The sequence below is a fragment of the Bacillus rossius genome, chromosome 3 (assembly GCF_032445375.1).
Source record: "Bacillus rossius redtenbacheri isolate Brsri chromosome 3, Brsri_v3, whole genome shotgun sequence".
NCBI classification, from domain to species: Eukaryota; Metazoa; Arthropoda; class Insecta; order Phasmatodea; family Bacillidae; genus Bacillus; species Bacillus rossius.
In genome coordinates this window covers 53525096-53597184 of record NC_086332.1, presented here as the reverse complement: position 1 = coordinate 53597184, position 72089 = coordinate 53525096, and the positions used below count along the sequence as shown (strand labels likewise).

Here is a 72089-nt window from a genome sequence, read left to right as displayed (position 1 = left end):
TGCCTGGGGTGAGATTCTAGGCCCTGAGCATCTCTCTTCAAACAAGAAAATGACTGTGTGCCTCCCTCACTATGCTCGTTCCCCCTCAGTAGGGGCAGTGATGTTTTGATGTGGATAAGCTCCATTGAGTTGCACTGTGGTGGCACTGTAGGGTCCCTGGCCTGGCCCTGATGATTGGTCCATTCGTACTCAGCAAGGTGAACCGGAGCCCTGCGGGTCCTCTGTGGCCGCCGTGGAGGGGAGGGGGCTGCCGCTTGCTCGGGTGTGATGTTCGGCGGGAGGCACCCCTTCAGGGGCAAGAACTTGTCCGAGGTATTGTCCTCAGTCTCGTCCAGGGGAGTGATATCCTCAATAATGTATCTCCCGGGCTCGGCCAGGGTGTAGGCCTGGCTAGCTTGGTCTCTCTCAGGCTCGTCCGGGGGGGTGACATCCTCAATTATGTATGTCCCAGGTTCGGTCAGGGTGTAGGCATGCCTAACTTGGTCTCTCTCAGGCTCGTCCGGGGGGGTGACATCCTCAATTATGTATGTCCCATGTTCGGCCAGGGTGTAGGCATGGCTAGCTTGGTCTCTCTCAGGCTCGTCCGGGGGGGTGACATCCTCAATTATGTATTTCCCGGGCTCGTCCAGGGGCGTGATATCCATGGACTCATGTTCGTCTAGACAGCACGTCTGGACTGGAGCCCGCCGCGTGCGTGATGGGTACCTTCCCCCAATGTCAGTTCCTTCCTCCCCCCCTTCTGACTCATCACCTGACTCATCGACAGACATCTGGGGGTTGGCATCTACCAAGCTCATGTTCAGCATCCATGATGGCTCATCCCATTCCTCTGTCTCCTCCTCGTCATTCTGTTGCCATATCGGGGAGTCCTGATGGGTGCCACCCGCAGTGTCGATCGGAGGGCTCAGTGTACGGGCAGTTGGAGTTTCCAGTTTGGGGGGGGCAATATGTATCGGCTCAAGTCCCATGTTTGCATCAGATGGTGGGGCGGTGCGCTTTGGCAGAACCTGCTGGTTCGTTACCTGCTGGCCCTCTGATTGAGGCACCCTCGAGTTGGGCCCTGGTGACACGCCTTCCATTACCCCGGGTGCTACCAACCGCAGGTCATCCCTGTGGACCTTGGCAGGCCGTACCCGGGGGGTACGGACCGCGTATGACGTGGGTCCAGATTTCCAGAGCACTTCCCTTGGCTCCGACCACTTGGGGGCCAGCCCCGCACAGAAATTGCGAGCGACCGATGACAGATGGTGCTGCCTCACGTACACCCACTGTCCAGGTTGTAGGGGCGTTGGGGGGTGACTGGTCTGTGGTTTGTGCTCCGATAGGAATTGGTTTTGCTGTTGCCTGGCCTGTTCCCTCCCTTCCTCAATCTCCGGACGGATTAGTGTGTCCGTGATGGCCGCTGCCACCCGGCACTCCCCTGGTAGGGCGAGGTTCTGTCCATACAGCAGCTCGGCCGGGCTGTGGCCTGTGACGGCATTCGTACGGCGCCTAAGACAATACAGTAACTTGGGTATATGTACATCCCACTTAGAATGGTCGTCCCCCAGGCGCAATCTTAACTGTGCTTTTACTTCTTGGTTCCGACGCTCGGTCGGATTGGCCTGGGGGTGATAGACAGGGGTGGTGTGGTGGTCTAGGCCCCACCGACGACAGTCAGCTCGCCAGCGCTTCCCAGTGAATTGACACCCATTGTCTATCAGTAGAACCCTCGCGAAGCCGTAGCGCGGGAAAATTTCCTGGTCCAGTAGAGCTGCTATGGTCCCAGCTCGCACATTGGACACTGGGAAGGCCTCAACCCACCTTGTGAAGATGTCCGTGATGACCACTAAAAATCTTTTGCCCCGAGTGGTCCGGGGATATGGCCCCATGATGTCGAGTGCCAGTGTGTGGAACGGGTCACGGGGTCGACGGGGGCGCTGTTGCTCCACTCCGTCCATCCGCCGCGCCTTCCGCTGTTGGCAGCGCTGACACTGTCGCACATAACCCCTAACGTCGCGGGTGATGCCTGGCCAATGAAATGTTTTGCGGATGTCCGTCTGCGTCTGGTCTGCCCCGGGGTGGCCAGCCAAGTCATGGTCGTGGTGAAAATGTAGTACGCCAGCTCGTGCGCACCCGGGTACGTAGAGACGCCATGCCTCCATGTCGCCAGGCACCCGTGTCTGTAGCACTCCGTCTACTACCCGTTGGTAGGGGTGGACTGTTCCCTCACCCGCCTGCACTTCGGTCTGAGTGGCCTCGTCCGTCTGCTGGGCATGCTGCACGGCCGCCACTAGGACAGTGAGGGTCTCGAACACCTGGATTGGGGCAATGTCCGGGGGCGTGCTCACGGCGCACAACACCGCTGGTGCCTCCTCCCCGGTGGCGACAGGTAGGGTACCTGGTGGGGGTAGTAGCCCCTCCCAGCTGTGGTCGTCCTGGAAAGTGGACCTAGGGTCGGGGTGACGTGACAGCTCGTCAGCGAGCTGGTTGTCCTGCCCCTTCACATGCTCGACCGCGAAGTCGAAGCTCTGGAGCATGAGTGCCCACCGCGTGAACTTCGACTTGCGGCCTTGGGCGGAATCCAGCCAGCTTAGACACTGACTGTCTGTCCTCAACGTGAAACGCCGGCCCTCCAGGTGGTGTCGGTACCGCCGCATCGCCCAAACGACGGCCATGCACTCCTGTTCGTTCACATGGTACCGCCGCTCGGGCTGGCCGAACTTGGCGCTCGCGTACTCCACTATCCGGCATTCCTCGTTTTCCCCTACCTGGTATAGGACGGCCCCCATCCCCTCTTGGCTTGCATCTGTCTGCAAGTATAGCGGGGAGTCGGGCCTCAAGCGGGCGAGTCGGTGGCACTCCCGGAACTTGTGCTTGACGGTGGCCAGTGCATGATCTGCCTCCTCTGTCCACCGAAACCGGGTCTTCGGTGACAATAGGTCGGTCATAGGGGCAACTATGCTGGCAAAGTGGGGTACAAAGGATCTTAGCCAGTTCAAGAGACCTAGGAGTTTTTGTAGCTGCTTACGGGTGCTGGGTGCAGGTTTGGATTCAATGAGGTTCAGGTGTTTGGGCAGCGGCCGACAGCCTTCGGCATCCACGAGGTGCCCCAGGTACTCAATCTCTCGCGCACCCACGTGGCATTTGTGGGGGGGGCATGTGAGTCCATGTCTGGCCAGCCGCTCAAGGACCAGGCCTAGGTGGCGTGCGTGGTCCTCCCACGACCGCGACCAGATGATCACGTCGTCTAGGTACGCTGCAGCAAACTCGCCGGCGTAGCCATCCAAGACGCGGACCATCATGGCCTGGAAGGTCGCAGGGGCGTCCATCAGCCCGAACGGCATGGCGCAGAACTGTAAACGCCTTCCATCAGGCGCGGTGAAAGCTGTTTTGTGCCGGTCCTCCGGGCGTACCGGCACCTGCCAATATCCTGATTTTAGGTCTAGCGAGGTAAAGATGCATGCATCGCCCAGCCCCGCCAAGGCATCCGTGATGTTGATGAGGGGAGGGGGGCAGGTATGGTGACTGCGTTAATTGGCTTGAAGTTGACACAAAAGCGCATTGAGCCATCCTTCTTACTGGCCATCACAATCAAACAATTGTAACGGGACTCACTTGGCTCAATGACGCCATCGCGCAACATCTCAGCGATCTGCGTCTGGCTGACCTCGTTCTCCTTGGGCCCGAACCCGAATGGTTTGACGAACCGGGGTTCATGTGGCCTGGTCGGAATGGCGTGCTCAGCGACCGTGGTGCGTCGTAGCATATCAGTAGCAGCAAACACTTGCGGTTGTTGTGCCAATACCCGGTTAATTAGGTCTATCTGCTCGGGTGGTACACCATTTTGCAATTCATCTAGGGTGATGGGGTTCTCTCGCCGAGGTGGTAGCCGCCGACCCAGGCCGTATACGGTACGCCTCTCCTGCTTGCCGACGTGCACCCTCCCCGCCCGCACTTCTACTGTAGCATCCTCCTGGGCTAACCATGGCAACCCTAAAATCAACTGGTCCCTGAGCCCATCCATCACGAGGGCGGTGGTTTGACTGGTGTGATCTCTAATGGCAAGGGTGATTTGGGTGCGGCCGACCGTAAGTGCCTTCGCCCCCTCGGTGGCTAATTGTACATTCTAACGCTCCGGGATCAGGTCCCCCTCGGGTATGAGTTGAGCTGACACGTAGGAATGACTGGCAGCCTTGTCCACTAATGCATGCACAGGTTGCCCATTCATGGCCACCGGTATCCTAAGTAGGTACCCAGCCTCAGGTCCCAACTGTCCCAGGTGGGGCGACTCACCCGACTGCTCCAAGGGCACTGCCGACGTCGTCAGAGGCACGTGGTGGCTGGTGTAGCTCGCCGACGACCTGGTGCGGGCCGCTGACGGGTGGCGCTGGTCATCCCCGTCCGTCGTGACAGGGTACGCTGGTGCATTAGGAGGCACCGCAGGTGCTGCCGTGGTCGCCAGGGGCACCCGGTAGCTGGTGTAGCTCGCCGGCGACCTGGTGCGGGCCGCTGACGGATGGCGCTGGTCATCCCCGTCCGTCCTGACGTGGTACGCCTGTGCATAAGGAGGCACCGCAGGTGCTGTCGGGGTCGCCGGGGGCACCCGGTGGCTGTTGTAGCTCGCCGGCGACCTGGTGCGGGCCACTGACAGGTAGCGCTGGTCATCCCCGTCCGTCCTGACGGGGTACGCCGGTGCATAAGGAGGCACCGCAGGTGCTGTCGGGGTCGACGGGGGCACCCGGTGGCTGTTGTAGCTCGCCGGCGACCTGGTGCGGGCCGCTGACATCGCGACCAGGTGAGGCGGGCCGCCCCCACCTGCGCTAGGTAGATGGGACGGCAGCTGAGTGGCCCCCGCAGCAGCGTGCGGGGGCGGCACCGACGCCAGGTGGACGGAGTCGCTCGCCGGCGACCTGGGGCAGGCCGCGAACGGGTGAGGCGGGCCGACCCCACCCGCGCCAGGTGGATGGGACGGCAGCTGGGTGGCCCCCGCAGCAGCGTGCGGGGGCGGCGCCGACGCCAGGTGGACGGCGTCGCTCGCCGGCGACCTGGGGCGGCCGCGAACATGTGAGGCGGGCCGCCCCCACCATCGCTAGGTGGATGGGACGGCAGCTGGGTGGCCCCCGCAGCAGCGTGCGGGGGCGGCGCCGACGCCAGGTGGATGGCGTCGCTCGCCAGCGACCTGGGGCAGGCCGCGAACGGGTGAGGCGGGCCTCCCCCACCCGCGCTAGGTGGATGGGACGGCAGCTGGGTGGCCCCCGCAGCAGCGTGCGGGGGCGGCGCCGACGCCAGGTGGACGGTGTCGCTCGCCGGAGACCTTGGGCTGGCCGCGAACGGGTGAGGCGGGCCGCCCCCACCCGCGCTAGGTGGATGGGACGGCAGCTGGGTGGCCCCCGCAGCAGCGTGTGTGGGCGGCGCTGACGTCAGGTGGACGGCGTCGCTCGCAGGCGACCTGGGGCGGGATGCGAACATCGCGACCAGGTGAGGCGGGCCCAACCCACCCGCGCCAGGTGGATGGGACGGCAGCTGGGTGGCCCCCGCAGCAGCGTGCGGGGGCGGCGCCGACGCCAGGTGGACGGCGTCGCTCGCCGGCGACCTGGGGCAGGCCGCGAACATGTGAGGCGGGCCGCCCCCACCCGCGCTAGGTGGATGGGACGGCAGCTGGGTGGCCCCCGCAGCAGCGTGCGGGGGCGGCGCCGACGCCAGGTGGACGGCGTCGCTCGCCGGCGACCTGGGGCAGGCCGCGAACGGGTGAGGCAGGCCTCCCCCACCCGCGCTAGGTGGATGGGACGGCAGCTGGGTGGCTCCACTAGCAGCGTGCGGGGGCGGCGCCGACGCCAGGTGGACGGCGTCGCTCGACGCTGACCTTGGGCAGGCCGCGAACGGGTGAGGCGGGCCGCCCCCACCCGCGCTAGGTGGATGGGACGGCAGCTGGGTGGCCCCCGCAGCAGCGTGCGGGGGCGGCGCCGACGCCAGGTGGACGGCGTCGCTCGCCGGCGACCTGGGGCAGGCCGCGAACATGTGAGGCGGGCCGCCCCCACCCGCGCCAGGTGGATGGGACGGCAGCTGGGTGGCCCCCGCAGCAGCGTGTGTGGGCGGCGCCGACGTCAGGTGGACGGCGTCGCTCGCAGGCGACCTGGGGCGGGACGCGAACATCGCGACCAGGTGAGGCAAGCCGCCCCCACCCGCGCCAGGTGGATGGGACGGCAGCTGAGTGGCCCCCGCAACAGCGTGCGGGGGCGGCGCTGACGCCAGGTGGACGGCGTCGCTCGCCGGCGACCTGGAGCGGGACGCGGACACCGCGACCAGGTGAGGCGGACCCTCTCCAGCTGTGATAGGTGGGCGGGGTGGCGGCTGGGTGGTTCCGCGGCGCCGGGGGGAGTCTTTCCGCGGAGCTGGGCTGTTAATTGGGGGGTGGTGGCCAGCTGCGTCACCGCCCCCTAGACGGAGTTTCCCGGGAGCTTCACCTCGCCCCCTCGCGTTCGCTAGACTGCCTCGCGGGTCGGGCACGCCGTGTGCCAGTGGTACTGCTCTGTCGCGCAGTAGTGGCAGCGGGGTGGCCGGCTGTCCTGGGTGCCTTGTGTTCCCCCGCGGTGGTCGTCGCGACGCGTCTGTACAGCGCCACGGTGAGGAGCGCCCGGTAGGGGCATCCCCTCCCCCATCGGGGACGGGTCAGTGGGCCGGTAGTTGCCCCTCGGCGGCGGCGGGCCCGTGTACGGCACTACGGCACGTTCGACCTCTGCGCGCGCCGCCCCCTTGGTGGACGGGGCTGACCGGGGCGTCGCGACGCCCTTGGCGCTGCGAGCTGATTGGAGGTCATGCTCTACGGCTCGTGCTCGTGCAAGAAAAACATCCAGCCCGCGAGTCACTGCTTCGCGCAAGAATGGGCGATGTTCGGGGGACACTAGCTCCACTATGAAGGGCAGTATGTCGCTAGTTTGACCCCCGGGTGTTAGGCGGCGGTATAGTCTGAGCTTGTTATTAACAAACGTCTCCATCGCCTCCCCGTCCCCTTGGCAATGGCTGAACATCTCACTCCGACATGTGTTCAGGGCTCGGGTGTCATTGAAGCGCGCCTCCAGCTGGCGGGCGAAGTCTTCCCAGTCTGCGTCGTAGCTGCCCGCCTGGGCCCACCACTCGCGCGCCTCGCCGCGCAGCTGCGCACTCACGCGTTCCGCCCACTCTTCCCGCGGTATCTGGTGCCGCACGAGCCTCGCCTCGCAGGCTCGCAAAAACACGCGCGGCTCCTCGTGGTTGAGCCCCGCGAACTCCGGGAGGGTAATAGGCCCGGTGAGGGGGCGGGACGTGGTAGCTAGCTGACCCCCTGGGTGCCCTCGTGCGCGTCGCTCGCACCCCCCACACAGAAAAAGTCCGTCCCGGAAATTTACGAATTCCAGTGCGTCTGCGCATGCGCAGTGTTTAATTGTTCCGCACTGCTGGCATGTCGCTATCTCGCCTCGGTAACCGGGACAGTGGACAGCGGGGCACTGGGGACCCGCTTGGGTTCTGGGCTGCCCCTCCCTCTTGACGCGTACCGTTTCGCATGTGCAGTACAGGTGGGGGTACTCACCGGTGCTGTGGCTGGTGGTGTGCGGCTTGCCGCACCCGGCGCAATAGCTCTCCATGGTGATGGCTACGTCCGCCCTCTTGTCCATGCGCGATCCGCGGCTGTCCGACCCGAGCGTCGGGATGAAGCGTCGGTGGCGGGCGCGGGCAGATCCGGGGGTGCGCCCCCTTGCGCTTACGACCGAGCGGTCTTGCCCCCACGCACGCGCCATGCGGTTGTTTACGCGGCCGTGGCTGGTGACGGCTCGGTGATCTTCGGGCGCGCTCGTTTGTCCTCGGCGCGCGATCGGTCGTGGCAGTCCACTCTAACTCGAGGGGTTAGGCTGGAGGGGGTGAGCGAACGATCTGTACGAGTGCAGGGGAGGGGGGTGGAACCGTGGAATGCGGGAGGGAGTGAGCGAACGATCTTAGTGCTGGAGGGGGGTGGTGTGGCCTGATTACCCCGGCGCGTCCCGTTCCGCAGCGCCTGCACTTCTGCACGCGCTTTCTCTCCCCTTTGTGCTGTCCCTACGCGTAACTCTGCCGGATTTTCAGCGATTCGGATGGCGTTTGCGGCGTTGTTATGTTGCCACACTAGGTGGGCGCCATTTTGACACCGTTCCGGCTGCCTCCCCGTCAAAGCTATCAAGTCTTGCGGGATGGGTCTCGGGGTTTGGGTTCGGCCAAGTGGCGGGAGGCAGGGACGTGTCCGTAGAGGTGATCCTTGGGCTGTTTAGGCCACCCAAGACGCCTTATACTACAAATGATGCACTCTGCTACGTGAAGTGTGGTTTTTATTACACATCAACCTCTACATGGTGCTATCCATCCCCTGGCCGCGACTGTTCGGGGTTAGAGAGCTCTGCGCGTGTACGGCTGTTCGGCGATGACCCCGCTTACAATGGAGAGGGGGGAGTTTTGAGCGAACAGTACGTGGCGGACGTTGCTGCTAAGACCTGCACGGTGATGCGCGGTGATGCGCGGTGATGCACGGCCAGTGGTGTTGTACTCACGATCTAGATGCGGTTGCTGAATTGGCGCGAAGGTGGCCTCTCAACGTTGCGCGAAGACGACCAGCCTCTTCGAGCTCCCGGTGGGTACTGACTCACTCGTGTAGCACAGCGCTACAGCAGGCCTGCCAATTGCGCGCCAGAAGCGCAGCGCGCGGGAAACAGACGCGGCCAAGTTTAGGACCTATTCGCACGTTGAACAATGGAATTAACAAATAAAAACATTTGATGAAATATACATTACATAGTTTATGTCTGTGAGAGAAAACATGTGCCCTTGATGCTATTATAGTCCGGCGGAAGCACATTGCCACACCCGGCGGAGTGCTTCCGCCGAGGTGGCCGGTAGTGGTGCTAGCTGCGGGTCGTTCGGTGCACTCACACTCGTTGCACCATGTTGCACGCGCGGGCGTGTTCGTGGCACACGGCTTTGAGAGGCGTCGGAGAGGCATCGCGGCCTGTGCGACTAAGATGCGCACTATCGGCTGGCGTAAGTATAATTTTCTACACAAAAAAGAAATTTCTCCATATATAAAATATATGCAAACAAAATTCTTAAATGGAAAGAACATATTGAACAAACAGTAAAAAAATTAAGCAAATCATGTTATGCACTTAGAATTTTAAGCAATACATTAGATAAGGAATCCTTACGTACTTCCTATTTTGCTTTATTTCACTCTTACATGACTTACGGAATTAAAATATGGGGAAATAGTAGTTTCAGTGTGAACATTTTTAGATTACAAAAAAGAGCTATTCGAATTATTTGTAATAAGAAACCAAATTCCTCCTGTAAACCATATTTTCGAGAACTAAATATTTTACCATATTACTCCGAATATGTTTATAGTTTACTGTTATTTACAAAAGAAAATGTGGAAAATTTTAAAGAAACTCATTTTATCGATTATTATGAAACTAGGTATTGACGTCGTCTGTCCGAAGGCCTTAAAGCCCGGCCTCCACCCGCCAGTATTAAACCCCGCTAACGGAACGCAACCCTAGCCCAGGTCACGTGAGTCAAGCGAGCCGACGACGTCGGTGAGTGTTTAAATAGATTACGCCCGTATGCCAACTCCACCAAACAACATATATATTTATTAATTACAGGGAGTAATTAAGTGATTTTTAATTATCAAAACAACCCTTAAGAGTGAAAGTGCGTCGTAGGGGTGCAGCGGTTTTCCCCGTGGGAAACCGCAATTAAATAACGTACGGAACATCCCTTGCGGCCTTCCGCCAATAATTAACAACAGCATAAATCAACCTAATTAACCTCCCGTTTTCACCTGCAAATAGCCACTGGAGTAGTCAACAAGTGACAGACAGTCTCCAGCTTGAGTTTCTATTTTCAAATATTATTAATCTCAATTTTATTATGTATTATTATTATAGGCCTTCCGCCAATTAATTCAGACAGATGTCATTAAATTACGAGGGTTCTAGAAATAATAATGTCTAATTATAATTATAAATTTGGAATAACGGCACATTAGAAAGTTCGGCGCGTCATGACGCTTCCTCCCCCCCCAAGCCGGCACAAAGCGGCAGTAGAGTTTTACTCACGGGCCGGGGCGGACACGTGATCCCGCGGGGAGACTTCAACTTTTGTGCTACTGATCTCTTCATACTGGTAAATATTATAATTCATTAAAACCTCTTTTTTCCTCTCCCCGCGTGCCCCCGTGCCCTTTTCCGGTGCAGGGCTTAACCCGGCCGCGTTAATTTTTGCTCGTCGCGCAACAACTGTTCGCGACGCAGTCACCTTACGGTCCGGGCCGACTCCCGCGGACAGAACTTAATTTAATTCGTCGAGCAGACGCCTGCCGGCTACAAACGTAAAGACTTTTCTTTTAATATTACCTTCGTGGGCCCGCGACTCACACAGGTGAGCCCGGGCACGAAGCTAATTCCAGTTTATCACGGGAGTGGCTGTTAACCCACTCAAACTCTTCGACGACCCCCAAGCTCATGTAGGGATCTTATTTGCAAGTGCCGCAACGTAACACGTAATTAATTATTCAGTGCGAGTGTGTGTAGTGTCAGCGTATTTGTCCAGTGTAATTGTATAACTTGTGCCCATCCACACTTTGTGAGATGCGGGATTAAAAACCAGCACCTAATAAACGTGTTCTTTATTTCATAGACGTCCCCTGAACAGTTAGGAAACAGTCCTCTACACTGTTTAGGGCCAGTGCGTATTAAAAGCAGGGACTCCCTTCCACCATCAACAGTCGCCGATCCTAGTGGAACACGCAGGGGCAAAAAACCCACGACCACCTCGGTTAATACTCAAATTAACCTGGCGCCTGCCGGAGATTTCATTAAGAGCCACTAAAACCACTAGGACCGTCCCGAGTCTCGATCACGAGACCACGGGTGACGGCAGTATCAATATAAACTCAAACCTAAGTGTTTTAAAACTACGTTATATGCAAAGGGAGTTCAACATAAAGGTATTACGCTTTTTAATAAGTTGCCTAAAAACATTGACGCCAACCGCCGGTGCTCCCTCTGGTCCGCAAAGGTCGTTATGCCACAACAACACTGGCTCCGAAGTGCGACGAGCACGCCCGAGCGTGATCTTCACAAAGTGTAAGAAAGTGCACCGCAACGAACGCCGCGACGACGACAGCGCCCGGCCGGGCGTGGCAATGCGCCTAATTAAACACTTGATTATTTTGTTAATTAGAACAACCAAATTAATAACAATTTAAAAGAAGGGTTCATGTAAGGGTAATTATGTCTAATTGTCTTATAAGCATATGTTGTATAATTTGTTTCTAAGTCCAAAACTGGTCGGGTCGGTTTTCCCGCGTTCCACGCGTTTAGGCGCGAGGCCGCCGGGTGGTCTCGCGCTCAGTCTTCAACAGGGGCTCTCAGGGGTCGGACGCTCCGCGAACGTCGGGCCAGCACTTCTAGTTTCTCTTCAACATTTCAGCAATAGTGTAAGTTTCTACAAACCTTTCAATTAGCTCGGCGCCGACCCCACTTAAGTCGCACGATACTTCGTGCGACACTTAACTTAATATTTTATTCCCTATAGGGATTTTTAACGTAATACGTAAGGCCATGTCCAGTTTAAGGACCGCGTAATATTGGCACGCAGTTTTCGGCTCCAGTAGCCAATTAATTGTTATCGTCGAGGATCTTGTGGAATACTGACTAACTTTCGTATTGTAACTGTCTTTATATTTTAATGCAATTTGTAACGTGTGTTTAAGTGACTATCTTGCCATTCATTGAAGTTTTACGTATACGTCGCACACTGACGTGATCACGTAACTTTTCGAGACTTTAGTTTTGTCGCAGGTTAGACTGCAAACCACCCTAATCACAGGGACTCCGCTATTCGTTTACTTTTCTATATAATTTGTTGCAACCACAACTCTGTGACTGTATGCTGAATCTTACTCAGAGACACGTAGCCACAGCTTCAACCCGTTGATTCACTTTGCAATCTATCCTGGTCGCGCGTATTATTCGCCGGCGTTTACGTGTGTCACAGCGGTACGACAACGGACGCGGCCAGTAACAGGACCATCCAGTGTATCGACGTTGAATAAAGTGCAGTGTTCTGATAATCTGTTTATTAATTATTTTCAAGGCGTCCTGGGTGGCCTAAACAGCCCAGGTAATTTCTGAACGTAATTTTCAAACTCCGAGACGCACTCCTGCCTGCAGCCACGAGGCCGAACCCCCGTTAAAAACCTTGAGATATTTTACAATACTAATAATTAATTAAAAAGCTAAAACCAGGCAGCGGGAGTGGCGTCAACATATTACTTCTAAACAATCATAATGAATTTAAGAAAGAACTTAGAAATTTTATAGTTAAAATTTTTTTTTATTCAATATCAGATATCGATGATTTTTAACATGCTATTATTATGTAATACAGGCCTTTTGATATATTGATAATATAGGTAGGAAACTTTATTCATTGATTTTAATCTGTGATTGTAATTTGTAATGAGTGTTGAAAAAGGAATTTATGTATATATTGTAAATATGCATACTTTTATTAATTTGACTAAGCCAATATCCCCAAGTGTATTATGAAACACAGACCTTTTGATATATCTATAATATGAGAAATTTTATTCTTTAATTTTAATTTGTGACTGTAATTTGTTATGAGAATTGAAAAAGGAATGTATGTATATATAGTAAATATGTATACTTTGACGCCGCCGTCAGTGCTCCCTCTGAGAGCACAGGCCGTTATGTGTCCTCAACACCTGATAAGTGCCGCGCCCCGAACGCGCCCGCGCGCGCAACGTAGTGCAGTGCCCCGAACGGCGTGACGTCAGTCACGGCCTCCTACGTGTGCAAAGCGCCCGGCCGGGTGTGGCACTGCGCAAGGGTATTGTTTCTCATGCATTTTATAATATAAACAAAAACTAAGAAATCTAAACCATTCAATAATTAATGTTAATTAAATGATCATATGTTAAAAGGGTATAATTCACAAAACTGGCCGAAGTCACCTTCCCGCGCTCCGCAGTTTTCCCGCGGAATTTCCCCCCTCCCTGGCCCCGGCGGCCAGGGAGGTTAGTCAGTCGCCATCCAGCACTCGCCCGGGCCGGCAGCCCACGCACGGGGAGCCTTCAATTTTCGCGCCAACACCATATAACTGCAATAGGTAAATATAGTCCAAACGTTTTATATCAGCTCCCCGGTCGGCCCAAATCGGCCGTTAGCATCCACGCGCGGTCTTTTAATAATATGTGTATCCCATCAGGGATTTGTATAGTTTACGTAAGCAATTAGGTGACCTGTCGTGGCACCTGCGCCTCACGCTTTAACGTCCCACCACGGGACATAGTTCTTTGCCCACGCAGGGCGGCACTGCGCCGAACGCGACCAGAACTTTCGGACGAGTATTCACCTGGGACGTGCCACGGCCACGTGTGTGATATCGCTCCAGATTCCACCGTGTCCGTGCCCAGCTTAACGTGGCCCAGCCACCCCGCGGACTATCCGCGCATGCATATCCTCCTGTGCGGGACTAATCGCAGTAATTCAGTGTAACGTGTTTTAATAAGTAAATATTCTCTTGTGCGGGACTAATCGCAGTAATTCAGTGTAACGTGTTTTAATAAGTAAATCATTCTCCTGTGCGGACTAACCACAGTAATCTCGTGTCATGTATTGCCTTAATTAATTTGCGGGACCGATCGTCCACATACGTCACGCCACATCCGTGTACTCTCGCAGAGACCCTAGCAGGTTCAGGTGCGCGGAGCTTAGGTCGACGGTGAAGCGGCCAGTCACGTGAACGTGTGACCTGTAGAGTGTGCTACGTAATAAATCACCAAAAGAACTCGTGTGTCTCATTAGTAAGGCGTCCTGGGAGGCCATAACAGCCCGGGGAGTCCTTTGTCGCCGCATCCCTGCCTACTGCCACGAGGCCAGGAACCCTCCCTTGAGATTCAAAATTAACCTACCAGCTTAAATTTACGTAAATTCAGATTAGGCAACGGGGACGGCGTCAACTTATATTAATTCGACTAAGCCCATATCCCCAAGTGTAATGCTTGTAAGGGGATCTAGTGGTGGATTTTAATAAATAAAAAAAATAAAAAAATAAAATAGTTAGTTATTAAAATAACAAACGAAATTATTCTTGATTGGCCATTTTTTATATTCATCGAATAAATAATTATATATATTTCAATTAATGCGAAAATTTTACTTATTTTTTTTTAAATTACTTATACCTACCACTGCACTTACTGCAGACCAAGTTAAAAATGTGAGAATGTAAGGTTAAAAAATAATAGCCTACCCGAACGTATGTACGTTGATTTCCACTTTTCGATTGCAAGAGTTAATGTTGTATGTGTTTTCATATTATTTTTTTACATGCGAAGGCCGTCTGTGTTCTGTGAAATCGTGTTTCCGTAGGTTGAAGATACGCGGCATTATTTGAAGTTGTTTATTTATTCTCATGTGTTATTTTCTTATGTATCAAATGTGTTAATATTATTAATGGCTGTGAGCAAACTTCCTGAATGTGTACGATCACTTTTGAGGACTGGTATAGTTGTGACAACTCCAGCTCAAACGATTGTAGAACTGGTACAGGATTTTTCATTGAGTTGTTGTAACTAAAGGCCCTGTCACACTGTCAAATATATTGTCTCCAATATATTGGACAACAAAATTTGAAGGGTGATTTTGGATGAAATACGTCTTCAAATATATTGTATTCAATATTATTTGATGAGCACTGTAAAATATATTTGAAGTCATTTCACACTATCAATTTTCTTTGAGTGAGCTCGTTTTACCAAACATTCTGTAGAGAACAGTAAATGACAGTATTTAGAATAAAAACAAATATTTGGGTCAAGGAACGTGGCCTTTTTTTAGTAGGTTATATTCAAATTTAGGTATATTGTAATCATATACAGTTTAAAATTTACGTTATCCAGCTGTTTGCAATGCCTGCATTGTAAGTAAGCATCAAAGTGTTTCAAAAGCTGAAGCTGTAATTGCAATTGTAGCAAGTGTCAGTAAACTAGAAGAGAAATCTAAGAAAAGGAAACGCAGATGGTGGACGAGACAGTGGATACTTTCCCGGCAAACAAAAGGTGTTTTACCCCTTTTTGTCATGAACTTCTATACGAAGATGCCGATTCATTTCAGAACTATTTAAGAATGGATTCTGAAAGTTTTGATCTTCTTCTTTCAGTTGTGGAGTCTCGCATTGCAAAGAAGGATACTCATTTGCGCCAGTCTATACCAGCAAAGCAGAGGCTGGCAGTTACATATTAAGATTTTTGGCGACAGGGGAATCATTTACTTAAGTCCCTTATGTTCTCTACAAGTATTCCACACAACACCATCTGAAAATTTGTACCTGAAATTTGTGGTGCAATTTATAGTGCTCTTCAAAAACAATATTTAAAAGTATGTTTAGTAAGAATAAAACATATACTTAAATGTAAATCTGCAAGTAGGAATATCCCTTCTCATTCCCGCTTATTTTCTCACCCAACTAGCTGCTGTTGTATGGACACTTTCACTTGTATTTCATCAAAATTGTTCCTATATGTACTTTAAAGCGAACGTGTTAATTTTTGCTGTGTTTAGAAATTGGCAATTTTGTTTTATTTTGATTTAAGTGTATTTACTGTTACAAACCTCAACCTGGGCCTTTAAGCTAACTTCACCTCAGTCACATTATCTGTTTAAAATAATTTTTTTAATGAGATATTAGACCAGGTAGGTATGCTTGTTTCGTACAGCCTGGGAAGTATAGGCCTACTGACAAGGATCTGCTACACAAATATTTACATTCACGAAAAATGGTATTACTTTCAAAACTTAAATAATAATAATTAAATACGTAGGCAGAATTTTAATATTTCTAGGCCTTTCTTGCAAATCACCAGAGCTACTTGCTTACTCAGAGATGCTGCTTTAACATAGGTCAGTACCATCTATTGTTAGGAAATTATGAGTCTATATTCCAGAAAATTCCAGACAATACTTACAGAGTAGCAGCTATTGTGAAATAAGGTGAACAATGACTTATAAGAAAGATTGATTGGGTAAGCCAAAATAATTTTAGTTACATTAAGTCTCTGAATTGAAATATTTTAAAATTTATTTTAGATGTTATTAATTTGGATTTGTAGGTAAAAGTTCCGAAATGCATATCCTAGTTGATACCTCATTCCTGATGGCACATTTTGTACGCAATGCTTACTGTTTAATTTAGTGTATCAAAAATACCTGAACATAAGCAAAACTGGTATAGCAATCAAATCAAAAGTTGAATACAAGATGTTTTCTGTTTTTAAGGACCATAATATTCCAAAACTACAGTAACTTATTTAAGTCAAATATATTAACCTGCACTTCCGTACATACAGATTCAATTGGAGGAAAATATATGTACAATAACAGTTATTCCAGCAGGAAATAAAATAGTATTAGTTCAATTACTGCATTTCTTTCCCATGTAGTATTCGCCATTGCTGATATTTAAACTATCACACTTCGGAAACGGAAACAAAAGCGGCCGCTTTATTTTAGATAACTCTGATTGGCTGATCCCATCCAACATCCAACATATTTTAGAACCAGTCCTATACGTAAAATATTTGAAGGAAACTCAATCTCTCAATTAAACATGGCTGCGATAGTGACGTTTAACGTGACGTCACAACCCTCAAAGATATTGGAACCAACATATTGGAAGGTGTTGGAAGCTAAAATTTGACAGTGTGACAGGGCCTTAAGAGGAGATATTTGGTTTTAGACAGAATAATTTATGATTTCAGTTTTTTTTTTTAAATTTATTATATTGGTCTATTGGCATGCTTGAATCTGACAGGAGCGGTACAGTTTATTGGGTCAAATCATTTAACTGCTTTCACCCCCCTTCTTAAAGGTTCACACATATTTCTTATACTACGTCCCAGCGAGCAATTAAAGTTCTTGATAAGAGACATGCAACATGTGGAAAGGTACTGTAATAGTAACTTGATGAGAGAGGAACTTTTTCATGGAAAAAAATTTTGAAAATATTTTTTGAGTACTAAAAATATTGCTTGATTATTCTGCAAAATGACGGTTTTGAATTCTTGATGGATTCTGAATTACAATTTGGTATTTAGTAGGGAAGGGAAATGAAGTCCAGGAAAATTTAAAAAGCATTTAAATGGAGAAAATATTGAAATAAATATAATTATTAAAAATCACTTTAAGATATGAATGACCTCTGTTTTCATAAATTTTTACTTATTATTTAGGCTACTCATGTATAATTTGTGAAACCATATAATTTTCCTCGACTTCAGGGCCCTTCACAACTCATAGTTTTCCAGAATCCAGACTAAATATAAAGAATTAATACATTAATACATTGTCAGAATTAATACATTTTCACAATTTTAGAGTACTTTTAACTATTACTGACCTAAACTAACCAAACTTTTACTTTTGTCAGGATCACCGAGTTGTGCCCTCCCAAAATAAAAGACTGAATTTTTATAAGAATTTGACTTATTATTCTTTAACCACCTTCTCTTTACATAAATACGATCAATCAACGATGGTTTTACAGTCAAAGTAATTGGTGCGTGGATGTCCTCTTATTAAAAAATACAAACAAATAATGTTAATATTATACTTACAAACAAACGTTTGCTTTTTGAGAACCATGTGCCATTCTGAAAAGATTTTTTGAAATTACGTTAACCCTTTAATTTTTATTATTAGATACCCCATCAATGCTCCCATTTCATCTCATCATCTTTCATAGTCTTTAATGACTCTGATGTCGACAGGCTAGTAAGCCCTAATTAATTCATTCTAATTTTGTTCCAGGTATTAAATAGTATCGATGCAAAAGCCACATCCATTTCAGTGCGTGTTGATCTGCAGAATTTCAGGCTGGAGGTGTCTGATAATGGCTGCGGAATGAACCTGAAGGACATTGACAGAGTAGGCACCAGGTTTGTTGTAATATTTTTTTTGTTTAAAGTAAACTTTTTAACTTAGCTTGACCTGGAGTAAATTGTCATTAATTAGTCTCGCTGTGGGAAAGCCAAATGAGGGCCTGCTCGTAGGGCGGTTTTGTACTGAAAATGGGCACCACCGTAGGGAAATGGAACACGGACCCGGCTGAGACCCCTCTCAAGGTGTGACGTAGTCCATGTGTGAGCGAGATTCGGACCTTCTAAATTTTGGGTACCACTTGCCAAGACCTGCCCTGCTCTCAGCATCGGGTAGGCTATAGTAATGAACACAATGGGCTCTTAGGGCGTCCCACGTGCCTCCATACCATAGGTGTTGCACACGTAGACAAACAAAAAAATGACACAATTTAACTCACATTTCCAGATTTATTTAGAAGTTAAATGCTCCCATACACATATTTTCTTAAGCAGGTAAAAAGTCCCAAGGCCCGAATCGGTTTAAGTTACAGTGAGGTCCACACACGTGGTCACACAGAAACCAGTGATAAAAGACTCTTTAAGAGTTGATTAAGTAATTATTTAAAGATTTCGCTGGCCAAGAGTAGCCCAGAGGATAAACATAAATGATTCAAAAGACTTAATTAAAATAAACGGATGCTACTTATCAGTGCAGGTAAGAGATGATGTCCCCGGAGTGCTGGTGCGTCTGCTCTCGGCCGGTGGGCAACATGGCATCATTCATGCTGAATGAGGTTACCGTTATGTTATCACAATTACGTGTCAACGATTAGTTAAGATAAGACACATAAAACACTAGTACAAATATTGCATGCTTTCTCGCGGCTAGATTGCTTAGTAACATATAGTAATTTAAAATTTAGGATTTAAATAAAGTCTGGCTTCGGCTGGACTCGGGTCTGCCTTGGGATTGTTTATTGCTGTCTTTATGTTGAGCAGAATTATATGTAAAAATTAATAAATAAAACCTTTCCGACAGATCTGCCATGACACAAAACCCTTGGGACAAAAATTAAAGGTTTACAATATAACTTATGATTACGTAAGGGGATGGAGCACTGATGCTATGGCGCCCTCTTGCAGGAGTCTGTGGCGTACTATTTAAACATACGTCTGCATAACACACGCACATGTACGACGGCGGATTGGAACAGAGAGTGATGGTGGAAGGAGAAGGGGTCTGAAGCGGCAAAGCACATCTGGCTTAAGAGAGGGCGTAGCCTTGGACGATGTCAACTTAGTAATCAAAGAAGTGTGCATTTCAGCCTGTTTTTTTTTTGGTTTATTTTTAGCTATTGTGTAATTTACTGGTATGCCACAATCACTAGAAATCAGTGAATTTAGGAATTTGGGACGAAATTATTATTAAAATTAGAAATGGTTTATTTAATATGAGGAATGTATCAGTCCCCAAAACAATTCAATAGAAAACTAAATTATGTTTATTTAGGTACCTAAAATAATTTTGAAGGATCATCTGAGATATCATAGTTATGATTATTTTATTTTCTTTAAAATTGATCTAATGTTTGAATGAAATTTTTATATAACAATGCAGAAAGAGACACTTTTTTTGGAATTCTATTAACTTTGCTTGAAAGGTTTTTTTTTTTTTAATTATGGTTAGGGACCTAGGTTGTTGCAAATGTATACTTCAAAATAATTAAATTTATCATTACATTATTAAGTATATAATATTTTAAAAATTACTGTGTGAAATTGTTTACACATCTATGCATAAAACTGTAAACATTTTTGACTTTAACAAATAAATAAAAAACTTCCTAAATCAATAATTTGTATTTGTTATAGTTTTATTTTTGTAAATTATAACGTAAGGATGGGACAGTTGAATCTTCAAACTGTTGAATAATAACATCAAATCTGTAGTCTTCGAAAGGTTTGAGATTCGAGGAAAAACATTAGATTAAAGATTATATATGAAAGGAAATGTAAATAAAAAAAGTTCAACACTGACAACTTTGAAGTTCACTAAATCTATTATTTTTTCTATTCCGCAAGATATTGTGCTTTTAATATGTAATTATGTAAATAATATTGAAATGAGGATTTACGGAAAACTTGTGAAACATACATTTCAAGATTTGAATGTATTATCACCGCTATAGTTAATACTTTTTAAATTTATTTTTCATTACAGCAATCGCTCACTTAGCACAACTAATGTGTTCCTGAAAATGTTCATGATATTCGAAATCGCGAAATCTGAAGCATTAGTCTCTGTAAATAAAAAGGATAATTTACTTAATGTGATCCAAAATATGTAGGGAACTATCTTTTAATAATACAAATGCAAAGAATAATACTCAACGATAAATATTTTACACCATTTATCTTTATAAGCCTACTTTTGAATACTTTGTATGAGATAGGTGATGTACTTATCATCAGTCACTGGTTGTTTGTCCGCACGGGTGTGATCTGCAACTCACATCGTGTACCTTTCTACGAACTATCCAAACCATCCTTTACTGGCAGTGATACTGATATTACTGTCAGAATATTTATATTTTAATTTTTAAAAAATTATAGTGCTTAATTGCATATCACCACTTGGTTCACACAAATCCTGTCAGGCCCGAGATTTTTTGTTTCATTTCACCATTCATTTAACAAACTTTTCCATGTGAATCATCTGTTCATTTGTGTTCGGCATCTAATGTCAAATACATTCCCGCTAGTAAAACCAACAGCAACATAAATAAATGTTTGATAGAGTCCTTACTTCATACGATTGTGCGCACAGTTGACTTGCTTAAAATTAAAGTGCGACCAACATAGTGTGGCCTTCCTGACATTCTGCACGCCGTAATACTTCTAGTTTTGTCTCAAATACTTGAACACAATGCATTACACTCTCACTTAGAAGCCGTGATTCCAATATGATTACCACTGCAGGTGCTTGTACACTTACAGTTTCCAGCAGACGAATGGGTAGATGTTGCTATGCGTTTGTGCATGCGAGTTCCCTTCCAATGGCTAGACTGAATTTCATCATGACCCGGTCTGTGGCTGGGTGACAACGGTATGCTCGGCAGCATACGTGCGGACGTAAAAACATTTGGTCCTTTACACACCATGCCGATAGCATAATCAGACCTTTGCGTGCATCTCTTCCGCCCTCGAATAACTAACTGTATGCTACGGCACATCTGTTTACTGAGTTGAAGCAGAATTCATGGCATCATGCCCAACTTTTTTTTGTCTGTGGCGATTTTGTGCTAACTGAAATTTACAGATGTGCTATTCAAGACTGGGGCAGTAATATGTATTAACATAGTGCAATTTGAAGACGTGCTAAGTGAGGGATTGGTGTGTTATATTTTTGACCTTTGAGACCTTGACTAATCACTATTATGAAGTGTACAGTATGTATTTGAAAGAATAAAATGTTAAGTGTAGTTAGGTGTTAATAATAACTTAACAAATAACCATTTTTAGTTGTTAAGTATTATTAAAATATTAATTTTGTATATGAAACTGTTTTGCTCTATATACTGAGTTGCATTCACACAGGTACATGACCAGTAAATGCCACTCATTGCAAGACCTGCATAATCGCCTCACCCACTTTGGCTACCGCGGGGAAGCCCTGGCGAGCCTACGTGATGCGACTGGCTTCCTGACCATCGAGTCCCGTCCTATTGGCAGTGACGAAACGTACTGCAAGACGTTCATCCGCGGCAAGCCTTACCGAGCCGCTGTGTCCGAGGTACAGCGGCAGTCTTTCGGGACAACGGTGACCGCTGTAGAATTCATGTACAACTTACCAGTGAGGAGGAAACAAATTAAGGAAGCATTAGATATAGAGGAGATTAAGTATCAGCTGGAGTGTATTGCAGTCATACATCCACAGGTACAGCATGTGATTGTGTTGATTGTTTATTTTCATTGCATTAGCGCTGTTGTGGTATTTATGTGTACATTACTACCACTGTATATGAATACAATATGGTTGGGTTGGTTTCCCTACGACTTTTATTTTTATAAATCTTTGAAAAGTTTTATTTATAGTATATCTTTTCAGAGAGTGTAGACAACTAGGTATTAAAAATGCAGTGTTATTTCACATTCATGATTTCACACTTCAACATTGGTAGATGTGCCACAGCTGGCACTTAATATTCGCCTATTCTGTGATATGCTCGGCCACCCACAAAGACACACTAAGAAAAAAAAATGTTTTTGCAGTATTTTCAACCAAAAATTTTTTTGTCCACAACATTGTTAACATGATGGGATTTATAAAGTATATTCCTCAATTTACTGAAGCACTTTGGAACCTATGGTCACTGTAATGTTATCAGAAAGTTCACTTAGAAATGAATGCTAGCCAGTTGTTTATATTCTTTCCTTCAGACCTTGATTATTTGTGATGTTTTATTGCTAAGTACATATTACTTATGAGCTGAGTTATTAAATATTTCCCCAGGTTTCAGATATTTCCCATGAATCTAGTTTGCTTGTTCTCACATTTTGTCCATCTCTACCTAGAACTTTGTGTGGTTATTTTGTGTAATGCATTCATTTGTTATTGCTTGGATGTGCAACTCAGACATTTCATCCATACAATATAATAGATATTGGTGGGGGGATGGGTGATATCTTTTTATTTAAAGTGTGTCGCAAAGTAAGTGACTTTTGTATTTTTATTCCCGGTTTTGTCGGTTACTACTGTGAAATTCAAAAGTCATGTTTTCTCTTAATTTTTTTATTAGCTATGTTTAAGTTGGTTGTGTGTGGCTTTTGTAAATAGTTTTTAACATTGCTTGAGTGTGCAAGTAAAAACTATGTACCTACAATTATGTATTAAGCCACATGTACACTGGAGCAACTTGTCACATATATGTCAAACACAGAAACATGGAAAACTTAATTTTTTAGTCATTTGGTTTCAATGAGTTCTATTAAGAAAAATTGTGACATTGTTTCATTGCATGCAACTCTTCCTGGTTTCAACCATGTCACCATTTTTTTTTCACATTTTCATTCTAGTTTTCATTGTGGCTATTCATAATTATTCTGTGTAAGCTCTCTGTCTCAAATTCTGTATTGCATACCTCATTAGTGTCTGATGTTGTTTTGAACCAACAAACACACTGGTACTGTCTCTTTAAAACTGGTGGGTTCTACTTCTGAGCGAAAAAATGTGTAGGTTAGATAATTTTTCAAGTATTCACTTTTACTGATTCTTTATTATAATTGAAATTTGGTTCAAAGTTAGACTTAAGTCATTTCTTCTACGGTAGTACCATACCTTTATGCCAATTATCCCTCTGAAATAAAGCTATTCTTGAATCATTATGTACTCTATTTGACCTTTTTTATTTCATTATTTCTCTTAACATCATTGGTGATTACTCTCCAGTCTTTACTGTGAATTATTTTTTTACTTTTCCTGAACTTTCATTCATCTCCATGGCCTTTACGTGCTGTCGACATCCTTTGAATGGCTGTAGTACACGAAACTCATTAAGCTTCCTTCTTCTAGCCGTAGTACACACTGATACTCATTCCTTTCTGCTACTTCCACTATTGTTCCACTTACTCTTCACACTCTTTACCCCTGCGTTGACTGTTTGCAAGACTTCTGGCACTCTGTCCTTCATTTTTTTTGTGCACATTAAAGGCCTCATTTTTTTTACATTGCTCATACTTCTGTGTTGATTTAGTTACAAAAATGCAGATCATAAAAGCCCACTAGTTAAGTGCAGATGCTCACTTGTATTTTTTCATCATACTAGAATATTTCAAGGTTACAATGAATATTCATCTGCTCCTTATTCTATCTATACTTTGTGTGACAATTTTGTGTAATGCATCTAAGAAAGATGAATTCAATTTGATAAATTATGGAATTTCATAGTTTAAAGTTGATTTTGTGTCACCAGTATTTAGTCACCTCTGACAACCAACCATGTAGTATTTATTGTTTAGTAGTAAGATGTAAATTTTTATGACATTAATTTTTGTACTGTTGTCTTTCAGATCTCATTTCACTTACGTAATGACGTTACGTCTAAAACAATAATGCAATCTTACAGATGCTCATCCATTGTACAGGCATTTTCTTGCTTATTTGGTGAGAAAATAGCTAGCTATCTTGCACCTGTGCATCATGAGTTGAGTGGATACAAGCTGACTGGTCACATTAGCAAACACTCTCACACACTAAAACACTTGCAGTTGGTTTATGTGAACAGAAGACTTGTGCGGAAGACAAAGATACACAGGCTTGTCAATACGCTGCTGGCTAAAAGTTATATACTGAGACCGAATGGACCTTGGAAGAATTCACCAATCTCAAAGAACTTAACCTCTGCTTTTTGGCTTACTTTTCCTGCACGTGAAAAAAGAAACAAATTTGCTGTTTTTGTTTTGAACATACAATGTGCGCACACTAATTACGATGTCAGCTTTGAACCAAAGAAAACTTTCATAGAATTTGTAGACTGGGATGTGGTCCTTAAACTCATTGATGAAGGTGTCAGAAAGTTTTTAGCTCAGGAAACTATAGGTTTGATTGACGATAGCCCGTCTGTATCTAGAGGCAGGGACCATCAGAGCCAAATGTCTGTTATGCGGGAAATGGAGGACCTGGAGAAAGAGAGTGCGTTGGCCTCTGCAGACATACAAAATGCTTCTAGCAATGATAAAGATCCTACCCACATTGATGCAGATGATAGGAGAAAGTCCTTGGTCACTCATGGTGTAAGTGGTTTGCCGGCTAGAAGAAGGAAGCTTAAGTGCGAGCAGATTATTCCACAGTGTGCCATTCCAGAGTGTAGTCAGGAAGGATCCAACTCCTTAAAAAAATTTGCCAGTCAAAATGTTACATCACCAGAACATTTGGAAACCTTCTCTGAGAATCCATTTCCAACCACGTCCAGTTTGTCAGATTCAGCAGAACAGCGGACAAAAAATAAGGGTGCAGATAGGAATGCTCCTGCAGAAATTAATGAATCATTTCTTCCCCCTCCACCCAAAATACCTCGGACGAGATTTAGTAACAAAATTTTGTTGATGGAAAGCACTGATTCTGAAGACCCCATATCTTCAACTCGATGGATGCGTAATAGTGACAGGAGGTACGCAGATGGTCAGAAGGGCAAATACGTAGATGCCCACAAAAATTTGGACATGACGAAGGGTAAACTGAAAAATTTTTCGTTTAGCTTGAAGAAAAATAATGTCTGTCAAGAGAGGCGGATTTCAAAAAATTTAGTTGAGCGACACAAAATGCCAATTCTGAAAGGAGCTAAAAAAACTAAAGTGATAGGTACTTTAAAGAACTTTTCATTCTGTACTCCGAATAACAGGCATTGTGCAGCACAGCAGAGTGGTGAAGAAAACACCAGCATGGAAGCAATTGCTAGCACTCAGACAAATTTCTCAGGAGATTGTCATTCAGGTGCTGAATTTAGTTTCTCTGCTCCTGTGTCCAGAAGGTTGTCACGTACAACTACACACAAACCACTATTGCTCTCGAAAAGTTCTCAGACTGAGGAAGGTTTTCATGAATTTGAAACTAATAAAGAAGGAAATTTCCAGTCTTCAGTTCATAAACGAGACATAGGAATAAATGCTCCATGTGAAATATTGACTCCTGCTGACACTGTTTTAATTGAACCAAAATTAAATCATAATGCTGTGATAAAAGAAAATTCTGAACTGATTTCTCAGAAACCAAGTCTGACCACTGATGCTCCAAAAAAGTCACTAGAATTTTGTAATAAAGTCATGATTGTAAATAACAGCATTGCAGATGAAACTACCTCAAGAAAATGTACAGATAATTTGTTGAAGTCTTGTTTGAAAAATAACTTACACCTAGAACAATCAGTTTGTTGCAAGCAAGCAGCAAGCAAGTCAGTATCATTTAGTAGAAATTCAAAATGTAACATTACTGCATACACAGTAAAATTGCAATCTGATGATAAAAGAATTCTGTTGTCAAAAGATGATCAACAAGAAGCACCATATTTTCAAAGAGCTGAGTCTCAGTCATCACTTCTTGAAAATAAAAAGTTTTACATGACTAGTTCAGATTTTTTACACACCTTCAAAGCATCAGAAAAGATATCACTATCTCTCTTTAATTGCGATAGCTGTGGTACTGGGGACATTTTAAATAATCCAGCTGGTATTCCAGTAGAAAATAACTCAAATAGTAATTGTGATAATATTTCAAGTTTCAATGAAATTTACAGAAAATATTTAGAAAATAATGATAATTCTTCAAAACAGGGAAGAAAATTAGAAATGCTGGCATCAAATGGTGATTCAGATTCTGAAGCTAGATGTAAATGTTCAAACATACTATTGCATTTACATGATGATTTAAGAAACAAAGTTTGTGATACTCAGAAAACTAAAAATATAGTGGAGAAGAAAACAACAATTTATTTCAGTCCTATTGAAAGTGGAATGTTGTCAAGATTGTCTAACCAGTCAGAAAGTCCAATTTGTGTTGTTTCTGTGCCAGTAATTTCTTCAGATGATGACAGTTTCTGTGTAGATTCTGAAGCAGGCTTTAATGACATGAATAGCAAAAAGGAAGAAGAATTCCATTCAGTTGCCTTTTCTTTAGAAAAATGTAATAAAGATACAGACACTATCAGCGATTCTTCTTCCTTGTGTGGTTCTTCAAGTTCACTTGCTGATAAATTTCAAATGCATAAGGAAATAAACTTTTGTGGTTCCCTGTCAAATGCTAAAGGATACGAAAATTGTTCATCACGTCCTGGAAATAAAAAAATTAATTCTCCAGATGACTGTTCATATGATGTTAGGTTTGATAGTTCTGAAAATTGTGTAAGCTCAAAAGAGGACAGTATTCCTTGTGGACAGATATGTGTTTCACCTGCAAAGAATTTGAATGCTCAGAATTTTGGATGCGACATTAATGCAAAGGTCAATGGTAGTTTAAAACTGTCTAGTTTGTATGAATGTAAACAATACCATAAAGAACCTTTTACAGAAATATGTTCATTAGATTTTTTTTGTGGTGCCAGAGAAACTGTAAAATCACTTTGCAGCTGTACTTGTGGAACCAAAGAGGACAACAGTAACATACATGATACTACCAAAAAGCTTCCTTACGGCATTAGCAAGGAAGGTGATTCCTATGAGAAAGAGGTACTAAGGGAAAGAAAAATGAGTACGAAGAAGCAGGTCCTTCAATTGATTTCTTCAAATATAAAAATTTTGGCTCCCTCTAGTGACAGTAAAATGGTTGTCGAATCTTCGGAAGGTCAGTGTTCGGAAAGTCATTGCAGTGAATCTGGTACTGTTCAGAAAAGTGCAACTGTTGAAGGTGAAAACTGTAATACTCATCAAGAAATCAGAGATGAAACATCAGAGAGGAGTCAGGGAAGGCAAAGCATTACTACCTCCAAATATTGTAGAGAAAAGGTTTTGGTTGGCAACAGTAGCATTGACAGCAGTGCTGATGTGCTCACAGGACCAGAAAATGGAATGGAAAGTGGTGCAGAAGTTCAGATTAGCCAGACATGTAATGCTCTGTACAATGCTTGTGATAGCTTTGACAAGGAAAAAGATAACACAGACATAGTTGCTGGGGAGGTTCCTAATGCAGATGGCGACTTTCTGGCAACTTCTGTATCCTCGCAGATCCTGATTGAAGTAATGGACAAGGCAGTACAAAGCATGAGTGACAGTACTTCAGATCACAGCAAAAACCAGTTAGATTGTAACAGATTGTATACTGATGGGCAGAGCGCAAGTGCATCAGAAAAAAATCAATCTGTGCAAAACACAAGTAATGAAAAGGCAGCAGAAAAGGGTAACAGACCAGAAGATTGGTCAGAAGCCTTTGATAGCAGTGGGAAAAAATACTACATGCACACTAGAAGTGGAATCACATCTTACGAGGCACCGGTACCAACACAGGAACAGGCTACGTTCAAGATAACGAAGAGATATGATTTCCTGCCGAAAGGAATGTCTCCAATTCTTCAGCTGCCGACTAGCAGAAGCTGCGAAACTGCGTGCTTGGCCTCTGAACAGCTTGAAATGCTGGCTGAAGCAGTCTCGGAAGGTGGACGGTTGCAGAATGAATTGACGTCAGTCAAATGGGGTACCTCAGAAGCGGAGAAACCAGGTATGTTCAAGGTTCGAGCGAGTATGATTTTTATTGCAGTCAAATTTTTTGGATGATATGTAAAAATTATGTACTGTTGAAAGCTCAAGGTTTTTTTTAATCTTGTTTATATGATTCAACTTTTGGCTGTGGGAAAACTAAGCTAAAATAAACTTATAGTTTGAAAAACTAAAAAAAATCCACTTTTATTGTTGAATGAAATAAAAATTAAAAATTAAATTTTAAAATTAAGTTTTTTTTGTTCAACAGGCAAATAATGCACCACAACTCTGTATAACTAAAAGCGTGGGGTGCTCCCTTCTTTCATTTTCGTAATGATTATATGTTAAAATTAGTGATTGAAAATTTAAGACAAATGATATCAAGCACCCCACATTTTTAGTTATACAGAGTTGTGGTGCATTATTTGGCTGTTGGACCAAAAATTTAAATTTTATTTTCTAATTTTTAATTCTTTCAACAGCTAGTTTTTTTTTTTTTTTTTTTTTTTTAGTTTTTTAAATTTAAACTTTAAGTTAATTTTATTATTTTTAGTCTCAAAATAAAATCTCACCATGTTTGATACAGTTGTCATTACCCATTTTGTACTACATTGTTTACCACAGCACATTAGCACTACAGCACTACTACAGAACTGCAGACATTAATTAATTGATAAAAATTAAGATGACAATGGTTTTAGCTTGCCAGTTAAAAATTATTATGAAATTAAATAACAAACGTTTATGGTTTTTAAAAACTAATTTAAAGGATGACTGATCTAAATTTGTGAGTTCTAGGTAAAATGAGAGCTCTTGACCATCTTTTAAATATATGTCTACAGGCTTGAAACTTTACAGTGTTATTCTTTATATTACATACACATTAACTGAGCACGGGGTTTTCCTAAAATCAACCTCTAAGGCGTGTTTCAGGAGCATTAAAGATTTTAGGGCTTTAACACCTCCCCTGGCACATTGTCCACCATAATCTGACCTATTAGATTGGAAACACTCCAAACCAACAAAAGAATACATTTTTGAAATTCAGTGTCATTAACCCCTCCTCCCTCCGAGGGGGAGAAAGTTGAACCCCGGCACATTTTACACCATAACCTGACCTCAGAAACACTCTAAATCAAAAAGAATATATTTACCTATAAAATTTTTGAAATTTTAGTGCCTTACCCCTCCCATTCCCCGGGAACATTTTCCATCATGACCCGACCCTTTGGATCGGAAACACTCCAAATTGAAAAAGCATTGATTTTTAAAATTTTCAAAACTTTGGGTCTTTAACCCCCTCCCCTCTAGGGGCACAGTCGACCCCAGGGCAAATTCCCACCATGTCCTGACCTCATGGATACACAAAAATTATGGTTATTACCTTATTACCTATAGCTTGAAATTAAGTTTTTTTGACCCTCTGATCCCTCCCCCTGCAATCCTTTTCCCCTTAACAGTAAGGTCTTAAGTTATCTAAATATTGAATTGTCAGAGTTTCTTTATATGTATGCAAAATTTTAACACATTCAGACTTAAAATAATTTGGTAAAATTGAATGGAAAGGTTTGTTTACATAGTCCATTCATACATACAGGTCAAGCTTATGAAAGGAGGGTATAAATACATAGAGCCTTTACCTTGGATGTAAGAAAAAAAACATGCAGGAAAACTACAATTTCAAGGCTACTATTTACTGAACCTGTTAATATTATAAATAATGATATCCCAGTTAGCATCAAACTCTTTTTTCACTATGTTTACAATTCAAACATCTTCAGTTCTACACTCAACTCTCTACCACGCTTCCAAATAAATTCTCCACACTACTTCCTCTCTCACTCACTTGTTCTCAGGATTGCCAACTCTCATAGAACCCTTGTACATATGTTAGTTTTATGGACAACTTATAAATGGGATTAATATTTTTATTTATATATTGTCTGTTGTCTGAAACTATCTAAACCCTTTCATTCACTTTCAAATAATCAGGCATCATGTAAGAAAACTCACAATTATGTATTTTTCTGATTAAGGCTATACAATTTCAGTCATCAAAGTATATTTTTAAAAATTCTGTCTTGAATTATTTAGATAAAAATCATTGGATGACTTCTTAGTTAAATGACAATCACTTAGCCTTTAAATAACTTTATTTTGTATTGTTATAAGCAGAAATGTTAAAAACAATAACAAATACAAGAAATTAATATAATTCTGTAACTGAAAAAATATATAGTTATAAACTGGGAAATTTTGTTACCAGGAATGATACTAGATACAAATAGATTTAAATATTAAATCCCCATGTGGTTTTAGTCAGAGGAAAGAAAACATCTGCAACATAATAATATAGGTTGTCACAAGAAGTAACGAAAAAAGACACTGAAGGAAAGGTCACAAAATTTACACAACAGTACCAAAATAAACAGTAACAGTGTTGGAAGTCACACAATTTTAATTTCCAGGAGCCTTTACAAGCTTGCATTTTTTTTTGAAGCCTCACTCAGTTTATAAACACGAATTAAGTATAAATAGTGGAGACAATCCACTTGAATCATGTGGAAATCATATCTGAAATGTTTTCAGCTTTCTGACACAAAAATTGACTCATTCCTGTGAATAGTCTAAATCTATTTCATATATTTTTTTTTAATTTTATACATAAAAATTACCATGCGATAAAAATAGGTGTAAAGTAATTTTATTTATAGGTTCAGGAAAAGTTATGAAATTGGTCACCAGGTTTGTAAACAACTTGTAATAATGTTTGCCACATCATCTGAATGATGATTATCTAAGCTTACCCAAAAAATTCTGTCTTCCAGAACCTGGGACTGAACCAAACCCCAGCTATGGGACTTTTGTGACTAACTGATGAGTAAGCGATGGGTATTGATGTTGGCGGTAGCGAGGAAGCTGTGATGGATAACTGTTGTAGTTGTTTTATTTCCCAAGGCGTAGGCTCTAGCTGTATGGATTTGGTTGACCAACTGATGTGCAGTGCTGACCGGCGAATGGGATTTTGCGAGCAAGATGTCCCGAGCACCAAACTTACAGAGAAGAATGCAATCAAAGTTTACAACATTATGTTTCCACATTTGCTCACTAAAGATTCTCTTGTGGCTGCAAGGGTGAGTTGGGATACTTCGTATGTGCACAATGTATAAACTAGAAACTATCGTTTGGAAGGAGCTAACTTTAAATCCAATCTGTAGAGTCTCAGAAATTTTGTAGATTCATTAAATGCATGTTGAACTATAGTCATAAAAAGAAATAATGACAACTTATAAAATACGCATTACAATTTTGACACTCCTTAGTTAACATTGACATGTAGAGATAGGTAGTGCAGTGTTAATTTTACTGTAGAAAAACAAGAAATTGTTGATGCCATGTTTAATAAAATAATTTAGTGATGAAATTTTTACTGTAAAATCTTAAATGTTGAATCAGCTCAGTAAGATTAAGATTTGTTTTTAGGAAGTATTTACAGATTGATTTCTGTCGTTTAAGCAAAAACAAATATACATACATATACTTAATGTTTTAATATGTGTTTTAATGTGTATATTGTACAGCAACTTTTAGTTTGAAAAATACTTAAAAGATAGTACAGCATTCGTAATGCATTAGAGAACAACAAAATGTTATATATCTTTGACACCATGTTTGTTTCAACACAATTTTCCGGGCTAATAAATTATAGGTATTTTTAAAGTTACTATTATATCTTGTTATGACTATATAAAGTTTACCAAATTTATTCTAGGGTTGTTACACTACCATAAAGTTTACTTTGGCACACCAATACGCTTAGTTCGCGAAAGTTCAATACTAGCCTGAGAAATATTAGTACTATCTTATTAAACACAATTATAGTTAGGTTTTAAAATGGGGAAAATATTTTATCATTTTTCTCTAAAATGAATAATTTTTGTATATTTATCACACATAACATTTTTTTAAAGAATTTTATGTTAAATTTTTGTGTCAGAGTTTTGTATTATAAGTTAATTTTTAACAAATACATGAATTGGCTTGTTAGAATAGATGTTTAAACATCACTGGGAAGTACTGAAAGACTTGCTTACAATTTTTTTTTTTTTTTTTTTTCAATTTTGCTATGTGAACAAAATTTTAGTTGAATCTCAACTGTTGGCAGTCCCAGTAGTGCTATTCTGTTAAGTTGTTGCATTGCAGTTCTGGGCTCAATAAACGTATGCTCTTTAAGTGCATTCGCCTGAGCTTTTTATTCTTAACAGGAGCATATTCTCATCATCTTGTATATTTGTATGTCTGTGCTGTCAAACAGAAACCTAGAGGAATCGGGGGGCACGGCAGTGCCCCCGCCAAGTCTAGCGCGAAGCAAACACTGCCGTACCATCCTTTACTGGAACCATTTCGCCGCATTTTCAGGCCCCTATTTGAGAACCTCTGGATAAGACCAGAACGCAGAAATTTTTGTCATCCAGTAAGCTATAAAATCACATACTTAAATTAAAATTTCAAGTCTATAGGTTATTTAGTTCCGAAGTTAAGCGAAAGCAAAGTTTCACATTTATGACACTCACTCACTCACTCACTCATGATCATCAGAATATAACTAGTACTTCCCATAAACTCAGAGAGCTGAAATTTGGTACAGAGTTAGGGTTTAATGGCCACATAAAGGGAAAACTATAAAAACTAGGATAATCGAAGATCTGGAGTACCTAGTGACCCTTATTTGAAAACACAAGAGCCCAACCAAACTATTAAAGATTGACATACCGCCTTTACAAAAAATATTCAACTTTGTATGCCTCTTCATTTGAAGTCAAAAATCGAAGGTCTGAAGTATCTGATGAAGAACCTTCAGCTTGTCTCAGCTGTATTAGAGATATGGTAATGCCCCCTTCTACTATTGGTACATAAAAAAATTGACTGTCATTGCAAAAATCCAGCGTAGTGGGACACATCTTCTAATTTAATCTAGCTTATTGCTTCCCACTGCTGGGTGAATGCCTCCCCTTTCTGCTTTTAATACGCATATAAATAAAATTAAAGGAAAACTCTGGATAAGACTAGACTGGATTTTATACTTATACTTACAAGTTTACAAGAATAAATAGTCGAACGATTAACTTTATTCTACTCGAACATTACACAAATTAAATAAACAAATTACACTTAAATATTAATTAATTTAGCTCAAAATTTGTTCAAAATATAATTCATTGGACTAAGAGTGGCGGTGATACCCGCACACGTCGCTAGATGGCGCTGACTGTATTTTAAAACACGCTTACGTTTATTTTTCGATAACCTTATATGGCGAAGTGGCAACTGGCCGCGTTACAGTCGTTTTCGACATTCTTCTACTGCGCTTGAAAACGTTTGCTAGGGATTAGTAGGGATTATTTTCATTTCGTTGATTTCGCTTATTATTTCGTGAGGTTTGCTAAGGTTAATTAGCAGGTTGTTATTATTACAATTCGAAGATTTGAATAGGTTAGGAAATTTATAATTAGTGACGGATTACTGATTATTACTTAATTATTAGATTTAAAAGTACTTTTAATTGAATACTTTATTTAATAGTTAGTTATTTAGTACTCTTAGTTTTCTAGGTTTAATTTACAGTTAGGCAGTACTTCGAATCACGTTTGTGTTTATAAGTAAGTACTTTTCTAGTATTCTAGGTTTAGTTTATTTAGGTAGATATTACTTCGTTTAGTTTAAAAATATCATTAATATAGCTGTATTTCAGTACTAGGTAGGTAATACCTTTGGTACAAAGTTCATTGATAATTAATTATATTGACACTTGTCTAATAATTAAGAGTTAACGTTTTGTTTATAGTTTGTATAAATTGAGTAGGCTGAGTATAATATTATCTTTGAGTTTTTTTTTTATTAAGACAAAAGAAGTCTTAAAGATATAGGTTATTATTGTTTTAGTCTAAATATTATCGGTATTTCTGATTTGTTGTCCATATACTAAAGGTCGTTGTATTTATTGTTGTGTTTGATTTCGCAAGATAATATCGGAAAAAATGTCGATAATATTAAAAGACGACGATGAACTTAGTGGCTACCAAGTAGTTGGTATGCCCAAAGACGGGACTTGTCTCTTCCATTCAATATCTTTCTTGGTGTATGGTAGAACTGACTCAACTTGCAGTATCATATCTGCTATAGTTGCATACGTTGCTGAACATTGGGACGAAATGCAAGTGTACACGTGTGATGCTGATGGTGACGTATACACGAGCGCGCAATCCTACACGAGCGATATGATGAAACCCACTACCTACGGCTCAGCTTCTGAGCTTATGGCTGCTGGAAAAATCTTTCCCTTCACTTTTGAAGTGTTTGAGAACGTTATACTAAGAGGTTCCTTTGGCGATGCTGGCCAAAAAAAGTGTTTACTTTTACCGGTAGTTACTTAAGCGGCCACTAGGCGTAAATACCGCGCCGATCTTTCAGAAATTAAACCGTCTAAACCGTCTAAAAGAATAAATAATGAACGCGAATGGGCAATACGAAAAACTGTTGCTACTGTACAAGAATCAGAACCGGAAAAAAAGAAAAGAAAGATTTGTAATAATAAAAAAAATTCTTATAAAAAGAAAAATATTATGTGTAGGCGAGCCTGAAACAAACAGTATAAAAAATTATTTCCAGTACAGACAGACTTCTAATCATTGATAGAAGTCCGTCTGTACGTCTATTTTATGTTAGATCGGTGGTCGATTTGACGCTCCAAAAAGAAGAGAGCAGAAGTCAGCATTGTCAATGCTGAATGCATGTGTTGCACAATCAACAACAGCCTAAAATGAGACACTAGCGTCCAATTACCGATACCAGTATGGGCTATTATCTCGCTTAACAAACAGATATAACATTACGTGTAAACAAAATTGACTTGTACCCACTAACGTATAAAGAATGTTCAACGGCCAAGTCACACAACATTAACTATAATAATAAAGAAATCACAGTAAGGAACCTTAGACTTGGCAGGACTTTGTCTAGATTTCATACTTTTTAGAGTTAAACAAGCAGCTCCATCGAGACTTGGCTAATTTTTTACAGCATGTTTTTGGTGGGATAAAGTTTACATATTGCATTTCAGTTGTGTAACAGTTTCTTTCAGACAGTTTAAATGAATCATAATGTTTTAAAAAGCAGTACAATTATTTTAACTTTCAAACTAATACAGAATGTCCACATTCTGGAAAGTCAGAGAAGCCAGAATTGGTCGGGAAAAGTCAGGTAATTTACTCAAAATTGTGGAATAGTAATGGTAATTTCCCAGTGATAGTAATGTGAGGGGAAAATGTTATACTCCAGTCTGCCATCACCCAGATTGGGAACACATTTTTTTTCAGATGGTGTTTTAGTGCATAGTCAATCATACACTCTAAATTGGCATATGCAACAGTTTGTTCAAACTATGCCAGCTATGGGAATGGTTGAGGTTGGATTTTCTTTATTTTTTTTATATGAAAAATTGAAAATTAGATCAGTTATTTAAAACAATTAGTCAAGGAAATTTGTAATATTTTCATGCAAAGTGAAGGAAGAGTCAGGGAAATTTTTTTCAGATTTGTGTGGACATTTATGTAATTACTTCTTGAAGAGGATCCACATTTTTATAACAAATAATTGTACATATCATTAGAAAATCCAAGCTCCATTCCATAAACAGTTAAGATGAAAATGAAATAGTATTTCTCCAGCTAGTTTTGTTATGTTGTGTGCTGACTGCTAATGTTTTTACTCCTAAATACATAGTCAATATATAGTGCTGAAGCACAAATATAATAACCTATTACCTGCTGCTTGCACCGCTTTCCTTAAAAAAAAAAAAAATGCAAACATTTAAACTCTTATCTTACACTATGCTTGCCTTTCATGTAAAATTTAAGGCTAGGGCTTACTCTTAGTGTAGGGATATTGCATTTTCATGTACCTATTCATTTTGTTTTTAGGGAAGTTCTCGTAAATGTTCGTCTACACAATCTTAGCACCTTATGTTTTGTTTCAAATTGGTCTTCAGATATACAAATACTTACCAAAAGTCTGGAAAGTCTTTGTAACTTAAACTTTTAATTTGAATCTTACAGCATGGCCATTCTCTATAAGTTCTTTATATGCTTCCCAAAGTTGAGTAACATACAAATTTAATTCTACAGTTTCTTCATAAAAAAAAAAATTCTTGAACTAGCAAAAAAAATGCAATATGTGTTTTAGTGCCCATTAAGGGTAAGGTCAGACATATAATAATATCAGATACACTGCTTCTATTCTATTTATTATCCTAGCTCCATGACACCATCACAACAACTGTCTTGCAGTGGCACCAACTTCATGACTACACTACAACATCTCCCCTTTCAAAGTTGTTTGTCACATACACTGTACATACATTACATGTTCAACCTCTTGGGAGGATTTATAACTCTCCCTGATCTTGTTACTATTGTTCTGTTAACACCAGCTGGTTTAATATAAGTATCTTGCATTCTAGTGCACCCTACACTCCTGTCAGCTTCCATTAAACTAAATGTATATGATTGTCTATTTGCACTACCATTTTCATCATTCACTACATGGTCTTTATAAGTATTCACTTCGAAGCCTGCAAAACCATTTGTTACACCGTCTGATGTTTCCTGAGCTCTCCTGTGTTCTTTACTTCTTCCTTCCTTTTCTTTGCTGTTTATTGGCACTATGATTTCTTGATGTCTTTCACTCTCTTCTGTTTTTGAAGACGCTTTTATGTGTGTTTCATTTCTTCTCACTTCTCTTCCATTCTGGTTCCTAACAACGTACGATCGTGGAGCATCATGTATCCTTACAACTGTAGCAGGTTCCCACTGTGCATTCTTATTTGTTTTTATCACCACCTTGTCTCCTCTAAACTCGCTAGCCTGTTTCAAGGCTGTCTTATCATACTGTTTGCACCGTTCTTGATTTAATATCATTTTTTTATGTGCGTCTTTTTCAACTTTGGGTTGAAGCATTTGACTTGTCACTGGTTGTAATGTTCTTATCTGGCGGCTCATTAGTAGTTGACACAGTGAAATGTTTAAGCTTGACAGCGGCGTGTTTCTGTACTCTCTTAGCAGATCTCTAAAATCTTTTTGCTGCTCCATACTTTTCTTTAGTATTTTCCTTGCTGTGTGACATCCCTTTTCTGCCAGGCTATTACTTCTGTGATCAACATTGCTTGGGCCGTTCCATGTCACACAAACTGCCGGGTGAAAACAGGTCATTGTATACCTGAAGTTGTGGTTTAGTTGTACATCATATTAGAATGAAACATTCTGATAATGAAAAAGATGATATGATCTTGATTTTGTGTGATGAGGACAGTAAATTTTTGCCAAAATTCTGTGTTCTTATTATAATTTAAAGAGAAATGATCACTGTAATTTCGTCCATCTGTTTCCAGATTATCTCCACAATGAGTAAAAGTTTTTTTTTCTCAGTATTTTAGAATGTCAAGTGACAAGTATTTTGAGCTAGTACAAAAACTTTCATTAGGAAAAAAAATACACATTTTGGAAAGGCAATAACACATGATGAGCGTCAAGGTGTTAGGCTTAAGTAGGTAGCGTACATGTATAATTATATAGCTAGAACTAGGTATATTGTGAATAATAAATTTTATTCATGGAAATACTTAAAATTTTCAGTGGGCACTAGTTTAAATTTTTAAAGTATTGTATAGTTTTAAAACCAAATTGTACTGTAATAAAATGTCACTTTTTTTCTAATTTGAATGTTTCTTTGATTGTAAATTTCTTGTCAAAGAAATTTAAAATGATAAAATACTGTAGCTCAAGCTCCATAATCATTTTGAAGCAGCATGTTTATTGCTGTGGCATAACTTGTAATGAGAATAAATGGTAATATAGAACTGATTGTGTTTGATGCTCAGTCATTATTTTTTATCTTGTAATCAGTATCAGCCACTAACACGAGTTTAAATGCTGCATTAATAAATTGCACTACGTTATACCTCCAGTTAGCCGAAAGACTGGAATATATGTATTTATAATTAGTCAAGGATTACAAATGGAAAGCATATATTTTTGAAAATTTTGAAATTAGAAATAATTCTTAGCCCAACAGATATTATCAAAGATAAAAATAATAGTTTATGTAACAATTATTTTAACGTAATGGAATTTTCAGTGTTCCCAATAAATTAAATATTTTTACCTTTCCTTGCCTAGTTACAATATGTAGTGATTTTGTATTGTCTGCCATATAAACATGCAATTTTTCTTGTGCTTAGTGAATTTCTTTGTTCATGACAAAGCTTGAAATGAAAATGTGCAAAATGATATGCAACCAGGTGGGTGGGGTGAAATCCAAGTAATAATGTTTTGTAAAGTGATTATTATATGTCAATACTATGCATTTATAATAGAGTTTTCTCTTGAGATTTTACACTTTCAATTGCTAGTCTTGTTTTTTGACTTCTTAAATATTTTTTTTTATTTATTTGAGTTGTTTGCAACCGCTGCATTGTTATTGGCGTGGAAGGGGAGAGGGAAGTAATAAATTTCATGAAATGAAAAAAGTAGTTATTGTGTCTCCTATTCGTGTGTTCTGTTTGCTGTCCTTCCCTGGCTGGGAAGAGATTGTAGTGCACCACTTCTGTATTATTTACTGGCTATAATCATGTGTGTAAAACATATAAACATATTCATAAAACAGTACACGTACTCCCGAAAGATACAAATATCAGCATAGTTGTCTTGCAGACTGATCGGAACTTTGGAACTAGTTGCTCGAAAAGCGTTCCAGGTCTGATGCTGGAGAGTGCAGATAGCAAAATGCTGAGATGAGCTTTTCCGATCAAGTGTACGATTTTCCACTTGGAAGCAAGGATTCATATGGTTGCCAACTGGTCTGAGCCGAGCCAGTGTGCGTCCTCCTGTATTTGTAGTGTCTACAAACTGAACGGTGTTAGGCAATACAAAAAAATATCCAGATGTACAGTGCATGTTTTTTCTATCAAATGTAGTTACTTACATTGTAGGTGCTGAGGCAGGTTGACAAGAAATTAATTTTAGCCGTGACCACTATGGAGAAATCGGCGCCACCTCATCTCCTTGTCCTGTTTGACCAACATGCTGTCCATGAGCGAATAAGAGTAGAGAAACTTTTCAAAGGTTAGTCAGAAGTTTAACTGTATTTTCATACTGTGTTACTGTAGTTACTTATGCAGCTCCCACGTTTATGTGTTAAATTTTTTTTGCTAAAAAAATGTATTGCGAAATTCTGCAATAAAATCAAACAAAATATTTATTAAACATTCAATCATATCATGCTTCATATCAAATTCACACAAAGAAAATACACTTATTTGAAAATATGTGTAACAAAATAAACTACATTTTTAGTCAATCTGAACTTGTAGCTGCTGGTATGCAAAAGAAAAGTTATTTTATATGAACTCCCAGTTTTTCAAAATATGTTTGTAAATTGTGTTAATGTGTTTGTGGTTTGTAGCATCATTGTATTTCCACTTGGTTTCCTTTTCATCACAGATGTCTGTAATATCTATTGTAACTTGAAACTGCAATTTCACAGCACTATAATGTGCATAATGGTTTTATGCACATTTTTAGGGCTGTCTGGGTATGCCCACAACTTAAGATTATAACATTGGAAAGGAGTGTGCTCAAGCTCATCACCTGTCTCTTGTGGGAATCAAGTTTTTTGGGTCGCATATCTATTGGTAACAGTGCAGCAATAGATGATAATAATACAGTAAATAGTAAGAAAGAACATCTGTGTGTATTTTGCAGTGTGTGATCCTGGTTTGTTTTATGGCATGCAGAACAATTAGCTTGTATTTTTCTAGGGCTATGTTATTAACAGTTGTAAAGGAATGGTACCTACATTCATGTTTATCTACACATTTGCTCTGCCCCCTCCACTAGAAATCCCTATGATGGTGGTTGCCTCAATCTTCCACTGCGTCAGAGAGGGTTATCCTGATTTTAAGCAGAAGTTTCAGTTTAAAAACCTTTGAACTTCTCTTTTTCCTCGAACTCTCTGAAACCAGTACTTTCAGAGGGTGATCTTTCTCTCTTATGTCCTCTTAACGGAGGTTTCCGTAGTAGTGATAGTGGGGGACGTCTGAGTCATACCTATGGCAAGGGGAAGGGGACGAGGTGATGATCACAACAAAGCAACAGGTAGTTGCTCTACAGGTGGGCGTGGCACCACGTGTAGGTGAGGGGGGCGTGGCCGCCTGACCATGTGGCGGCTCGTCAGGTAGTGGTTGTTCTTTAAATACCACATAGCGGGGAACTGTCTGCTGTTGATGTCACTGCCGGCAGTGGCCATCTTGGTTTATATTTTGATAAATTGCAGCGCTGAAGTGGTGCGCTGGTGTCTATAACAAAACTATAGGTATAATTTTTCATTTTAGTGATATATTTATAAGTATGCTTACTTTTTGTAGTCCTAACTTACAGCCATAAATTATTTACTGTGTATTATTCAGTTATTTTCTTTTTCAGTATTCCTTCTCTTATTAAAAAAAAATTGTGTATAGTATTTAAAAAAAATAAGGCTTAATTATTTTGTTGCAGATTTAAAAAAAATTCAAGACATTATGTGTTAGTATCTAAAAAAGTCTTAATTATTTGTTGCAGTATTAAAAAAAATAAGCGAAGGCATAATGTGTTTTCAGTATTATTAAAAGCATTATATAGCTAAGTACTATATAGTGGTAGGTAGTATTTTAAAATATATATGCGTATAAAAATCTCTATAAGCATACTGACAATGTTAAAAACTCTTCCCAACCAAACATCTTGCTGTGCGGGCCTGGTGGGGTGTGCATACACAGTCGTGCTGGGCTGTCTGAACCCTGTGGAGTGAATCTATTTTTAAAACAGACTTGCGGGACTGCCTAGACTGAGCAGACTGCCTCGTTATTTAGCAGATAGGTAATATGACCAATGATATCTTAGTGATAGTAATGCCTTGCTGCTAAATAATGCTCACAGATGGGATAGTTGACCCCTATCCCTAATTTCACACCAATTTACATTAATTGTACCTGACCTGTTTTCACGAACCAGTTAAAACTATGTTTACGACAGTTGAATAATTCAACATTACACGTGCCTGTTTTCGCGCCCAAGCAAAAGTAATTTTCTCTAAACAAAAGCTAACCAATGGCGCAAAAAATTACCAAAAAAAAAATTAATTTCTTTGTTTGCGGACTCTCCCACCCTGCATCGGACACAGCCTCTTGTGCGCCCAAACCCCAATCAGCTGCTTCAATGTTAACCACAGTCCTTACCAGCTCGTCACAGGCCAGGATGGCCCTGTACAGTAACTGTGAGAGCCAGCCTGGCCCGGGTCATCTGCCATCATGATGGCCGCCACAGTCTTGAGGTGCTCGCTCACCATTTCCAGGTCCCAATTGCCATTGTGGACCTTTAAGAATTTTAAAATTTCCATCAGAACTGGGTTAGTAATTTTATTCCTGGCATAATGAGAGTCAGTGTACCAGAAGTGTGAGGTACGCCATTACCTCCCCAACAAGAGCAATATTCTGGCCAGCCCTAGCTACAGTTAGAAGCAGAATGCGCGCAGCGGTTACGCACTCTCTATAAACAGCCCCTAACGTCTCCCATGGTCATATCTGCTATGCAGCCCCTCCAGACTGCTCCCCAAGCTGCGTCCCAGCAGTTTACAGTCTCTAATAGTTAGTTAAAGCTGATTAATACCGAAACCAATAGTTTAATCTTCCAGGTCACTTCGTTTCACCCAAGTTTTTATTGATTCTGGAAATTCGATCCAAATCACTAGAAGACGTGTTGGAAGTCTCTTGGGGATTATATTATTCAAGTAAGTGTCTGAAAAATTTGTCACTTGAAGTTCCTCCAAATAAAAACCGCCTTTAAGTGCATTACCTCCATGTCTGACAAGTAGTAGGTCCGAGGATAAATATGGTGTATTTTTGTAACCTTTAAAATCTCATGAGACCAATTCACAATATAGCATTTAGAAAATAAAATTTTTTTTCTGGAGAATCATACATGGTCGCCTACCTGAACTTTAGACCGCTTGGGATCAATTTTTTTCGCAATGTTGTTAACTGTTTTAAGAAGAGAATTATCTTTTACCTCTTCGGGGCTCGTGTCAGTAGTACTATGAAATCTGCCATTGTATATTTTCATAACTTTTGGCAAAAGATTCGGCCATTTGTAATTTCCCTGAGCTGACATTTCTGTAAACAAAAGTGATTTTAAAATTCTAATAAAGCATTCCAACAGTCACGATTTTAGCTCGCAGTTGGTGGGAAAATGATCAATTCCTGAAACGGTGTATTATAAAATTCCGTACCTCTGTCGGATTTCACATGCTTGAACGTACCAGAAGCCTTTAAAATACATTTCATAGTTTGATTTACAAACTCGGCAGTCTTATTCTTAACTGGAACAGAGTAAGCACGCTTCGAGTATGTATCTATACCTGAAACCATTAATCATAGGGTAATAAGGCTGCATTTCAACTATGTATATTCGTAAAAGATCGGAAAGGTCATGAGTCATTACCCTTCTCAGAGGAAGTACTTTGCATGCACCCTTGTGTAGTTCAAGTGCAATTCCATGTCAGCTAGTTATTTTTTTGTACTAATTTTTTTATGTACTCCTCTTTAGTCTGTTCTTCAATAATAGGCAGTACTTAATTTGTGTGTGATATATTTACAGCTTGTTGCGATGCCAATAATAATCTCAAACACTCTACCAGTTCATTAACCAAATCCAAAAAAATATATTCCTTTATGTGATTTAAATCTAGTTTTTGAATTAAGCCGCTGCCTTGATGTGTTACACTGTCAAGACAAAGGTCTTTAATAAGACCAAATTTTTCACGGTCAATGTTTTTATAGCGATTGGATGTGGTATCATTCCTTTTAAAACTTGCGCTTGTAGACTCCAGCAAGCACTTGTACTGGTGCAATGCAGCTTCTGAATACATCTTAGGTTCTCTCAAAAACAGTAGTTTGTATAAGCCAGGGGAAGGTTAAACAATTTTGTTATTGATGCAAATTAAATTATTAGGTAGGAAAAAAACCTCATTTCCTGAGAACCAGCAATGATTGTGTTTGTAGATTCCATAGTAACATTTATCTTGGTGTTGAACCCGGCTAAATACGACTGCGCCTCTTTGCCTTCGCGATTTTCAGTTAAACGTTTACTAGAATGAGCCTTCAGCGATAAATCTTCATCTTCGCTTTCACTAAATGAAACCTTGTTTTAAGGTTTCACACTAGGTGTCGCGGGTTCTTTTTTCACATCAACCGAGGGCGTATCCACAGATGAATGGCAATCTCCACTATGGAGACGCGACGTGATCGGTTAAGAAATTTTCTCTTTAATTGAATTCTTTGCTAAACGTGCACGTTTCGGCAACAAATACTTTTCACGACATTGGCTATAACATGATGTAGCTTACTCACTTCTAAAGCCATGACTGAATGAGAGCGTAATTAGAGGCTTTTTATACATTCTGAAAGTTTTTAATTGCAGTATTGGAGCCCGTTATAGTGGGGAGCAGTACATGAGCAATACTGATGGTGCCTTTAAAGACTGCAGTGTCACTGATGGCCCCCTTATTGACGTGAGCGGTACCAACGGGGATCATGGCGGTGGGTCCGTAGGTCTGGCTGCTAGCTTCGTTCCCACGCAACTATACAATAGGTCTAGACGAGTCTTTATTGCACTTACGTTATGACTAATTGTGTGAGGGAGCTGCAAACATGAATTAGGACCACTAACAAGACTATTGACTTTTGACTTAATATTGGCCAGAGCTTCCTTAATAAATTTTGCATTATCATCACATAGAGATCTCATAAAAGTAGTAAGCTGAAATTCCATACCGAAGACTATTTCCTTATTTATGAGCTTTGGCTGGTCGTCCACGAGTTGTAAAAGCTTGGTAAACTATGCGCAGTTTGTAGCATCAACCTTCCTTGGGTATGTGGTCATATCAGAGTGCTTATTGCATTTATATTTATTCCAAATTAACTATGCTGTAGACATGCTTATTACAAATAATTTTTATTGTAAAACTGTATTATGAATAAGTTAAAATGGCACTATTTTAGTGAATAAGTACTAAGTAATATTTAAGTGTCATATTTGCTGAATAATATACCAACTTAAAAAAATAATAAAAAAAATATTGAAATCTTCTGTGTTAAAAACAAAATTGGTTTAAAAATAAAACTAAAAAAATTCTCTTAACACATTCGGGTCCATGTTCGAGCTCAGCTCGAGCATAGTATTTTAATACAATGAACGGCGCTCGAGCCTCACTCGAGCGCACGTTTTCATGGACTAATATGTGCTTGCTCGAGCGATAAACGGGCTTGGATTGCCGGGCGTTCTTTCCACAGTCGTCGTAGTACTATCGGTTGCCGCTAGATGGCATCTGCTGTACTGTTATACGTTTGAAGCTGCTTCGGGCGTGTTTCATCGTGCCAGGGGAATTACCGCGGTTTTGTTGCAGTAGAAATGGCAAAGAGATCGCGCGAGAGTGACGAATTTTTTGAACATGAAGAATTTTATGCTTCTTCTGGTTCAGAAGCTGATAACTGCAGTTCTGATTCTTTGTATGAACCATCGTCTGAATATTCTGACACATCAGGTTTGTATGCAATTATTCAAAACCTGCCGAATGAGCTTGAAACTTGTTTTACCTATGTATAAAAATTATTATTTTTGTACATATCTTACCCAGGATGTTTTTTTATTACAGATGAAGATTTTGCAAAAATAAGGAAACAGAAGAGCAGTTTTACACAGAAAACGGGACTTTCACAAGCTCGTCCATCACAGACACCTGATACAGGTACTGATAGTGGTTCGTATTTTTTTCCCTTGTGTATTGTAGATATTTTACATTAGCTCTTGGACCCTTACATGTAAATGTGAATGTCACATTATTATTTTTTAGATGAAGACGATGTTCCGCTAGTCCACATTGCGCAGCTGAGCAATGCGAATAGACAAGACCACTCGGATAAACCTAGCACAAGTAACGTTTCTGGTAAGTTACCCAGCTTTCATAAATATTACATTTTTGTGCCTTTGAATTTCTTTATAAGCTGGTAATCGTTTTTTTTTTTTTTTCACATTTACGTAAAAGTAAAAAAAATACGCAAACAATGTAAAAAACATATGATTTTCGTTTCAGATTCCAATACAAGAACACGATTACTAGCAAATGAAAAACCTGGAGTCAATCGCTGGGTATCAATGGACAACCAATCACAGCTGCCTGTTTTTGAGGAAGCATCTGGCATTCTTATCGACATTGATGAAACTTCCGATGAACTTACCTGTTTCTCTAAATTTTTTGGCACAGACGTCATAAAAAATATAAAGACTGAAACAAATCGATATGCAGGTACCATGATTGACAAAATGAAACGAGCAAAAAAATTGAAACCAAATTCAATGTGGCAGCGTTGGACTACGGTCAAGCTTCAAGAAATATATTACTTCTTTGCAGTGATCATTCACATGTGCTTGGTCAGGAAACCCAAGATAACAGATTATTGGTCAAATGACAACATAATGCACACTCCATTTCCTGGGCGTCTCCTTAGCAGAGACAGATTCCGGTCAATATTTTCATGTTACACATAAATGACAATGCTACTTACGTACCAAGAGGACAAGAAAATCACGACCCTCTACATAAAGTCAGGCCGTTTTTCAATCATTTTGTCCGTCAATGTAAGGCCTGTCTTTATCCATCAGAAAACCTGACAATTGATGAAGGAATGTGTCCTTTTCGAGGACGTTTACACTTCCGCGTTTATATAAAAAATAAACCTCATAAGTATGGTATAAAGTTATATATTCTTTGTGTCACCAATACAGGATATGTCCTAAACTGTGAGGTTTATACTGGTGGTGCTGGAAGTGTGGAAAACTCTATTGAGAGTCTTGTCCGGAGATTGTGTCATGATTATTTTCATAAGGCGCACACAATTTACATGGACAGATTTTATTCAAGTCCTACATTATTCTATAAGTTATGGGATGAAAAAACCCTGGCTGTGGGTACGGTACAAAAAAACCGCAAAGGCTTGCCACCTGAACTGAAATGCAAAGAACTTGCAAGAGGTGAAGCAATTTTTCGCAGGTGCGGTCCTTTGTTGGCTGTAAAGTGGAAGGACACACGTGATGTGTACTGCCTCTCCACAAAGCACAAAGCCACATGCAGTGAAGTCACTGTAAGAGGTAGAGGTGGCTTAGTTGCTAAAACCAAACCCGATGTTGTACTTGACTACAATATAAACAAAACTGGTGTTGATCATGTTGATCAATTACTCAGTTACTACCCCTTTCAAAGAAAATAAATGAAATGGTGGAAAAAAAATTTTTTCCACCTTTTTTTGATGTCAATCATAAATTCATTCATTTTGTTCAAAAAATCCAGGGCTGATGGCAACAAAACAAGTTTGGAAAACTTCATGAGAGCTCTCGGGAACCAGCTGGCTTCATATGGTGCTACCGATACAGACGTTCAATCATCATCACCCTCATCCACAGATTGATTGTCTGCTCGACATTTTCCGAAGAAAATTCCACCAACCGAAAAAAAACTCAACCCTACCAGATACTGTAAAGTATGTTCCGATGTAGGCAAAGCCAACAGTGGAAAACGGCTGAGGAAGGAAACTCGTTGGTGGTGCGAAGACTGTGGCTTTGCTCTGTGCGTGCCAGGGTGCTTCCAAAAGTTCCATACTAAATCAAAATTTTCATAAACATAACCAAATAAAAATTATTTACGTATTCATATATTGGTATTAATTTGGAAATGTGAAATAAATGTTAACTTAACTTGATTTAAATAAAAATCATAGCAATGAATAGTATGAAGTGTGTATGAGAAATTTTTTTATTTATGTAAAACATAGTTTATTATAAAAAATAAATTATCAGTAACTAAAAGAGATAAAATCATGTTTTAAATTGTATTAAAAATTGTAAAATCTAAAGTTTTTTATCATGTAAAAAGTATTTTAAGTACCATATATGTTATTTAAATAAAAAAAAATGGAAAACCATAAAAACCCCTAGTATTCAGTGATTTAAACCAGTCATAAGCAACAGACTCGAATGTGTTAACTAATTTTACATATATACCTATGTAAATATTGTAATAATATCACTGCAAGGTTCAATTCATAATTGTGAGTCATATTTGATTAATATTTTATATGGTGGATACAAACTGGAATTAAAATGTTGAATGTTTTTCTCCTCCAGATTATAGAATGGAAGGAAGTTTAACCCAGTTCAGGTCAACGGATGCTGAGCCAAATATAACTATGGATCTTAGTGCTCAGGAGGTGAGAATTCTCACCAGTTTTGAAAATGAATTCCACCAAGCGGGCCTCTACTACAATGTCATGAACGATACACAAATTCAAGTTACGAAAATACCCACTTGCCTGCATGAGAGAGAGAATCGTGAGGTGAGTCTTCACAAACCCGTTCAAAATGTAAATTTTTGTGAATAGTCATTTCACTTTAAATTAAGTACTGATACTAAGAATAAATACGCTGAGTGTGGTATTCCAGTATTTGGTATTATAATGTCTGATGATGGTTGTAAGTATGAATTAGAAACTCCGTTGTAAAAACAATCACTGGCATTAAAAAATGACTTAAAACTATTAACACAATGCAAACACTACATTTCAGGCCAATGTGGGGTACAAATTTTATAATCAATTTGAAAGTAACTTCTCAATGAGGTAGAGACTTTAATATTGCTTACCTTATGTTGACAGATAAAGAAACATAAGAAAGCCATATTTTTGTTCGTATGCAACATGCATATGATATCAACAAAACCGGAGGTTTACTAAAGAAGTTAGACATTTTCAGCAGAGCGAGAGTGATGCTTTGCTCTAATATTAATATAAAGCAAGGACTAGTGAATGGTGCAATCACTGTAATTATTTGGACTTTATTCTGGCATGATCAGATCTATGATACCGAAATTCCATCTGTTCGTATTGACTTTAGTAGAGATGGGATTCATTTTATCAATCCAAAATAATACAGTTTCCGGCAGTTCAAATTCATGGAACAATCGAGCGAACACAGTTTCCAATAATACTGCACAGTCCATAAATGCGAGGCTGTACAGTGGAGCATGATGATTTATACCTCGGATCTGCCCCATTTGCTAAAGGGTAGGTATATGTCCATTAAGTCATGTCAGATCACTGGATATATATTAAGAATAGTGGAGCTCGATTGCTCGAAACTCACTAGCAAGATATCGTGCCATGAAGGAGATGGAAAGAATGCAACAACTAGGATCTCCAGTACCGTAAATTAGTCATATATTTATTTTATAATTGTTAACAAAAAATTATCTGGCATTAATTTGTTATAATATTTAAGGTAAAGAACCGAGTAGTTTCTAAGGAACTAGTATCTGTTCACTCACGTATTGGTATATCTATATCTATAAATATACTATAAATATATAATTACAAATACATGGGTGAATAAATACTAAGTCCTGAGCAGCTACTGGGTAATTTACCTTAAATATAGATTTTAAAAAAAATATAAGAAGTTCTTTTTGTTTGATCTTATTTTATTTTTCAGAAAAATAATAATATAATAGTTCAATATGTTATTGATATTAGGATATAACAGTTTTATATTTCAAGTATGCTTAAATATAAAGAAATAAAAACAAACATAAAATGTTTCGCCTAACTTTGTCATTATCTTATCAAGGTGTTAAAAAACTGATTGCAAAATTTCACACACACAAGACTAAAAAAGGCAAATAATTACTAATGAAAAAAATGTAATCAACCACATTTTTAAATCAAACTAAAAAGTATAAAATAATTTCTCTTGGTCTCATAAACATTCAAAGTATTCAAAGCCCTATTCATATTTTTGAAATCGTACAAATTTTCCTGAAAATTTTTGATTGTGATTTTCCAACAGCTAGGATAATACTGGTAGTATTTAAAATAATAAATGTGGGGTGCATGCAGTACATATTTGTTAATCATGATATAATCTGTATTAATGAGAAAACTCGTGAATCAGTTCATATCGTTAGCAGTGCAATACAATTTTCAGTCAAACTATTAATACATTAATGTTAACCATTTAGAATTCTCAATATATAAATGAATTACTATGCCTTAGGTAGTTGAGAACCAAATAATTGCTGTATTAATAGTTTGACTTAGAATTTTATTGCACTGCAAATGATATGGGCTGATTATTAGTTTTCTAATTAATACATACTCTCTAAATCATTAACATTTATGTATTAATAGTTTGACTTAAATTTTTGTAATATTGTTAGTCATAATATTAATGCATCAAATATTTGTTGCTTGCACTCCACATATTTAATTTTAAATATTACCAATATTATTATAGCTATTGAAAATTCACAATCACAACTTTGGGAAATTTTTTATGATTTTAAAAATATGAATGGGGTTTTGAATATCCAGGAGACTAAGAAAAATTATTTTATACTTTTTAGTTCTCGTACAGCCTGTTTTAGACCTGTTTGATTTTACAACTTATAAGTTTTTTTTTTTAAATTTATTAATTCCTTCATAACTACAAGAAAAACTTGGGAAGAGTTTAAAAGTGTTTAAATTATCTGGAATGTGCTGACTACATATGTCTAAGTGTCATGTTCTGTAGGTTCCATTCCTAAGTTGATTGAAGTGGCTTACTATTTGTTTTTCTATATAAAGAATACTTATTTGGGTACAAGAGTGTTTTTACCAATATTAACTAGTAGGGATGTACCTGTGCTTTCCTTCACCTGGGGAAGAAACTGTGTTTAGCTACTCGCCCCCCTTTCCATGCCACTATCCACCCCATCATAACCTACCAGGCAAATAGTTGTGTGGGCTTGATGGCCGAACTCCCTACCACTATACACCATCTAGCTTGAGCCTCAGAGTTCCCCACTCCCTGCCTTCTGGTAGGTAGCTCTCATACTCATGTGCTTACCTGCATTCCTTTATTCTCCACAGCCTCTACGCAGGCATGCCGTGCGAACTCACGAGAAACTGAGTAAAAAACATCTTAATTGAAAACATGCTTGTTGATAATGAGTAAAATCAAAATATTAGTAGATATTGTATAGTCATTTTTTCTATTTGTCTTTTATTTCACACTTTTTTCACAGTCTACAAAAAATTTGTCTGCCTATCCGGCACCTTCCTCATACCCGGCATCCGAGGCTCCCCCCTCCCTAACAACAGTCCGATATTAATTAACTATAATGACAGTTTATTGGCAGGTTCTCTTATGTAGAGAGTGTTTGTTTTTCATGCCAGGCTAAGCGTGGCACGTCTGTGCTGAAGAAATTCCTGGAGTCTCTGATCAGAGAGCAGGTGGATGCTCTGATACAGACTCACGGTATCCCTTGCAGCGTGCCGCCCACTCTCCGCGACATCATCAACTCAGAGGCTTGCAAAGGTCGGTAGATTCGAATATTCTTTATATCATGATACTTGAATACAACATGCAGGGTGTTGATTCACATGCATCTCGTATGTCCTGTGTCTGCAGCAGTGACACAGGAGTTAGCCCTGACACAATGTCTTTCTGTGTGAAGCCCACTTCGAAAATTCTGTTGCTTAATCTTAACTGCTTATGGATGTATTTAGCATTTGGTCTTTTTTTTTTTATTGGGCTTGTGAAAACCTCTCACGTTTATAGCTATTTATAGATTAATCAGGTAAGAAAGTTGAAAAGCTCACAAAAACATTGATTTCGTATCACTTGAACTAATTTTGGTCAAATTTCACTAGTCAGGTTGAAATCCATGTAACTAAGCTTTGCTTAAAGTAAAACCATGGTTTAAAACTCAGCTTTTTCACCAGACATTTCTTGCATGTCACTAATCTAGTGTAGTAAAGCTTAACTTAACTTTTTTGTTGTTTTGCTAGAAACTCATTTACAAGGCAGTGGTGGTGGGTGTCTTTTTGTTTGTTTTGGGGGCTGTTATGTATCTAGATAAAGATAGTTTGTGTATTCAGGTTGGTATTATGTATCTAGGTTAAGATGGTTAGCATTTTCTGGGTTAAGATAGTTTGTGTTGCCTGGTTGGTATTTTATATGTTATGGGTTGGACTGCAGCCATGGTTGTGAGAAAACTATGATGTTTGAGGGTTGTCTCTTTAATCAATAAAGAGAACATAATTGTGGCAAACCTAATTGTGTTTGTCAGCAAATGTTAGTTAGATAAAAAAGTGATTTTCTTAAAAATTTGTTATTTTTTAATATTATAATCAAATTTTATTTCCATACAAATATATACATAATATTTCTGAAAAATCTGTAAGGAACTTAAGTAAGTGCATTCATTTAGCTCAACTTGTGTATTTTCATTCATTATTTTTTTTTTTTTTCAAAAAAAAAAACTTCTTACCATTTTGTTCTCACAAATTGTAATTAATTATTTTAAATTTCTAAAGCACATACTTTTGCCTTCACAGAACAAGAATATTTTAAGCACAACCATGTTTATTTTTAGGATACTGTGTTGATTTTGTGTAACGTGAACAGTGACTAAGTTTTGGTAATATGAAATAAATCCAAATATTTGGCTATAAACTCTTTTATTTGAAACCAAACACCACTCTAAATTCATAAACAACATTTGCTACTTTAGTATTCATGAACTGTCATAACCTATGACTTACAGTTATTCATAATTTTCCAAGAGTTTTATTTATTTGCAATTCAGACCACCGCTCACCAGAGAGGTCTTGATTGTTACAAGGTGGCAGGTGACATCTGTTTCAAATGTATGTTGACTTACATTTTTTTCTCTTAAATAGTTCTTAAGTATTGATTTTTTTTTTATCTTGAGTATCTTCTCTGGTGATAATTGATTCAACTTAAACTGGTTCTGCTTTACATGTGAATGTTGAATCACCAACTCCCCAATTTACGAAGGCGATTTGTGTTTCAGGCGCTCTGAAATTTGGTCACGAGTTGTCAACGGCGGAGTGCCAAATGCTCGTGAAACACCTGGCCCTGTGTGACATGCCTTTCCACTGTGCGCACGGCCGGCCGTCTGTCGTTACCATAGCTGATCTCAACTTGATCAATCAGCAGGAGCAATATGTGAGTCTTTGTTTTTGTTTCTGTTCAATACAGCATGCATATGAATATAATTTATAATAATGTGCTGGAGGTGGGTGGCAGGAAATATGTAGCAAGTATTACTCAACCTCTTTATCTTTGCTAGTGTAGCTTAGTTCCAAGAAAACTCCACATATGTGGTAGTGCCTGCTTTACCATTCACAGCAGAGCCTGTCTGAAAAATACCCAGGCTGCTAGAGTTTTTATTTTTAATTTGAGATATGATCGTAGTGTTGGCTGAAGGAATAGACACAAATCCACGTTCTAACAAAAATAACATGAATTAATAATGATTCTTTTACTATGTTCCTAGAGATTTTCAAACAAACAAAACTTTTGTTCAAAACCAGTGAAATAGTGTATTATATTGTTTGTAATTATTTTTTTATAGGAAAGACCAAGATTGTGGAACTGAAGAAACCTAAAGCAGTAAATAACATTGGATCTAAAATTAAAACCTCATTTCTCCATTTTATATCGAAGACCTGTTTTCTTTATTGTTACAATCTATTAAAACCACTTTATGCTTTAAAACAGTCTGACATAAGGTTTGAATTGATAACTGATCAAAGGTGCTTTAATTGTACCCTATATGCATAGATATGTAAATCCCTGTTAAGAAGTTTCTCAAGGTACTTTGAAATTGAGACTTATTAACAGGGTAAAAGTGTATGTATTTATAGGCCCAGTGCTAGAGTTTTTAAATTTACTATGCAAGAAATTTTCCAATGGGGGATTTTATTGCGAATGATTTACTTAGTTGCTATTTCTGCAGGAATATTGGTGCGCAGGAAAAGAAAGAAAAAGTGATATATGCTTATGTAAGTGATAATATCCCTGTTTAAGTGTTATGTGTTGATGATGTACCATTCAGGGAGTGGATATATTTGGGAGAGTACCTCTTGGGTTGGATGAAGGAAAAACTTTTATTACCAAAAATGTATCTTATGTCAAAAGAGGAATCAGTACAAGATAATTATGGAGGGAGTTGTTAATGATACAGTAATTATATTACACAAAGGTGGGTACAACACAACAAGGACTCCTTGCTTCTCAAATTAAGTACCTACCATGCAGGGGTGCAACAACAGGGGGGGGGGGGCAAGGGTATATTGCCCCCCCCCCCTTCAGAAACATTGAAGTGGGGGCAAACGGGGGCAAAGAAAGTGCTGTGTAATCAATTTTTAGATAATAAAACTGCTTAAATAGCACCATTTTCCACCTTGAAATACAAATTTTCCCGGGGGAGGATCGTAACCCCCCCCCCCCCCCCTTTTTCAGTATGGGGGATCGACGATTCTTTATAAATAGGTATATTGCCCCCCCTTTGGAAATTTAGTTGTTGCGCCCCTGCTACCATGGAAACTCATCTTACCAGCCGTCAAACCTGGAACTCGATGTACGACCATGTTTTGACAAACACTAATGTTATTTTGTGGTATGTAAGTGTTTGGTACGTACATATTTACATACTACATTTTATTTGTGAGTCTTGTTTCTGCAATGACATGTGTCCGTAATATCTTACCTCAGCTTGGCTTTAAAAACCACATATCTACAGTAAATGCACTATAAAATTCTAAAGACATTGTACATTGTGAATACTGGAAATCAAGGTTTGGGTATGCATTGATCTTGCACATCATCTTATATTTCGTGGTAAGTTCATTAACTTAATAGAATCAATCAAAAACAAAGAGTGGACAGAAAAATACTCCTCATATTGTACCAGTCAGCACAAAGTTACAAATTAAACTGTTTGTGTTAGTATATTATTACAAGCACAAGAATTTTTTTTTTTGCTGTGTTACAGTCATTGAATAGTATTCTGCAATTTAATTGGCCTAGTGCTGTTCATTAACTTTAACTAAATGATGTTTCTATTAAATATTGTTGCTGTAGTGCTGATTGGATTAAAGCAGTGATATGTGACACTTTCTCAACAAACTGTTTTGTGAAGCTGAAGTAGCTTAAACACTTTAAATGTATTTTGGTGTGATAAGATGATCTTTCATAGTCAAACCTGTTTTTAAATAGTAAATAATAAAAAAAAAAACAAATCTAAAGATGAAAATTTAATTGTTCATTGGAAGCAAAGATATAAGTTAGTATCAGTGATTAAATTGTATGTGAATGACTCACCTTTATCTGCAGCAGAAATGTATGTATTTGAAAGTAGCTTGATAATCATTCTCCTGTGTGTTCATTCATTCTGTTCTTGAAACTACCTTCAGTATTTTTTCCCAGATTGTTCAGTGAAAGTAGGTACATATTTTTAATGGGCATTTTAACAATAATAACAGCAAACACAAAAGACAATACAATTCTTGCTGTACAAATAACATCATAGTCTCTGTTTATAAATTGATTTTAGTAGATAACTAAGGTAAAATAATCTTTTTGTGGCCACCAAAGATTTTTTTTTTACAAACACTTTGGCGCTACAGTGAAAGGTCTTTAACCTGGCACATTCAAGATGATGTCATGGTAGATTAGTGATTTTTCTGGATTATTGAACGTCAGTATAAGTAGTTTTATTCGGAATACCAAATGTGATAATGTGAAATGTCACCACATAGAAAACAGGAAACATCATACGGATATGAAAATCTATAGTAACACGGTTCGTATGTCCCCTTAATATCCTTAAAAATTCCTTAATTTGTCTTTAATTGAATAAAGGCTCTTAAAAGTCCTTAAATTTCACTAATAATCCTTAAAAACTCCTTAATAAAGACTGATAGTGTGCAAATAATAGATCAATGCAGGTATTTTAATGTTCCTTTGTTTCCTACTTGGCAGTAAACAACACATGTGCAGTATAATTTGCAAATTTATTCCATGTGATTAGATTTTGTGTGTAAAAACATTTTAATTTTTTTTTTCATTATTACCATTTCAAATTTAAACTTAATAATGTGTGTTTTACTGTCTCACTTTGAACTTACAAAATAATTGAAGGGCTAAAAAATTCAGATAGACACTATGCTTGGGTTAGATATATGTCCCAAAGATAATTCTGTGATAATATGTGCTTATCTGTAATAATTGAACTAACCAACAAAATTATTTTTTGTGCATTTATTTAACATTATATACATGTATAACATATATTTAACAATGTTTTCTTGAGGTATTTTGTGATGTTACAAATGGTTTTCTGCCTCTGGGTAGTGGTAAGGGGTCCTTTAAAATATTTAATTTTTAATTTCACAAGAGGGTACGAACCATGAGTAACAATGAACTCTGAGTGAACTAAAATTGCAGGCGGTGCAATAATGCAACATGATGGCCAAGGTCAACAGCCGGAATACACCCGAGAAAATCTGAACCTCGATTGGTGCCCGATTACATGATCATAGATTTGTAAATGCTTAGCTGCCCAACAAACTTAGTGGAATGAAAATATTACAACATAACTGTCTAACTTTGTTTTATGAAAAAAGTGGATATTGCTATTATTTTGTTTATTATAGAAAGATTCTTGAATTGTATGTCTCTTTCATGATCTCATGACGTTTATATGTTAAATCCTCTAATAAAATTAAATTATGAATTTTTATTTTCTGTTTTAGGTTATTGAAAGTGAATGTTCTGGTAAAAAGTTGTGCTGTGATGAATTTTATGTAAATGTGTATATAAAAAGTGAAATGTGATCATTGTATCGTAAACATTAGTCGTAAAATTACTAGTGATCATGTCAGTGCGTATGTATATATGTATGATGTGGTATTGTTGGTCAATTTTTTCAGTAACTTATTGTGAATATATCTATTCATTAGTTTTCCAGCATTGACTGTCCACTTTGTAAGTAAATAAACTTATAGTTTAAAAAACTAAAAAAAAAAAAACTGCTTTTATCATTGAATGAACTAAAAATTTAAAAAATTAAATTTAAAATTAATTTGTTATCCTACAGCCAAATAATACACCACAACTCCATTCTAGGTAAAATTAAAGCTCTTGACCATCTATCAAGTATATGTCTGCAGGCTTGAAACTCAGCAGGGATATTCTTTATACATATTACATACATATTAACTGAGCACAGGTTTTCCTAAAATCAGCCTTCAAGGCGGGTTACGGGAGCGTTAAAGATTTTAGTGCTTTAACATCTCCCCTGGTACATTTCCACCATAACCCGACCTATTGGATGGAAAACACTCCAAACCAAAAAAAGAATTAATTTTTAAAATTTTTGAATTATAGGGTCATTAACCCCTCCCCCTACCGAGGAGGATAAAGTCGAACCCCGGACACATTTTCCACCATAACTCAACCATTTGATTGGAAACACTCCAATTTGAAAAAGCATTGATTTTTAAAATTTTTAAAATTTTGGGTCTTTAACCCCCTCTCCTCCCTAGTGACACAGTTGACCCTGGGGCAAATTCCCACCATGCCCCGACCTCATGGATACACAAAAAGCATGGTTGTTACCCATAGAGGGAAATTAGATTTTTTTTTACCCTCTGGTGGCCCTGCCACTCCCCCTTAACTTTAAGGTCTTAAGTTATCAAAATATGGTATTGTCTGAGGTTCTTTATGTATGCAAAATTTCAACACATTCGGACATTGAAAAGTGGGTAAAATTTGAATGGAAATATTTTATTACATAGTCCATTTATACATACAGGTCAAGCTAATAAATGTATGGTAAAAAAAAATGTATATTAAATTGTTAATAAAAATTTCCAGTTAGTGTTTTCCTGATTACATTTTTTTTGTTAACTTTCTTTTACCTATCAAATTTTATTTTATTTTTCCTTAATTTTTAGTTATTTTTTTAATTTTTTTTCTTTATTGATTTAATGTGGATTGTGAGTGCCAGCAAAACTGTGGGGTGACCTAAACTGACTGACACTATACATAAACATAAACTGCTTTCACATTACAGAACAACAGACAAACACATACAGTAGAACCCTGTTATAATGTTCCTGCATATAATGTTTTCCTGCTTATAATGTCATATTTTTAAAGTCCCAATATTTCCCCCATAAGGACAATGTATTTATTTCCTGCATATAACGTTCATAAATAGTGTAATTTCCTGCTTATAATGTTTTCTTTCTAACATTCAATAAATGGGGAAAAAATGTTTTAAAACCAAATCATTCCAACACTTAAGATAAAAAGTTTCCTTTATGTATGTTTATGTTTACAATCACTGCCATACAATACATGAAGTTTGTTAAAATACAATTTTATGCAATATACTGAAGGTACACAATGTTCATAGTTACGTGTCAGTTGGCACTCTTAGTCAACTCTTCTCTTCCTTGCCATTCCAGTGGGTATTCAGATGCACGTACATAGTCCTACGATATTTAAGTTGCCAACTATTGAGCGAGGGCATAACTAAAAATGTTTCTCATTGCTTACAAATAATTTTTTTTTCATTCATACGTAGGAATCCCAAAATTAAACATTTTCAGGTGGCGAAGGAGTAGACGTTCTCACTCCTAATGTTGTCATCATGAATTGTGAGACAATTTTACAAAAAATGTGGCAGTGTATCTTTAAAGACAAACAAAATTTAACCAGGGAACAAGACGAAGTTGAAAAATTGTTGGCTTGTTTCAGAAAATTCATGTATCAAGTATACTATCTTTGGTTTTAACATTAAAGTTGTTTACATAGCTTGGTGAGTCCATTGGTACAAAGCTCGAACATTGTTAAGTGCTAAATTGAGATTTCCTGCTTATAACGTTTTCCTGCTTTTATTGTTTTTTTCTTGTGCTCCCTTGAAAAACATTATAACAGGGTTCTACTGTACTGAGAAACATACACATACAGTGGTGTAGCAAGGCCAGATGGTACCTGGTGTCTATTCCTTTGTTGTGTCTTTTAATTTGTTAGTTGAAAAGAGTAAAGGAGAATTTATGATTTTTAAAAAAAGTTTTTATTTGAACACACTGAACTTTTTGTACATAATATTGGTAAATAAATATGTAATACCTCTAATCATTGGCTGATGCCTTTGGGTTGGGGGGAGGGGGATATGGTGGATATATCCCGAAGTTGGAAACAAATTTCCAAAATATTATTGAAGGGTTATTTGGGTGGTGCAAGGTGAGCTGTAACAACACCTGCAATTCAATTGTATGAGACTCATATGTCAGCGTGTTAGTGTCAGTAGGAATGTAAGTTTTTTTTTTAATACTCAGTTAAAAATTTTTTTTCTTCAAAATTCCTCCTTTGAAAAAAATTCCTTTATTCGCCACTACCTCTAATATTCTCCTTCTTAACTCTTAATACATTAAAGGAGTTAGTGAGTGTTTGAGGATTTTTTAAATCTAATATAATTAATAATATTAGTTTTAATATTTTCTATTTTTGGTCATCAGAATTTGTTAGATAATTCTATATAAGTTATATGGAATCATCTAATAAAGTCAGATCTATTATAACAACAAATCCATATTCTAATCTGGAAGGGACTAGAAAAATAGTAGAATGACATCAGTTGTTGATGCATTTTAAGTGATGTACTTAATTAGAGCAATCTTTTTTGCTAATGTAGAAATTAAATTATATTATTATGGAAGTACATCTAGAAGACCTAAATATCTAATATAAATAGTTCTCCTGATTGCATCATTGTTAGTTTTATAATTCTGGGCAGTGCCTTCATTGTGGATAGTACCTGTCAGTATGTAGTGCCTCCCATACATTACAGTGCCCATCATATACAGCCATATGCAGAGATCTCACTTTATCTTTAAGGGTCCCTCAAACGCAAAAAGTGGCCCTAAGTACCGTGCAAGAACCTCCCTTCTACTTCACTTCATCACGGCACCCTAGATTTCAAGTGAAGGAAGCTGTCATACTTTAGGCCGCCCGATCCGAGCCTTAAGGGACCCTAAATTAAGATGGCGGTCATTATTTGAAAAAAATAACTCATTTAATTAAACTTCTACTGTAATATAAAGAGGAATTGGGCTTGCGCTGCTTGTAAATAATGATAATTATTTAAAATGAATGTGTAGGAAGAGTTTTGTTGCATATGCGACTCTTTTAAATATTCTAGTGTTAAAACAACTTATCCCATATCCACCCAGACCATCTTTGTTTACATTTTGAAGTGCTTACTTTATTTACTAGAAAATAGCCGTTTCGTAAGTGATTTCTAAACATTATTGTGTGTTCTTAGAGTAAATAAAGTACTGTGTGAGTTTATATTTGCTCTGATGGATGACCCGAGATTGTTTGACGAAGAATATTTAGATTTTATTCAACGGGTCGAAAATAGAGAAAACCATCATCCCCGACGGTATTTACGTGATGGTCAAAATCCTTGCGAATTCTTCTCCGACATCGAATTCGTCAAACGTTTTCGATTTTCTAAACAGATTGTGATGGACACTATTGTGCCTCTTGTTGCTGCCGACAACAATGATAGGAGAGGATTGCCATTGCCACCAGTTCTTAAAGTTGTAATAGCCTTGCGATTTTATGGCAGCAATAGTTTTCAGGTATGTACATACAACATTATTTTAGTGTGTGTTTAATTGCCCAATTAAATTTTAACTCAATGGGTAATTTGGCGGAGTAGATTTGCTGGATAATAATTATGTATATTAATAAAAGGTAGGTTGTGTCAGCTATTGTAATAATATTTTTAAAAAGTAGTGAAAGATATATTAATTTAATCGATGTGATTTATTAATTCCAAAAAACCTTATTGTTCATCTAGTTTTCCTGAAGCCACTACTTTGTACAATTACTTTTTTTTTATGTACAGTATGAGTAATCTCATGTGTTTCCCTTGCAGAATGTATGTGGTGACCTATGCCATGTCAATCAAGCAACAGTGTCAAGGATTGTAAAGGTAATGCAATGTTAACACATGTAAGATAATTTTATGTGAGTAGTTTAATGAATTTTGGTAAAATTCTAGTTTAACCCCGTTTTCTTTAAAAAAAAAAAAAAAAGATTAAAATGTCAAACAAATGTAATTTAGTGCTATTAAAACTCCTCTATATTTTTCAAAATCCTGACATAAGAAATACCTAATAGTTTCAGAGAAATTACCGTTAATTGTTTACATTAGAAAGCCTAGTTGATTACTGATTTAAACAATATCTTGCTAGACTTAAATAACCATCCTCAGTAGTTTATAGTATATTTAAATTAGCTAACCTAACCTACTAATTGTATTTATAATAAAGCCTACCTAGCCTAGACTGCCATTATCTCTTATTTCAATTTCAAAGCATTTGTAACATATCGTACCTAACCTAAGTTAGTTTCTTACTCAGCCTTTATTTTATTATTTTATTTTTGCAGGGACTTAAGTTTTACCTATATTTAAGTAGTGGAATATATATACCTACTTTTTGAAAAAAAACTGACTAATCTGGTAACTTTGTAATAGGTTGTTTCTGCACAATTGGCCGAGCACCTTTTGGAGTATGTTTATTTTCCTGGACGGCAGCAACTTCAAGAATACCATAGGCAGTTCTATGTAAATGGTGGCTTTCCTGGTGTAACTGGGTGCATAGACTGCACTCACATTGGCATTAGAAGCCCTGGTGGCCAGTTTGCAGAACTCTACCGTAATAGGAAGGGTTACATGTCTCTCAATGTTCAGGTATGTTTTCTGAGATATTTATTATAGTACTGTTATTGAAAAAAGATGGAACGATGATAATAAATATCTATGACAGTTTTTTGAAACTGGTATTTACTTGCAATTTTAACAGTATGCAAATATGGTGTTTGTCCATTTTTTTTATAGGTTGTCTCAGGTCCTAACCTTGAGATTCTTGATATTGTGACAAGGTGGCCTGGCAGTACACATGACTCAAGGATTTTCAGCAACAGCCGGGTGATGACTCGTTTTGAAAATAGAGTTCTGCCAGGAGTACTGCTGGGAGACAATGGCTATCCTCAACTGCATTTTCTTTTTACTCCAATACTGGTGCCAAATACAGTTGAGGAAACTCGCTACAATGTAGCCCACAAGCGGACCCGGAATACAGTAGAAAGACTGTTTGGAGTATGGAAGCGGAGGTTCTCATGCTTGGGACACAAGCTACGCTCAAGTCTCCATACTACCAGCAGGGTCATCGCTGCATGTGCTGTTTTGCATAATATAGCTGTTGCACGTGGTGAGCCACTGCCACCTCCTCCAGCTGACGAGGAGCACTTCATGCCTGCTGTTCCTGTTGCAAATGCGGCACCACGAAATAATCGTGGAGTTGAAGTGCGTGCAGATTTTATTCAGCGAAACTTTTTCTGAATTTCGTTGATTTATTTTGAGTAGATTGAAAACCCTGTCTTACCACCAATGTTATTTTTTAATCAACATGTAATCACAAAAGCAAACGGCGTAGAATCTATACTAATATTATAAAACTGAAGAGTTTGTTTGTTTGGACGCGCTAATCTCAGGAACCACTGGTCCGAATTGAAAAATTATTTCAGTGTTGGATAGTACATTTATTGAGGAAGGCTATAGGCTATATTATATTATCAATAACATTAGGGATTCTTACTAAAAGTCCAATTTAGAATCAAATGTGTTGGAGGGGGTTAGATACAACATGCAGTACACGTACGAAGTGTGTGTTGACAATGCCGCAGGCGCTAGAAGTTTATTTCCTATTGCATATTAACATTGTTGCCACGCACTAGATGCCTTATCATTCTTAATTTTCCCATACAAGTATAAAACACCCGTGTGATATTAACAACGAAGCAATCAGTACCGTCATAAGAGTTTTTTAGTATTTAAATACTTTTTATCACTTTAAATCACAAACCTAAACTATTGTTTTTTTTCCTCTCTCTGTGTTTAATTTGATTTTTTTATTAACATTTTTTTTTCAAGTATATACATTTTACAGACTTGAAACTTCACAGTAATGTTCCTTATGTTACGCAGGATGACATTTTCCGAAAATTAGATCCCATGGGTGGTTAAAACCAGGAAACAGTGGGTACTTTGTCTGCATGAGAACAAGATTTTGCATTGTTGATGCCTTCTGCATCTCCATGGCAACGGGCATCGCGCGGCAGTGGTGTACCCACAAGGAGGGGCATGTATAATGAGTGGCGCAAGAGTGATCTGCCTGTAGACTGCCGTAGCGAAGTACGGGTACATCAGTTGTACGTTGCGTGCACGAGTCGGGAAACCATCGGTGCTATTCATTTTCTCTCCGGTACATTATACAGCATTGTAATAAATTTTCACTGAATTTTTTTTACAATTACTGTAAATGGGAGCTGTGGCTTAATTTTTTTCCATTAGTATAGCCGTGCGAAGCCGGGTCGGGCAGCTAGTTTTAAACATAATTCCTTAAGTTATTTTTAATATAATGCGTTGTTTGCTTTGTAGTGACATGGTAATAGGCCTCCTGGGGAACTCGCCATGTAAAATAAAGAGTAACGAGTTGAGTGCTGTACCTCCGGATGTTTACCACCCATGGTAGACCTCTAGGGTCTAACACTTGTGGTAGATATCCAAGGTGATTTGGAAACTGGCACAGACAGGTAAGTAGTGCCTTTTTTGTTTCATTTTTGCTACTTATTGTGTATCTATGCTTCTTAAAGGTATTCCTAGAATGAATGTGTTTGTAGCACAAGGAATTTTAACCTTGCTGCATTATACATTCAAAGATGCTTTAAAACATGATCAGTCTTGTTAATTCCTACATTTACACAATAATACCTGAATATGGAAGTTACATGATTATCTTTCGATACTTCTCTGTATTAGCTTATTGTCTCACAAGATATATTCAGGAATTAAAATTTCATTTTAAATCATTCACTTTTACAAAGAGTAATGTGTAGAAAGTAAAATTCTTAAATAAAATTTGGAACTATTATGTATTTTGTTGTTTTTTGTGTTTAAACTTTTAATAAAATTGGAATGAGCTAAAGCCTTTGTTTAGTTATGAAACTGAACATGCAGAATATTTACTGACATTAATGCATACAGTACCATCAAGTAATTCAGCTGATGATAAATTATAAAAAAAATAATAATTTAATTCCTTCTACACATCAGATGAGTTCTTAACCCAGAGTAGAGTATTTTGTTGTGTATTTATAATGTCTAATAAGTTCTCACTAGTATGCATTTAAAATTAACATTTTTCAAAACATTCCATATGCCACATCACAATGTTTTAAATGAAATTTACAGAAAAGTGGCTTCTGGGAAGTAAGACAAGTAATAAGTGAAAGGTTGATTAGGTTACTCATATTATTACATATTAAAGTATTACTTACATATTAAATACTTATTATTAATGTTTCTGACTTAACTTTATAAACCTTTTACATAAGTAGGTATTACCCTTATTTCCCAGAAGCTGCTTCTCTACAAAAATTACCATATTGTGAACCAGTCCTAAATTATGTCATCCAATTTAGCTTCATACTCCTTGTGAACCATTTATGAATCCTAATTCAATGCCCATAAGTTCACCTATGAGTACTACATTTTCTGTATGGCTAGGTTTACTATTCCTTGTAAACTGTGTTATGAATTTTAATAGGATATGTCTTAACTGTATAACCAGTTATTGTGAATAGCTGATTGTTTTACCAGCAACCTTGTTTTACTGTAGAAAAACAATTGTAAGGATGTTTTTGGATATTATGCAGTCATCACTTAGGTAAATTGTTGCAAGGGTGATTTTGACTACACACTAAATGCTACGTAATTGGAGAGAAAGTAAAAACTAAGTTTATTTATGCATAAACAATTTGTATTGATGGTTAGTTATATTTGATTATCTTTATTAAAAATAAGTAGTGTGCTTAGAATATAATTGGAAATCATTTCTGGAATAAAGAATATGACCCAGATTTACCCCAGATTAATATTTAGTAGCAATGATGCTACAAATTGACCTAATTTGGTAAATAAAATGAATTATATAGACACCAAAAATTTCACTTTGTAATAAATAAGAACAATACCCAATTTATAAGGTGTACAGGAGACATTTGCAACCACACATTGCAAGTAGTGTCACAGATAACTTTAATTGAAATAGATCAGTAAGAGAAGCTAAAGGACACTTTTTTACCATTAAAAAATATTGGCATGCACATTTAGCATAATTGGAACAAGACGATACTTACCTGACTGTGCCAGTTTCCAAATCACCTTAGATGTCTACCACGTGTGGTAAACATCTGGAGGTATAACACTCAACTCGTTACTCTTTATTTTAAATGGCGAGTTCCCCAGGAGGCCTATTACCATGTTAATGCGAAGCAAACAATGCAGTATCTTAAAAACAAAAAAAAAAAATTGTTTTTAAAACACTACATCATTTGCTTCCGTGAGGATCTTGATGCGCAGCTTATGTAGCTCGTCAGCGTGTCGCATTTGCTGTGCGTGCAGCTCAGCCCTACGCTGTTCTGCCATGAGCTCAAATTTAATAGCTCGTTTCTCAGCTTCCACTGCTCGAGCCGCTTCTGCCTGCTCGTTTGCAAGGCGCTGCTCTTCTGCCTCTGCCATTGCCTTACTTGCTCTCAACTTAAGCCTGTGCTCAGCCTGTTGCATTGCGAGAACTCTCCGTGCACGCTTGTCGGCTCGCTCAAGGTTTAAAAACCTGCGCTCCACCTCCACATCAATTGCTGGTTTATTTCTAGCACGAAAACCAGAAACAGGTGTTGGTAGAACAATACTATGAGGTTCTTCTTGTGATGCATTCACAAGTAAGCTGCCAGTACTGAGTGCACCAGAGCCAGTATTGTTAGACTGTGGCATCACAATTTCTACAGAAGCTGAAGCTTCTGAAGGAAAAGTCATGTCACAGTCTACAGCATCATCCACACAATGCAACACACCGCCCAATGCTATTTCCAGCTCAGGATCTGTGGGAGGATCTTTAACAAAAGGTCCTCCACCAGTTGCCATTCGCTGTCTTGTGGCAAGAGCAAGGGCTTTCTTCTGCTTGGTCTTGACATTTTCCCAGCATTTCTTCAGCTGGGCACTGGAGCGCTGCAAGTTAAAATTAATTTAGCTGTGATATAATTATTATATGCGAATTACAAATGTAGTGCTAAATGTACACACATTAAGTTAAAAAGATGGTTCTGTCTATAAAGTATAAATCAATGTTTGGTGGTAAGAAAATAATCAAAATTAAAACAACTTGTATTTATTTAGGTGCTCAGCCAGCTGTTGAGTCCATAGTTTGTTCTGCACACCAATAGAGAAAACTACTTATTTTGTATAACAAATAACCTGTCACTGATGGTTAAGAACAATCATTTAGCGATCTTTTTTTTCCTAATATATATCTAAACCAAATTATATTGTAATATATATATAAGAATAACTATCACATGGATTTACTTCAATATGATAATGCAAATAACGTACCTTGATGACATCAGGTTGGGAATTGAACTCGCATTCAATTCGCGCCCAGGCATCTTTCTTGGCAGCCAAGTTGCTGAAGTCTGTCTTCTTACATTCGATGACATGTGCCCAGGAACGAACAAGCCCTAACAAAATGCTTCGTTCGATAGATGAAAATCGCTCGGATTTTTGAGAGGACGTCATGATGTATTCTCAAGGTAGATTTGAATATAAATCTAACAAATACAAACCAACTACAATCAACGTGTTATCAAAAAAGTAAACAAGTCAATCGTGGGTCAGTTCCTATTGGCTGTTAACCATGACGTATTCGTGACGTCACGGAAGTTCGGTTAACTTCGGACACGATCGGCCTCACTCGCAATTTAGTAAGAGGCGAACCTTCACTTTATAAAGTAAAGGAACGGGCTGTACTTCAAGCGACTCTGCACGATACTTAAACTATAAGGACGGCGCCTCCCTTCATGAAGTATCCCTTAAAGTTAAAGTAAAGGATGACCTCTGCATATGGCTGATAGTCTTGTGTTTTGTTTATTGTGTGTTTTTGTGTTGTGCAAACCGTTAAAGTTAACTTGCTTAACTGTTGCTTAAATGTAATAATAAATAAATAATAATAATAGAATATGGGTTTTACTTTTCTAGTAAAAAAATGCATACTTTAATATCATAGTTTGGTATCATTTTAATAAATTTACACCCATTAATAATAGCATTCATGCCACGGGCCTACATAACTGAGCCCAAAGCTGCAACAACTTGTAGTCGTGAAATTCCACGACTTTTCCAAGTTTTACAGACTTGTGAAGATCTTACCTGGCTTCTCAAACTAAGTTGATCAAACACAGTTCTGTGTTCACGCTTTTTCTGGTGACAAAATGAGGTCATTCTATTACATTTAATTAAGCCCTCTATAATTGTATTCGTTAAAATTACATTTACTGAAATAAACTAATATCTACATGATCATACTCTCTGATACGTATTGTCACAAAATACATTGAAAATAGACATTGCATGTACAGCTTGCTATAAGTTATGTACCACTAGGATATTTTAGCTTATAAGTTATCATCTTTGCTTTCAGATGTTAAAAAAATATTTTTTTCACACCAACCTTTGTAAATAAATTCTATTTCTTAAATGGATCTCTGCCATTCCCAGGAAAAAATAAATTTTTATGAATAATGCCCACACATTTTTACCTTAAGTTAGACCATGCTTGGCGTTTCTGCATTTTTGGAGACAACTAAATGGCTCAAATGCCTTTGGAATACGTTCATTTATTTTATATGACAATGCATAGATATCAGAAATGATTTCATATTTAATTAATCAAATGCCGAATTTCTTCCCAAGATGCCACTGAGAATAAAAATCTGCATGCATCCGGCTAAAAGTTAGCTGAAGGTTTTGTTGCTTCAAATTTTATTGGTGAGAATTTAAGGGTGTGAATGCATTTAGAGGATGTCACTTTATTTATAAGATGTTCGTATATTGTATTATGTACAACTTTTGATTTTTCTCACAAGACAATACCTACTGAAAATGAATATTATGCACTTTATCTGTTAGGTGGCCAGTGGTGCATATTAGGCTTTTTAGTTTGTTTATGCCCTTACATAGTACTATAATTTTATTCAATAGACATCTGCCAATTGCTATTCAATTCTCTGATTTTTAAAAGAAATTCATTAAAATGGCCATTGTGTGTGTGGATCTTATGCTACAATTTATGTGACACTTGGGGTTAGTAACTTTATTTATATTTTTTTAAAGGAAATAACTGAGTTAAGCAATTGTAAACGATTGAAAGGTAAAATGAAATCTAATGGCATCTGTCTACTAAATTAAAGAACACGTAAATCTATCAGATGAAAACAAAATGGTGGATCCAAGATGGCATCCAGGATGTCATGCTGGGCTGCATAATGTAAGTTCCTTGGCATTAGTGTTGGGAGTCATTCTGCCAGCCACCACCATTGGGGAAGGACCTGTCACCATTTTACTCTCACTGGGTTCAAACTCCAAGGTCCATGATGTAAGTGCTTTTTTAATTAAAATTGTAATTAAGTTACTTTTTATACATTTAAAATTTTTATCGACTTTTAGAATAATAATTAAGGATTTTAAATGTGGTGGACATAATGGCATAATTCAAAATGGCGGAATAAAAAAAGACGAAGTTCTAGAATCCAAGAAGGTAGATGTGAAGCTATAATTAAAAATAATCAACATGTCATAATTAAAGATGACGGAAAGTTTTAAAATCCAATATGGCGGAAACCAAGATGGTGAAAGTTCTAGAAAACAAAATGGCGGCTGTGACATGATCCAAATTATTGGGTTCCAAGTTAGCGGCCAGGGCGCCACAACACAAGATGGCGGACACTGGCACCAGTGCCAGCTATGGCCAATACCTACTACTAACTCATAGCCTTTGTCCACTTGTAATAATTTAGGTAACCGTGGAAGAAATTTTGAAATACGTATGTCCAGTAGTTTTCAAGTTTACTTCTTACAGACAGACTAACTCACAGTCATTCTGTAAAATATTAGTATTGAGGGCTTAAATATTGTAGGTCTAGTAACCTAAATAACATTTTAGATAACTAGACGTTCCAATACGTGAACAGCTTCATAGTTGATTTGGTGGGTGAGACATTCCAGCACTTTAAAAACTTTGTGCCGTTTTGACAACAGGCTTTATCTCCGTTTAACCTACATTTTATATTAAAATAATACTAAACCACCTTCAGTACACTGCAAATTAAAACAATTTCATTTAATTTTTTGTTGTTGAGAAATTAGAATCTGCTTATTTTAGTAGAACTGACAATAAATATTTTAAGACTAGATAATGTGAGTCACTGATCCACCACGCCAGTCTGCTTTACATTTCCCAGCGATGTAGGCAGAGACGAATAAAGAAGAAAAAAAAAAGCCTATCAGTTACAAAAAATACGCACATGATAAAAAATTTGTGGCAACATGACTATGATGCGTATCTTAGACACGCATTTTCAGTATACTTATGGTTTGATTTCATGTTAAACATAAACCAGAAAAATCGTAAAACGTTTGAAGCAGTGAAACAGATGGCCGTCAATTATATGGAATTCTATGTGACGTCAAGAAAAAAAAACTTGGGATTGGCTGCCCGTATCGAGTTAGCCATATAAAAAAAATTACCGAATTCCAGTTTTTTTTATCTGAACTCGTTAAAGATTTGTTGAAAGATACTTCGTGGCGGGGCGTACATCATTGCCCACGAGGCAAAAAAAAAGATAAACTAAAATTGCTTGACTAATTAGGTACCTACTTCTCAGACTTTTTTATTTTTATCAATCTGGTTCATGATGAAGTTTGTTTGGAACCGTTACAGGAACGATAGGTGGTAAATGAGCGCGCAGGTATAAATTAAAACACCACCTTAAGGCATGACTGTCTGATCACCAGAATGCGCATACACCCATGTCGCCTATCTTCTTTGGAGAAACCAAACTCTAAACGAGCCCATTGCTGGGAGCAAAGGCACATCCATTTCAAAAAATGATGTTGAAGGGGAAGGGGGAATTTTTTTTTTAATTCAACCATGTTGCCATTCAATAGTAAACAATAACCAAAATATTGAACAATATTTTTGTGAGATTGTGTTAGGTACAAATTGTCTAACTACGTCTCCTTGCTTCTTGTTTGCGAAATCCTATAATCCAATAGGGCGGAAATTTCTATAATTCAAGAAGGCAGATGTGATGTCATATTTAGAAATAGCGGGAAGTTCTAGAATCAAATTTGGCTGAAAGTTATAGGATCCAGTATGGTTGAAACAAAGATAGTGAAAGTTCTAGAAAAGAAAATTGTGGCTGTGATGATATAATCCAATATGGCGGTTTCAAAGATGGCAGCCGCCGGGTCACTTCCTCTTTGAAAAAGGTGCAGCTGCCTCACAGTTCCAATTTCCTTCCCCCTCCCCCTGGATACTCACTGGCTGGGGGAAAACTTACTTATATATGGTTAGACGACATACAGTACAGTTGTGGTGGGAAATACGTCTAGGATATGTAGGTAATTAAAAAAACTGCCGGTAACACATCAGACAATTTATAGTAGGCTACAACCAAAACCAAGGGAGATTTTTTTTTTCTGTAATACGAATCGCCCGATAACTCAAAAAGTTACTTCAAAAACCTTTTTTTATTTGTTACATTAAGTACTAAAGCATCTAATGCATGTACAATAATAATTACTGTAAGTAATTTGGAAAATAATATGTAGTTTGATATTTAATACTGTTTGGTTTAATTGGTTTCGCCATTATACTATTAAGTACAATAATTTTAAATCTTCAAAATATTATTTCAATCATTAAGTATAGTCCTAAATCATAGAGAAAGGGGTGCATACACAGATATCTTCAATACGTTACACTGACAGCGCTTACAGCACTGCCGGTTGGTGGACCTCAAACTAGATTTAAAAAAAAAGTTTTTGGTTTGACATTACAATGTAATAGATTAATTTAATTTATGGATCGTTCTGTAGTTACCATCTCCAAAGGTAAAATTTTGACTTGAACTTGCCAAAAATAAATATAAATTCTGCTCAAGGGTCTTTGTCCCATCCCGGGTCGTTATTTAATGTTTACGTTAAATACAGTTAAACTTGTAAACTTTTTGAGTGAATTTACTTTCACATAATGAAAATATATATTGTACGCCTGTTACATCATTAGCTGCGTAAGTATAATTTTAAAAGTTTTTTCATACAGTGCCGATAAATAGAATTAAATGCATTACAGAAGGTAAACTTTTTTTAGTTTTAAAGAAAGTCCTACTAAGTAGGTACTTCAGGATATGTTTTTTTAAATTTATTTATTTCAAAATTATTTATTTGTTTTACCCAGATTTTCAAAATGCTCAGTAGCAAATGTAGCCCTATTATAGGTATATAAAAATAATATTTCAAAATGACCTCAACAATTAAAATAAACAAACAAATGTTTACATCACCATGGCACCAGCGTGCCTGAAGCTTGAACGGAACTGACTGTCAAACCAGTGCTAACACTAACCGTGGAACTCATTTAAATCCTCCGACAAACACACTCGGTTTCATGCATTTTACACTTATCTACATTAAATTTATTCCAACTACCTATACAACTGAAATTTAAACCCTGAATTTTTTTGTGAAGCAATTTTCGTATAGAATCAGTTCAACTATTTCTCATTGGTAATGGAGTGTAACGTAGGCTACCGTAGGTCTACTGGAAATCCCTAGACGCATTAAAATTGAATAAATAATCAGTAAAATCGCCACTAAATAAATGGGACGTAGTTTCTACAGTTATTATGGGAATTTCGGTCATACAGTAATTTTAAATATTTAAAAATATCTATCAGGAGAATTTTCTAAAAGTATTAAAATTTTTTAACGAGCACTGTTTTGCCTGATTAATTTAATCGCTTTCATATGGGGAGGATTTAAATACGTATGCAGCAAATTAAATAATTCAAAATAAATCGCAAATATCTAATTATTTAAAAATATAGCCTGTGTCGTGTAACTTCTCTCAAATTTAACGGTTCTCAAAAGTAGTTAAAATGGTCCTTCGCATCCTTCTGTCACTATTGTTCTGTCAGCAGCGTTTTGTAAAACAACTTCAGGTAGTTGTCAGTGTTAGTAAACAAAAAAAATCATATAATTCAATGCAAGTGACAGATGGAAAATGGGTATCACTGGCACTACATTTTAGGGTATGTTTAAAATGTTTTGAAATTCTTGACTATTTATATTATTAATTTCCCCGCACATATCAAGTGATTTGATCCTGGAGGTATTAGTCTATGGAGTATCTGTTCTAGAGTTGAAATCACTCTGGTTAGCAATTGGTTAGTAAAAAAAAAATGTGAGCGATTCTTTCAGTAGCAATTTCAAGTGTTCTCATGTTGTTCATGATGCAAATAAAGTTATAATACGAAACTCTAACACGAACTTTAAAGCAGAATTCTTTAGAATTATACCGAGCGTGATAAATTAATTGATAAATAAAATAGTCGCTTTTCAAATACCAAAATTTTTGGATGCGAATCACACACATACTTCCTGCTCCCGCCGCTAGAATTCGCTGCCTGAATCGCAAACGTTGCTTGCCACCATCAACCACAGATAGTTATTAGCAGAATAAATAATAGGAAATTTTAAACTATTAGAAACGGCTCCAAAAAACCCCCAACTTTGGACCTGATTTTCTAGAAGGAATTTTATTAAAATACTGCCCATCTTGTTAAATTTCACTAACCGTTAATACTATAAAGTTTCTGTACAAGTAGAAGTTATAATTCTATGACATTACTAAAATAATAATCTTGAACATTTTTAAACATATTATAAA

At 38.7% G+C, this 72089-nt stretch overlaps 2 protein-coding genes and 1 long non-coding RNA gene across 3 annotated transcripts; 2 read left to right on the top strand and 1 right to left on the bottom strand.

Moving 5' to 3' along the window:
- The first annotated feature begins 14379 nt into the window (after nt 1-14379).
- Nucleotides 14380-53499, top strand: LOC134530698 (uncharacterized). The gene is made up of 10 exons (XM_063365785.1): nt 14380-14621; nt 17883-18010; nt 21530-21869; nt 24002-28136; nt 31076-31251; nt 39162-39294; nt 47443-47651; nt 50523-50664; nt 52166-52320; nt 52730-53499. Exons 1-10 carry the CDS (start codon nt 14532-14534, stop codon nt 52751-52753), a joined length of 5532 nt encoding a protein of 1843 aa, XP_063221855.1. The 5' UTR covers nt 14380-14531; the 3' UTR covers nt 52754-53499.
- A 6032-nt stretch (nt 53500-59531) lies between these two features.
- On the top strand, nt 59532-62153 carry LOC134530700 (putative nuclease HARBI1). The gene is made up of 4 exons (XM_063365788.1): nt 59532-59816; nt 60116-60172; nt 60719-60934; nt 61082-62153. Exons 1-4 carry the CDS (start codon nt 59532-59534, stop codon nt 61583-61585), a joined length of 1062 nt encoding a protein of 353 aa, XP_063221858.1. The 3' UTR covers nt 61586-62153.
- A 2083-nt stretch (nt 62154-64236) lies between these two features.
- Nucleotides 64237-66207, bottom strand: LOC134530701 (uncharacterized). Its single transcript, XR_010074858.1, has 2 exons — nt 65696-66207; nt 64237-65311 (listed from the first exon to the last, which is right to left on the bottom strand). It is a non-coding gene; the product is annotated as an uncharacterized LOC134530701 (long non-coding RNA).
- Between the last annotated feature and the right edge of the window lie 5882 nt (nt 66208-72089).

Bases quoted from the DNA above. Each gene is read 5' to 3' on its own strand.
- LOC134530698 (XM_063365785.1), top strand. From the start codon at position 14,532: ATGGCTGTGAGCAAACTTCCTGAATGTGTACGATCACTTTTGAGGACT. The intron at 21,870-24,001 runs GTACAGCATGTG...GTTGTCTTTCAG, and splicing joins TTGCAGTCATACATCCACAG to ATCTCATTTCACTTACGTAA. The intron at 50,665-52,165 runs GTCGGTAGATTC...TTTGTGTTTCAG, and splicing joins CAACTCAGAGGCTTGCAAAG to GCGCTCTGAAATTTGGTCAC.
- LOC134530700 (XM_063365788.1), top strand. From the start codon at position 59,532: ATGGATGACCCGAGATTGTTTGACGAAGAATATTTAGATTTTATTCAA. The intron at 59,817-60,115 runs GTATGTACATAC...TTTCCCTTGCAG, and splicing joins ATGGCAGCAATAGTTTTCAG to AATGTATGTGGTGACCTATG. The intron at 60,935-61,081 runs GTATGTTTTCTG...TTTTTTTTATAG, and splicing joins ACATGTCTCTCAATGTTCAG to GTTGTCTCAGGTCCTAACCT.